This window comes from Juglans microcarpa x Juglans regia, chromosome 2S, assembly GCF_004785595.1.
Source record: "Juglans microcarpa x Juglans regia isolate MS1-56 chromosome 2S, Jm3101_v1.0, whole genome shotgun sequence".
Taxonomy (NCBI): Eukaryota; Viridiplantae; Streptophyta; class Magnoliopsida; order Fagales; family Juglandaceae; genus Juglans; species Juglans microcarpa x Juglans regia.
The window spans coordinates 1,731,807-1,792,754 of NC_054597.1; the positions used below are offsets into that span (position 1 = coordinate 1,731,807).

At 34.5% G+C, this 60,948-nt stretch overlaps 7 protein-coding genes, 1 non-coding gene and 1 pseudogene across 8 annotated transcripts; 2 read left to right on the forward strand and 7 right to left on the reverse strand.

Annotated features, from left to right (window-relative positions):
- Positions 1-3,787: 3,787 nt before the first annotated feature.
- Positions 3,788-7,388, forward strand: LOC121252711 (protein CREG1). The gene is made up of 6 exons (XM_041152482.1): positions 3,788-4,171; positions 5,022-5,057; positions 5,898-6,099; positions 6,502-6,580; positions 6,714-6,831; positions 7,091-7,388. The coding sequence occupies exons 1-6, from the start codon at positions 3,999-4,001 to the stop codon at positions 7,125-7,127; spliced, it is 645 nt and encodes a 214-aa protein (XP_041008416.1). The 5' UTR covers positions 3,788-3,998; the 3' UTR covers positions 7,128-7,388.
- Positions 7,389-8,934: 1,546 nt separating this feature from the next.
- Positions 8,935-11,600, reverse strand: LOC121252708 (UPF0051 protein ABCI8, chloroplastic-like). The gene is made up of 2 exons (XM_041152478.1): positions 10,018-11,600; positions 8,935-9,352 (listed from the first exon to the last, which is right to left on the reverse strand). Exons 1-2 carry the CDS (start codon positions 11,536-11,538, stop codon positions 9,134-9,136), a joined length of 1,740 nt encoding a protein of 579 aa, XP_041008412.1. The 5' UTR covers positions 11,539-11,600; the 3' UTR covers positions 8,935-9,133.
- A 13,577-nt stretch (positions 11,601-25,177) lies between these two features.
- Positions 25,178-28,144, forward strand: LOC121252712 (ankyrin repeat and SAM domain-containing protein 6-like). Its single transcript, XM_041152483.1, has 7 exons — positions 25,178-25,395; positions 25,753-25,886; positions 26,465-26,514; positions 26,614-27,062; positions 27,226-27,306; positions 27,560-27,622; positions 27,819-28,144. Exons 1-7 carry the CDS (start codon positions 25,351-25,353, stop codon positions 27,876-27,878), a joined length of 882 nt encoding a protein of 293 aa, XP_041008417.1. The 5' UTR covers positions 25,178-25,350; the 3' UTR covers positions 27,879-28,144.
- Positions 28,145-29,662: 1,518 nt separating this feature from the next.
- Positions 29,663-31,079, reverse strand: LOC121252713 (peroxidase 63-like). The gene has a single exon (XM_041152484.1). The coding sequence runs from the start codon at positions 30,827-30,829 to the stop codon at positions 29,858-29,860; it is 972 nt and encodes a 323-aa protein (XP_041008418.1). The 5' UTR covers positions 30,830-31,079; the 3' UTR covers positions 29,663-29,857.
- A 3,394-nt stretch (positions 31,080-34,473) lies between these two features.
- Positions 34,474-35,722, reverse strand: LOC121252113 (annotated as a pseudogene).
- Positions 35,723-36,468: 746 nt separating this feature from the next.
- TRNAV-AAC lies at positions 36,469-36,542 on the reverse strand. Its single transcript has one exon. It is a non-coding gene; the product is annotated as a tRNA-Val (tRNA).
- Positions 36,543-39,470: 2,928 nt separating this feature from the next.
- On the reverse strand, positions 39,471-42,465 carry LOC121252714 (xyloglucan glycosyltransferase 4-like). Its single transcript, XM_041152485.1, has 4 exons — positions 41,239-42,465; positions 40,755-41,063; positions 40,270-40,674; positions 39,471-40,177 (listed from the first exon to the last, which is right to left on the reverse strand). The coding sequence occupies exons 1-4, from the start codon at positions 41,875-41,877 to the stop codon at positions 39,542-39,544; spliced, it is 1,989 nt and encodes a 662-aa protein (XP_041008419.1). The 5' UTR covers positions 41,878-42,465; the 3' UTR covers positions 39,471-39,541.
- Positions 42,466-46,973: 4,508 nt separating this feature from the next.
- Positions 46,974-48,280, reverse strand: LOC121252715. The gene is made up of 2 exons (XM_041152486.1): positions 48,046-48,280; positions 46,974-47,737 (listed from the first exon to the last, which is right to left on the reverse strand). Exon 2 carries the CDS (start codon positions 47,733-47,735, stop codon positions 47,184-47,186), a length of 552 nt encoding a protein of 183 aa, XP_041008420.1. The 5' UTR covers positions 47,736-47,737; positions 48,046-48,280; the 3' UTR covers positions 46,974-47,183.
- Positions 48,281-53,584: 5,304 nt separating this feature from the next.
- Positions 53,585-57,958, reverse strand: LOC121252716 (alpha-dioxygenase 1-like). The gene is made up of 10 exons (XM_041152487.1): positions 57,828-57,958; positions 57,345-57,608; positions 56,631-56,780; positions 56,306-56,439; positions 55,579-55,795; positions 55,264-55,409; positions 54,848-55,075; positions 54,507-54,709; positions 54,129-54,372; positions 53,585-53,899 (listed from the first exon to the last, which is right to left on the reverse strand). Exons 1-10 carry the CDS (start codon positions 57,948-57,950, stop codon positions 53,674-53,676), a joined length of 1,935 nt encoding a protein of 644 aa, XP_041008421.1. The 5' UTR covers positions 57,951-57,958; the 3' UTR covers positions 53,585-53,673.
- Between the last annotated feature and the right edge of the window lie 2,990 nt (positions 57,959-60,948).

A 60,948-nucleotide genomic window follows, 5' to 3' on the forward strand; every position in this document is an offset into this window, starting at 1 on the left:
TCTAACAACGTGAGGACTTAGCACTTTTTTCGAACTTCTAGTTTCGACATCAATGGAAGTACGAGTACTTGCAACTGTGACATGTGGTTTTAATTTATTGTCAACTTCATTCATTGCCTGTAATTTCTGTGTTATGTCTATGGAATTATCCTTCGTTTTCAGCTGCATTTGTAGCTATTTGATGATAAATGGTCAATTATGCAGTATTAATACTCTTAAATATCTTAGGTTAAAAGAGTCTTATGTGTTAAAAAAAATATTAATTAGATAATATGATTTAACTTTGTTTGACATGAGAAATGATTTTCTTGCCCCTAATTAAATTCAGAAAGACTCATAAAGCTTATGTGTTTCAAGATTTATCAAGAGTTAAAAGCTGAAAAAAAAAACATCACAAGGAGGCTCATGTACAAGCACTTAAGCCTATGAGATGAAACCCATGAATAAAGAGCATGTCTCACAAGTCATTCCTTAGTGCTGGACCTAGGAGAGAGAGAGAAAATAAGGCTTAAGTGGAAAGTGAAAATGGGTTTGCTGAGGGAGGAACGCACCGGCATTAGGTAAAATGAGGAACACACCTCATGCTTATGTGCAACATTTTGGGAGTGGAACGAAGGAAAAATGAGAGGCTGCTACGTATGTTCGCGGCTGGAACGAGAAAAGGAGTAAAGAGAGAGCGACACGTATGGAACGGACAGGGAGAGAGAGATATAAAAAGAGAAGAAAAAATCAGATGCTCTCCCTTTATTTTTGGGTTTTTTACTTTTCGGCTTCCTGGGTAGCATTTTCCCATTTTTTTCAGTTTAGTTTGTTCCCTTCAATTTTACTTCTCTTGCTTTTATGCTTGTTCGAGGTTTTATCATTTTTTGGAGTTGTCGCTGTTTGAACTGCTGGGTATTTTCAGAGACCATTTGCTTGCACTTGAGGGTTTATCTCATTTAGGATATTTTCTCAGATTTTAATATGGTTTTGTTTAGATTAATTTTTGCGGCTAGAAATACAATGTGTAGCTAATTTCTTAAGCTTGGGTTGTGAAATGAGACTTGATTTGTTTTGAGTTCTAATTTAATGTAATATTTTGTTGATGAATATTGATTTCACTTGTTGCTAGTCAAATTTGAATTGAAAATAGATTGCAGCTCTTACTCTTGATTTTTTGTTGACGTAAGGCACAATAAAAGCTTGAAAATTATCAAGGCTTCTCTTAGTTGATTGTTAATGAGTATTTGGCTAGTGAGGTTGTGAAACCCTTAGGAAAATATTGTAAAACTTGAGCATAACTTTTTATCTTCCGTTTATCAATGCCTTAACCGGTTTGATAATTGAGGAAATTTTCTAGACACCGAAATAAAGAGAGTCACATCCCTAACCCAAATGTTTGTTAAATCATTTCTTTGGAACTGTTATTTTCAGCTTTATATTTAAAAAATTATGTTTGTTATTTGGAGGAATTAGAATTACAATTTTTCTTCATCATTTAGAATATTAAATTTTCAACAGCTATTCATTTTATGATTTAATACATATTTTTAAGATTTACAAAGCCCAGATCTTCAAAGCACAATCATATATTCCATTTTCATTAAATCTTTCTTTGTGAATATATTAAAATTCATTTTGCTCATTGTTTATACATACATAAAAAAATACAAAAAGAAATAGTTTTATACTTCATTTTACTTTTTCACATTTCTCATACATGATCATATTTTCCAATTAAATCTCACAAATGTTTTCATAATCCTTTGTCCATATGGAATACGATCTTGGATTTATCTTTGATACAACTTGACACTTCTACACTTGAAAACACATTTGAGACCAAGTCACTTGGTAGCATAAAATTATCAAACTAGAGTATCTACTAGCTGCTGGTTTACCACTCAAGTCATCGTAATTATTTCGAATATGAGCATATCTCATTTTAATGTCCTTCCTCCACCATTCATAATGTACTTTTTGGTAACACTCGAACCCTTGCAGCGAAAATTGAAAGAATGTGTCTACATATGATTCGTCTCATCTCAAATAGTCTACACATACACTTCGCCTCGCACTCATCTTCATTGAAGTATGTCTGCATAATTGATCGTTTGATGCAGTCTTCAACTTGTCTCTGGTCATTTTCAAGATCACTAGACTTTGAACAAAATACGTACATCGTGTGTGTATATAGGATTTGAAAAATGCACCAGCAATTAATTTCGAAGCAAGAGTTTAAAAATAAGAATGGACCTGGAGGGCCTTGAAGAGAAGTCGTCGATGGTGGAGGAGGCGAGGAGTAGATGCACGGCAAGGAGAGGGAGACTGAAATGTTATTTTTAGATTTGGGCTACTTTTTTATTTAGAAATAAGGGTGTTTTGGCCAAGTTTATGATAAAGTGAGGCCTTTTTGTCTATTCCTATATTTGGATTGCAAATGAGTCTAAGAAATTGGACTGTACGTGGTGCTAATTTTTTAATATAAATTTTGTTTTAAAATTTAAAAAATTTGTATTTATTTTTGTGTTTTGTTTGAGAATTTAGAAAAATTATAATGATTGGGTAATTATTAGATAAAAAAATTAAAGATTTTAAATTAAAAAATATTTATATTTGAGTGTTATTTGTAAATGAATTATAAAAAATTTTGAGACGAAATAAGATCACCTGACTTCCCAAATAAGCTCTAAGAAAAACATATTGAAGATAAATAATTATTATTCATAAAAAAACACGAGACACAAAATACTTCATTTCTCCAATGAATAATGCGAACAACTCAAAGTGAGATAGGTGTGGTATTAAGTTTTCGCATAAAACGGGTAATAAAAACAAAGTAGAAAGTATAATTATCTTTAAAAGAAATTACAATAATTTTCAAAAAAACTTGTTCTGATTTTTTAATTTTAGTAAAAAACTATTATCAGGGAGTAGATCTTGTTGGAGGGGTTCGTTGAAAACGTATCCATATTCCATTTAACATAAAATATGAGGAATTTAATAATTGAGAAATGCGTTGTCTATGAAAATAAATTCATAAATTGACTTGACGTTAGATTATAAAAATGATTTTTTTATAAAATAGATCTAATGTATCATATGAAACTATATCAATTTATAAGTTTATTTTATAAGATTTGTTACTCATTATTCCCGCACACCACATATTACATTTTTTTTCTCTTATCAAATATGTGATATATGGATTATAAGTAGAATAATTTAATTAATTTAAGAAGAATAGAAAAAAAACGTGTGTGTAATATATGGGATGATGAATAAAATTTTTATTTTATTTTATAGGATTTATTTATAATTGTAGTACTTTTTTAATTAATTTTATTTTAAAAATAATATATATAATTTCTATAGCTAACCTCGTTTGCATTCAAAACTTACCTCAATTCATCTCATCTCATCATTACAATTTTTTCAAATTTTCACATAAAATATAATAAACAATTCAACCTTTTTAAATTTTAAAATAACTTTTTCAAATTTATATACAAAATATAATAAATAATTTAATTTTTATTCTATTATTTTCAAATCATCCCAATCTACCTTAACTCATATCTGATCCAAATAACTCCTTAAGACTTGACGATAAGTGACAATGATGGTGCACGCTGGGCTTGAGACGGATAAGGCATAGCCATGACTTCGGATTTATAGAGTGATAACTAATTGGTGCAAACCTATGTTTGTTGGCCCGCAATGCTTGGGCCACTGTCCCTTCTCTGGTCGCTTTCTACAATCCAGTGCAACACGTAAGATCCAAGACTTGCATCAAGTCCACATCTTTTCAATCAAATTCCAAGTGAAGAGATCCATCAAGCCGAAGAAACACCTTCTGTCCTTCAATTCGAATTGCAGAGGATAATAGCTCACTTCCTTGCAGCATGCTACGCGACCGGACTTTATGCCTATAAATACTCGATTTTAGCCAGTTTCGTCTTCATCTTCTTGTTGTACTTTGCTCTGTGCAGACAGCAGAATTCGGAGAAATCGGGAACATGGGCATCAAAGGTCTTCTGTATAATTTCCATCTCTTTTCCTTGGTCTTGCTTTTAGTGGGTTTTCAAGGTTCCGTACAGGGACGGTTGCCTTTGATCAAGAAACCCGACCCGGATGATGCTGCCGTCACTGCTCGTTGGTTGGTCTCTCACAACGTCTGGGGTGTCTTAAAGTATATCCTCTATTTCCCTATCTCTCTTCTTCCAGTTCTCTATCTAGATTCCCAGTTTCTTGCTGAGGCTTCCTTTTTATTGAATGATAAGTGGGTTTTCGGTCTGTTCTATGTTTGTGTCGATGATGACCAAAGAATCTATTGCGGCGGTTTCTTATGTTTGTGGGGTCTTTTGTTTTTCTATATGATTTCCCACTCCATTTGGCCTTGTTCAAGTCTGGTTGGATCTTTGTTGTTATCTGTTTGAAAATTCGATTTATGCTTATTATCGATCCGAGGGGAGTCAACGGATGGTTGGCTATAGTTCTGATGGTTGGTAAAGCAGTCATGCATTTTCTGTTTAGATGCTTCAGGTTTTAATTTACTGTCTGTGTTTACTTTGTTTTATTTCACGAATTTTGTACCTGTTGGGCATAGATTCTCTTCTTGGCAGAAAATATATTGGATGGGTTCTCCCCTCCTTGCTTTTATGAGATCGATTGGTCTTGTTGGAAGAGGTAGCATGTAAACTTAATGTGAGTTGAATCCACCTAAAACCCGAGTTTTTGGTTGAATGCATCCGAGTTTTGGGCAACTTTTTTATTTGCTGGTTCATTTTAGATTCATCTTCAACTAGGTAGTGAGGAATACGTTTAAGATCTTTTACAAGAGTATTGTAAGGAGAAGATATTTCATGGTTTTATCTCGAAAGCCCAGTTATATTTGTTATTATTTCACCTTTGTCATTGTGAAACCTGATTGTTGCTGAATTTTACTGTTTCAAAAGTCCTGACTTTTTAAGTTTGATTTCTATTTTAATTAGGTTGTTAGATGTTGATATTGAAGCTTATTTTTTAATTTAATTTTGCAGTACCATCTCAAGTGACTTAGGAGGAGCACCATTTGGGTAAGGTTTTCATATTTTTACATACTGGAGTGTTAAATCTAATGTCGAGTCAGCATAAAATTCAGTTGCTTTATATATTGCCTCATTTTGCCTGTGTCTGGTTTGTTCTTCTCGAGGTGTGACAATCCAACTTCTCTATGAGATACACAATGATTTTGATATGTTTTTTAAAGTTGTACGATTTGAGGCAAAAAATAATGATTTTAATGAATTTTATTTTTGCTTATCTGATACTTAAATTTAATTCAGATTCCTGATGAGATATAACTGTAGTTGACCAAGGATGCTAGTCTTAGGAGTTTCATCTTCCTTAAAACTCATGACTCAAGTGCCGGTCTCATTATCTTCCGTTTGAGGATTATTGTAAGAATCAGATTTCGGCCTCATACATTATCTAAAAGGGTATGCAGTTTTCATCAGTAACTTGAAAAGTATAAAGATTTCTTTTGTCAAGGAACGTATTAGACTCTGTTTTAAATTTTGTGATACTTGTTTGTTATGTCTGTTGATTCCTTAGGTCGGTTGAATTTTCTTCTTTATAATTGTTTTGAAAAGTTTTATTGTCTTTCCTTTCCTTCTTTTAATATAAGAATACAAGTGTTCTTCATGAATATTTAAAATCTCACACGCAGATGTGCAAATGTATGCATATTGGCGGGCACACACACCCGCATTAATACATGCATATGCAAATGTGAACACACCTACTATGTTTATGGGCACATTTTCTTGACTCTAATCTTCGTCTGAGATGAATTTAAATGTTTTTGTTATACTTGTTTGGCATGCCTTAATTACTGTTAGTTTGACTGGATGTATAACTGTCTACATGTGATGCAGGAATGTGGTTTCCTTTAGTGATGGGCTACCTGGCAAAGGTGTTGGCATACCATTCTTCTACTTGACAACTCTTGATCCAACTGCCAGAAATGCAATGGAAGATGAGAGGGCTTCATTCACAATCAGTGAATACCCTATAGGAACTTGTGGCAATAAAGATCCCGAGAATCCCTCGTGTGCAAAAATTACACTTACTGGCAAGGTTTGTTGCAAAATAAAAATTATCTAATACTAAATTAGACTGGCCACACAAATTGTGCCTTTATTATAAATTGCTCTCGTTTCCCATTCACTTTTAGCTTCTATTCTTTTTTGGTTACAAGTCATCAGACTTTGCTATATTTGCAGACAAGTATTAGAAATGGGCAGCAAAAGCTATCTATTGACTTGCGTGCATTGTCTGTATAAATTAAATTGTTGACCCTAAAACCAAGTGGTTCAGATTTGTACACCCCCCCCCCCCCCCAAAACCAAAAAAAATAAAGAATGGCTTCGTCGAGTTCTTTACCAGAAAGTAGTGAAACTTTTTCTGTTGAATAACTTGGATTAAATTTTCCCTTCATGTTACTTATCAAAAAAAAAATTTCCCTTCATGTCATTTCAGTTGAAGGTAGTTGACAAAAAATCTAAAGAGGCAGAGTTTGCTAAAAGTGCCTTGTTCTCAAAGCATGTGGAGATGAAGGGTAAGTACGAGAATTGATACATTGGCAATACTTACTGCTTTCACCAGTCATTTGTCATGTTGCCAAAGCGACCTTTTTCCATTTCTTTCTGCCACCAACTACTAAACTTTTTTTTTTTTTGGATGGTTGACAGATTGGCCTATTGATCATGACTTCCAGTTCTTCAAGTTAGAAATTGAGAGTATATTTTTGATTGATTGGTTTGGTGGCCCAAAACCACTCACAGTGGAGCAGTACCTGCATCCTAAAATGTGAGTACCATACCACTGATACCATGTTTGTAAATGGTAGTCATGCAGAAAAAATGCGGCGAAGTTAATAGTAATTCCATTACTGTCAAATAATCAATATCGTGTAATATTTTCAAGTGCTTATTTATGTTCACTGATGCATCTTCTACAGTCTCATGATCTGCTAGAAATAGTTTGATGTTATTTCTCAGTGCTTATATATATTTCTACTGATGCACATCTTCTTTCCCCAAACTCGTGCTTCTGACGACATCTTCAGAAACAAACTCGCTTTCCTTATGGGAGCGCGCATCTAATCTTTCTTCCTCATCTGTTCGTGCATTGGATGTTAATGAAGTGTGTAATAACGACTTCGATGTAAATAAGATATAATGAATTCATTGTAAATAAGATGTGAGAGTTGTGATTTCTGATTATGTAATTGTTTTATTTGTACAATCATACCGTCTGATAAGAATGATCAAAGGCGGGGTAAATTGTAGGTACAAGGTTTGTACTCACAAGCACTCATTTTTCTTTATTTCAATAATATTCTGGAAATGTATCAGTTTACTGCATCGATTGACTCTTGCTATCAATATGTACATGTTCTTGCAATTAGTTAGTTCTCACATGACCAGTACATTGAATTAAAAGGTGGGTTGCTAGGCCAAGCATGGGAAGAACAAAGATTTTTTTACTTGGTGGGATGAATATGCAGAGTCTACTCATAAAGCGTGTGTTGATATGAGAACTATGTCAAGAACGTATGGATACAATCTTCCTACGCACCCCGTGAAAGGCGTTGAGTTTCCATGTCTTTAAAGCAATTTTAACAAGCCCAGAAAAAATAAAATTAAACACCTAGTTGACTTTTTTTAATTGCAAGTACTAAATTGTTAATGCAATTCTCATCAAACAAATAGATATATTGAACTCATCAAATCTATACACTTTCAGCCGAGGAAGAATCATGGCATGGAAATATATAATATATCTCATCACGAGAATTCAATAGAAGCAGCAATCATTTCAGGTTTGAAAATAATTTGATTTATTTTTGGCTGGAAATTGGAAATTTATCATAAATTCACAACAAATGGCTCCGATGAATATAAAGAAGAGGATAGGATAGCCAGGCTCAATTGACATGTACGGTAGTTTGAATCTGCTTGGTTCAAACCATTTTGATCATGGCGTGTTTCTTTACTTCACAGAAAAATGATAAAAACAGAGATGGGAGTTCTGCATCAAAAACCTGCAACAAAGATCGGGCAAAGAATGATGACTTATTGGCAGAGATATTTTCGGTTAAAGAACACGAAAGGAAACTGGAGAAAGAGGTTAAGAAGTTGCTCTCATATGAACTACGTAACCAAACGTAAGCTAAAACTGTAAAAACGAAGTCATCCAAGTTTGCAAATTCACGAAGAGAAGTTGCTATTGATCTGGTAAAGACTCCTATATTTTGCCTCTTTCATCATCTATTCCCATTCTATTTCCAATAATATCAGTAAATTAATCATCTTAGAAATGCACTACTTCTCTCCTCAAGACATATGGTACTCCTCTATTTCTATATACATCTCATAAGACCCATAATTTCAGGAAGTACGCAGAACTCCTCCCACGGGAACACCCTTGGCCACAGGGGGGAAACAATTGGACATGGAATGAGACTAAGAAAAAATCATTATATTTAGAGAAGAAAACTGCAGTCAAGTTATTTTTGGAAATCTTTAAAAACATCCCTGCCACCAGTAAGAAGTTCCTCAAACCACATCGTTTGGTAAACAACATGGCATTAATCTCAATCTGTTATTTATTTTTCCGATATATCCTAAATTGGACTTTATAAAATCTGAATCTGAATCCGAATATAGATGTTGTTGCAGTACTCACACCCTCTTGTGAGATGTCATATTAAAAGTACTTACATAACCACCATGTTTTATTGATATGACACAAGTGACAGGATGCGATTAGCACAAATTCATACTCACAGACTGCCTAATATTGGGCATTTACCTTCAAATGTTCCACAAGGAACCAATAGTAATACCTTGCAAGTCATAACCTCTTTTTCAGCTTCCCAATGCCCCAGACCAAGGTTCTTAAAACTTATTTAACAAATAACAGTCGGTAATTATTATACAACATGCAAATTGACTTATAACAATTATTATTTTTATGTACACGCTATCCATACTCTTCACTTCACATTGTCTAATACAGATATTTGCTCAATAATCTTAAGACCTCTTGACAAAAAGACCTAAATTTCCTCCAAAAAAACATGAGTTTTTTGACTAAGACCCAGTAGCTAACCAACTGATCCTTCAAGCTTCAAGCTCATAAGTTGATTCACCTCAGAACCAAACTCATCCGGAAGCTCATTGAACACGTCTCTGCAAAACCCAGAAATCATGGCAGCCATGGCTTTCTCGTAGTCAATGCCCCTCTGCTGAAAGTAAAACAGCTGATCTTCACCAATTTTGGAGGTACTGGCTTCGTGTTCAATTCGAGCAGTTGGATTCTTCACCTGTCAAATTAATCATGTTAGTACATAAACTGTCGATAAAGGATGAAAATTTTCTATCCTCCAAACATAACATGAAATATGAGAGAATGTGAGGGAAGATCTTAAGCGAAATACTGCAAAACACTGATTCTGATTATGAGTTATCTGGTGATTCACATCACAACTAGAATTTCCCTAGTTGTCTAAAAAGTTATTATTCCCTATCCATTCCCCCCGTTGTCTGATAGACTAAAGACCTGTAGCTTCAAGGACCATCATCGTTTGGGTTAGCATAACACTTCATAAGCTTCAGACCTTCCAAGACCAGAATGGAAAAGTTCATACAAGACTATGAAGTGGAGAAGAGTAAAGCAACGCTTATTTAACGCTTCAATTGTAGATAGAACTTCCAAAATCATAGTTGCCTAACAATAAGAGCACATATGAGAACTCCTGAGACCATCCTGAGAACACGTATAAGAACTACTGAGTAATACAAAGAAATGTAGATATGACATTCAGTAAGCTCGCCGGACAGGGAGGGGAGGAGGGATCTGAATAGTTACAATAACAGAATTGAACAAAGTACGAAACCAAAAGACTGGTATGATAATGAATAATCAGTAAAGATACCAAAAACAGAAATGTTATAGAAACAAACTATACGTCACAAATGAAAAAATTACCTGGATATATGGATATGTATTCGCAGCTGCATTGTCACCAATAAGCATTGAATCGCACTGAGAGGAATTCCGAGCATTCTCTGCCTTTGACTGAACCTGAACGAGACCCCTATAGCAGTTCCTTGAATTCCCAACCGATATACCTTTAGAAATAATCCTACTTCTAGTATTCTTCCCTTTGTGTATCATCTTTGTCCCGGTGTCTGCTTGCTGATGATTATTAGTCAATGCTACTGAATAGAACTCACCCACAGTACCATCTCCCTCCAAAACAACACTTGGATACTTCCATGTAATGGCAGACCCCGTCTCCACTTGGGTCCAAGATATCTTTGAGCGGTCCCCAGCACAAAGCCCTCGTTTCGTGACAAAATTATAAACTCCACCATTCCCTTCTTCATCCCCAGCATACCAATTCTGCACTGTGGAGTACTTAATCTCGGCACCCTCATCACAATACAACTCAACCACAGCAGCATGAAGCTGGTTTTTATCATATGAAGGTGCTGTACACCCCTCCAAATACTCCACAAAACTCCTCTCATCCGCAACTATTAATGTCCTCTCAAACTGCCCGGTTTCTAACGCATTTATCCGAAAATAAGTTGAAATTTGCATTGGGCACTTCGTGTCTTTTGGAATATAGCAAAATGAACCATCACTAAACACCGCAGAATTCAACGCTGCATAGTAATTATCCTCACTAGGCACTACTCTCCCCAAATACTTCCTAACCAAATCTGGGTACTCCCTAATCGCCTCAGATATGGAGCAAAATATCACGCCCGCCTTCTCTAATGTCTTCCTATGCGTCGTGGCAATCGACACGCTATCGAGAACGGCATCAACGGCAACATTAGCTAATCGATTCTGCTCATTCAAAGGTACACCCAATTTATCAAAGTACCGAATGAGTTCCGGGTCAGCCTCGTCAAGGCTATTTAGAGTGGGTTTTTTCTTGGGTGCCGAGTAATAACAAATATCTTGGAAATCAATAGGTGTATATCGGTTATCGGACCATTTGGGCTCTCTCATTTTCAAAAATTTCTCAAAGGCATTCAATCTAAACTCAAGCATCCAATCAGGTTCTTCTTTAAGCGAAGAAATCAATCGGATCGTCTCCTTCGAAAGCCCTTTAGGGATCGAATACGAATCGATATCCATCTTAAAACCGAATTTCTTATCATACTCAACGTTACGAAGAATTTCCTGGATTTTCTCACTGGCCGTAGCTGTCGATGGTGCAGTAATAGGAGTTGAAATCGAGGACTTACCGGGTGAAGAAGAAGAAGAAGTCGGACCCGAATACCCGACATCCGCTCGAATCTTGAAGGGCCTTGAAGTTGGGATTCTGGGGTTTTCGAACTTGGGAAATGGGGATTTCGGGCGAAACGCTTTTGGGAGTTTAGGGGATTCATGGTTGGGTTTGGGTGCCTTGAGAGACAAGCGTGAAAGAGTACCGTTAGCCAAGAAAGAAGCCATGGTTGTGGCCTGGTTCGGATAGACCGGCGTCAGAGACATTTTTAACACAAACAAGGAAAAGGTGAAGATGTTACTTCTATTTTCGGGATGTTTTCTTACGTTTAGGAACGCTAAAAATGTATTTTATTTCTCTCAGCCACAAGTTTTAGAAAGTCTCGTGTATGACACGTACCTCCCGAGATGAAGACACGTGGATATACCTGATAAAGATCCTCCGAAGCATGGAAAGCCAACGACTGTGATGGTGCAACGTCGCTTGGAGAAAAGCTTAGCAATCGTAAGGGCAAACGGATGCAATTTTATTTAATAATTAGATAATATTTATAATGTTTTAATTATTTGATATCATAATTAAAAGGACGATAGAAAAGACAATAAAATAAAATTTTTAATTAAAAATATCATAACTCCTTGAGATGAGCTGTTTTGAATGAGGTAGTCATTGTCCCAATTTAAAGAATAATTATCTGCATTTTACACTCGGCCTCGTTTGGATTGAGATAATATCTCAATTAATTTCATCTTATCTTATTTTATTATTATAATTTTTTTAAACTCTTACATAAAATATAATAAACAATTCAAATTTTCAAATTTTAAAACAAAAATAAATAATATTCTAACATTATTTTATTCAATTTTTAACTTTCTTATCATATTATTTCATCTCAACTTACTATTCAAACCTACGTTAACATATTTTCTCTTTTAGGTAAAATGGGTAACATATACTCTCTTTTAAAGTAAAATGGAGAGAATTTTATTCTTAAAAACATGGGTCTGCTTTGAACTTTGATTGTCTTTACAATAGATGGAAATGTTTCTTATAACAGCTCTTCTATAGACAACCGCCGGGGGTAACCCCGGTGGCGTCAACTGAGACATCATCTAATAGTTAAAAAAAAAAAAAAAGATCAGACGAAAGCAACATGAAGAAAAGAAAGTAGCTCAGGCTGCTAGTGATTTTCTCTTCAATAATTTATCAAATAATTTGCATTCATTCTAGCTCCCATTGCAATAGCTCTTATGCATTTACACCATTTCTTTCTTGATACAACCAAACCAACAACAAGTTTCTAACACTCCAAATTCAATAAACTCTATAGAACTCTAACCTCTACAACTATCCGTGAAATCATAAAACTTAATTTGCTTCCAAGCAAAAATCCAAATTTCAGAAGAAGAGATTGTGACTGGGTCTGGAAGAAAAATTTTGCAATTTTTGGTCTAGAAGAATAAGAGATCACCGTCATCGTCGTCTTTGGGTCTAGAAGATCTTCTGGGCTTTGCGGGAAATCATAAAGCTTAACTTGGTTCCAAAGATGAAATGCCAAAAATTGACAAATATATCAAATGTCCATTCACAACAACAATGGGAAAGGCCTAAAAGAACTCAAATTTTGAAGAAACCTGAGATGGGTATGCAACAAGTCAACTGAAGGACCAAAAAAGGTTCAATTTGAAGGGAAATCTGGAATTGATGTTCATGAAACTTAAACGTAAATAAGGATTTAAAATTCATACACTATCATTGAAGATCATTTGCCTAGGATTTCATTGTACTCCAACAAAGGAAGGAGCCAAAAAATATTAGACTCAAAGTGGTACCTTCTTCTGTCCAGGTACCATATGAGAATGAGAACAAGGAGACCTCTAAAACCTCAACAGATCAGGCCCATTAATTTCCATTTTTATGGCTCTAGTGGTTCTTGGCTCTAGATGTTTTGGTAGTTGTGCGAGCTCGCATGCAAAAAACCTTCATCTCCCAGGTTTACGACAACATTCTCGGGCTCTTTGACTCCAATCTCGTGCCCTCAGCCTTTGCCAACGAGTCCAAGATCTTCTATTTGAAGATGAACGGAAGGGGGATTACCATCGCTACTTGGCCGAGTTCAAGTTCGGGGATGAGAGGAAAGCCGCTCCTGAGGATACCATGCTCGCGTATAATGCTGTTCTGTTTTCAAGCTGTACAAAGGCTATTTTGTCTTCGAGCTTTAACGAACGATATTGTTAACATTTTTTATCATGTCGGATGCGATGCCATGGGGTTGCCCTAGGCCAGTTGTCTATAGACCGTTTCTTTTGGTTTAGAGGAGGAAAGGGCCATAAAACACCAAGGTAAATTATAGTTCACCCGGCCATCACCCTTTGTCGCTTTTCATCTCTAGATTAAGACATGGATCCCCACCCAAAGCCAAAGGGTCAATGCAAAAGTGATTCCATCTGTTTACTTTTCAAATTATGTTTCTTTGGAGTAGCTTTTTTTATTGCTGTTCTAAACGTGCAGTATATAACGTTAAAAAAAGGGGGGGTTAGAAACTTAGAATGATCAGCTTGTTACTTTAACTGGGATGGAGTCCCTATCAATACTTTTCAATGCAATTGAAAGGCCAGATTCCATATCTACTACCTATCTATGCGCCTAACTATATGGACGTTAATTATTTTTCTCCCCTAATAAAACGAGCAATAATATGTTTGTGCAACATTCAAGACGATACAAATAACTCGATCGTTTCTGCATTTTCACCTTTCTATGAACAATCACCATGCTGATGCTACTCCTGAAAATTACAAATTTTCATGCAAAAATAGCTATTTACATGTATTATTCATCCAAATGAAAGTGAACATTAGAAGATAAATTCTTTGGTTAATTATCTGAGTAATTTTACATATAATTGTAAGGTACATAAACGCCACGTAATAGTTTTAAAAAAAAATAAATTTTACTATTAAAAAATTAATTTTTTTATAAAAATTTTATATTTTATCCACTTAATAATTATGCAGTATTACACAATTCATAATTTTAACTATATTTTTCATAATTACCTATATATCTGGTTACCTATATGAAAAATGCCTGTTGCAATCAGTTAGTACAAACGGCATGCAAACGTGGTTGACGTGAAGATACTTGATGAGAGAGAGACTAAACTAATGAGAAAGAGCTGAGAAGAGTAAGAGATTGAGCTTCTGGAGTTGATTATAAGGAGAGACCGAACTAATAAGAAAGAAAGTTGATGAGAGAGAAAAATTTAATTAATAAGAGATAAAGAATTTATTTTAAATCTAACTATGAACAACTCCACATTAATCATATTTAACAATTTAATACAGAAGAACTGTCCCTGTATATCTGGTCAGCCTCGATGGAACTTCAATATCTTACATGCGCACTGACGTAATTAGCTGGAGCTAGCTCCTCTTCACAGTATAATAGGTTATTACTCTATTATTATCCATCTCTTATTTAAATAAATTTCAAAATTTTTTTATCATTTTTTAAATATTTTTTTAAAATTAATTAAAAAAATTAAAAAAATATATATAATTTTATTAAAACTCAATTTTTTAATCATTAAATAAAATAAAAAAATCAAATACTAAGATAATATCGCTATTATTATTCTTTTTTCTTTTTTCTGATCAAGAGTGTGATAAGTCTTGGGTTCCATGATTATCATCATTCTCTCTCTCCCTCTTCTCCCACTCTGACAGAAAGAGATATATCAGCAAGAGCGAGGGCATAAAATACCTTGAATCTCTCCTTGCCTTTCTTTCAAAGCTAGACCCAGCAATCATCATGTCCTCTCTGTACCTTCTCCATCGCCATCATTGTTCCCACCCAATCCTTCCTTTTGCCCTCAACAACCCCACGCACCCCAAAGCGTCATCATTTCCATCGGCAAGAAAGAGAAGGATCAGACGGAAAGATAAGGATCAGAAACGTGGACATGTGTTTGCAAAAGGAGTAGCAGCGGAAGACAACCTAGCTTTCTTTGTTGGGCGTCCTTCTTGGTTTTGAGTGAAGGGTCTGCTCCTTTTAAGACTTTCAAGTCTTTGCTTTTGGGGAATCAAGCATCCTGGTCCGATTATTTGCTCCATCAAGCAAATTAATTTCTCAAGTTTTATCTTTATGGGTTTCGCTAAGGTGAACTTCGTAGATCTTGTAAAATAGCTAGGGTTTGTGGTTTAAGTTTTGAAGATCACTACGAAGAAGTTATGATAAAGGGTCGATCTTCTTGTTTGCTCTGATCTCTTTTCCTCCCTCTCTCTGATGTCTTGAATTTACTTGTGCGCGTCTCATTCTTGTTTATGTCTACACTCATGTTCTGGTGCAACTTTATGTTTGGAGTTAATAAATTAATACCTTCATGTGATCAATACCTTGATTATCGTCTAATGCGTAAAAGAGTCTAGTCTTTGTTTGCCGAGCGATTTTAGATTAATGATTTTCTCTTGCAGATCTACCAGATCAAAGCACGTTATGGTTTAGATTTTTATTTTTATTTTTAGTTTTTTTTTTTTATATTAAAACCTTTTTTTTCCCCTTCTTATGAATATCCGAAATAGCTCCTTAATTAACTTTCACGTAGTATATGTATATTATGATATTGGTTATAAATTCTCATTGGATTTAGAATGATAAAGATCACTTTGCTGTCATGCAAACTAGCTATATACTCATTCATGTGTGCGCGTACGTATACGCATAAATTAATTAGCAAGAGATGATCAAGGATTGTGAATGTATATATACTTGGAAAAACTTGGGATTTGATTCTTTAATTTCAGTCGAATATTTCTCAAATCGGCTACCTGTATTTATGTATTATCATATGTAAGCATGCATGTCATATGGTATGTTAATTAAGCACCATGAGTTTTGAGCCTTTTTTTTCAATTACTGTGTGAATCTTGCCGGAAATTAATTAAGACCTATATCTGCAAATTTAGGGCCCGTTTGGATATAGATAAAATCATCTCATCTTTATTTTGTGTGAATATTGTGCGATCATGATCTGTGTCCTTTTATTTGGATCATTTTTCGTATACACCTGGCTCGAAGACATTACATACTGATCAACCAGCTCGCTTATCGGAAATTAAGACATATAGCATTCATGATACTGGCTAGTACTGTAATTGTTGCCATGTGATCTTTATTTTTGCTTGTATCCCATATATATATTATATATATATATATATATTCTTGGAGCAAGATAACTGCATATTTATTGTTATTTACTTTATGCCACAATAATTATTTATTGTTAAAATTATAAATCTATTCTCGGCATAAATAATCATTCTCATTATAAATAATTTGTCATAAATATATAATTTTTTTTTTTAATTGTGGTGCTGATGGAATTGGTTTTCAATGTAATATGTTTATTTTATTTCTGACTTTGAAAATCAGGTGCATGCATGGCTTTCAATGTAATTCCCAAAATTACGGTTTTCATGATTTTCTTGTAAACCGGGAGAGAAGTAGACCGATTTATTATAACTTGAAGGGCCCATTGCCTCTTGATCATCTTGAAGAAGTTAAGTTCTTGGCATTCTCTTATCAGTAGTACTAAAGTTAGACTATTAAGGCTGAGTTTAGATGTTAAGTTGACTTTTTTTTTATAAAAAGTAGTGAGCTGAGTAGGTGAATTGAGTTATGTGGACCCATCTAAAATGAGTCTAATACTATTTATGAAAAATTGAAAAATATTGTAGATTTTACGTATAAAAATATGTTGAGTTGAAAAAAATTGTAGGTCTCACGTGTAAGGAGGTTTTGAGTTGAGATGAGTAGTAATTTAAGAGTTGAGTGTTTGGATGTTAGGTTCAGTTTAAAATGAGATTGCGCTGTGGTGTATCTTTGGTTTGTGTATCTTGGGTTCAGAAGAAGCACTGTGGTGTGTGGTATTTAGAAGATTTTTGGGAGGAGGTTATGGGTTTGTTTGAAGGTGGAGATTATGGCATAACTCATATTTATCGAGAAGGAAATGTACCGGCAGATTATTTAGTAAAAATGAGAGCTTAAGGTTTGACTTATGTTTAGCGTTCTTTGTTGAGAGTTTCCAAAGTATTTGAAAGGATTACTTCGCACGGATAAATTGTCATTACCTTATTTGAGAGGTCTTTGAGTTGTTGGGCTTTTATATCATTGTTGATTTTTAGTTTTATTTTGAGGAGTTTTGGGTGTTTTTGTGGCATATTGCTTGTTATGTATTTTTTTTTCGATATGCTTGTTTTGTTTTCATGGTATTCCTCCGTCACAAGTGAGAGTTTTTATTATTAATAAATTTGGGAAGGGGTAAAAAAAAAAAAAAAATTGTTAGGGGAACATATACATTTATAGAATTTTTGTTGATGAGATAATATGATTTTAGGTAAAAATTAAATAAAATATTAGTAGGATATTATTTTTTAATATTATTATTATTATTTTGAAATTTAAAAAAATTGAATTGTTTATTATATTTTAAGTGAAAATTTAAAAAAATTATAATAATAAAATATTATGAAACTATTTCAATATCCAAATGAGATATCAGGTTCTTCGGGATTTGAATTTATCAATCCTTATGGGTAGGTGCACGTACGGAGTACACACATGGAGTGTATGGTAAATGTTCAACATGATCGATCTTGATTGAAAGAAAATTGGTATCAATCAACAGAAAAGTTGAGGTAGAACTTTCTACGATTGTTTCTACGAATTTGGAAGAAACATATTGGTGTCTTAACCTGCTATATATATATATATATATAATTATTTTGAGATTCCTTAATAATTATTTTTCATTTTAAAGTCCTGCATTCCACCTTCGAGAGTGCTACGCCGTGCAATATCAATTCCTTAATTTTATCAAATAAATAGTTTGGAGAAATTAACAGACTAGAGATGAAGGATAATGAAGGTCATTAATTATTAGCTAAATATAAGGATGTTTGGTCTTTATTATATGTTTTATATATATATATATAGCTGAGCGTACGGAGACTCTAATGGGAGGGACAGATTGATGATGATGAGCTGTGAGCATTTCCAAGTTGTTCCAAATTCGGGGAAGCTCGCTCGATCGTACTGTGTTTATGACTTTTTGTCCATCTTTGTTGACACTGTAATCAGTAAGATGGAAGACTTTTGGCCCGTGTTGTTTGCCCTATATAATGTACGAGTTCATCACGGATGTGATCTCGGCCTGCCTATTCTCCTTTTCAGATTATATATATCTTTAACCAACCGAAAAAAAAGGATCTCAAGAATATTCCTAATTGCTTGAACTTTGATCATATAATTAATTAAGCTCTTGTATTGTTTTTCTTCTTCATAATTAACTATACTCTATATAATCATCTCATGCAGCTTTCTACTCATGACACGTACTACCAACCAATCGAGTTAGCACTACAAGAAATCAGACTTTTTTCAGCGTTTAAAATCGTCACAAATACTCCTGCTAATCGTTCCAATTGATTATTTGCAGCAATTTTTAATTCGTTGTCTATTCGACGAAATTAAAGTGTCATTTTTTATCAATTTCAGCAATAGGAAAAAATCGTCACAACAGACTACTATTTTCGGCAATTTTTATCCGCCACAACTGTACCAAAAATCGACGGAAATGGCATTTCTTTTTATCATTAAATCGTTGAAAAAAGTTAATTGCGTCAATATATATCGTCGCAAAAAGTGTTAAAATCGCCGCAATAGTCGTTATTTTTTACAGCGATTTCAGTTATCGTCGTGATAATTCATTTTTAGCTAGGTATTTGTTGCCCAAAAAAGCATTTCCTGCGAGTAAAGGTCACCGCAAATAAGTTTATGCGACAAAAAATTATTTGTGGCGACCTTTACTCGCCGCAACTTCTGTTTTAGAAAATAAAAAAAAAAAAGACACAAAACAGAATACATAAAAAATATAATACACATCCAAATTATATTCAGTATGAAATTTCTGGATAGCCACACAAAGCTCAAGCTAATTGCAATTTAATATTTATATCAAACAATAATTAAGAACTACTAAATAAAAAAAACACCAAAACAAGAAAGAGAGTGAATGAGAGAATAAAAAGTACCTTGATTTAATATCCATAGCACTGCTTTGCTGCTGCATGCCTGCAATGTGCCTGTAGCATTACCCTCAATTAGAGTTAGGCAACTTCTTACAACTTCACGAAAAAAAAGTAACATTCTTATAATATTCTTGAAAGCTGTAAATGTTACCTTTAAAGAAAAGCACTGAGATCAAGCAAAAGCAAGAACTTTAAGCCTGTGAGCTGCCAAACACAAGCTAGTAATTTAAGTTAAAGTCTAATGTACAAGCAACCAATTCACTAACTAACTAAGTACTATATATTTCCTTTCAAAACTAAAAAATTAAGTACTATATATATATATATATATACACTAGTAGTAATGTGCCCAGTAGAAAGAAAATATATATGTTAATTATATATATATATATATGAACTATATATAGATGAAAAAGTAAATTAATATACACACGAAGAGACGTTTGCCTAATTGGTCTTTTCTTGAACAAATATCCACCCTTGAACATTAGACCATCAAGAACCTTGAAAATGATGTCGATCTCATGATCATGTTTAAATTTAATAAAAACTCCGTACAAAGTTTAAATACAAACATATATGTAAGAGAAACTGAGACTTCGAAAAGATGAGTTAAAAAAGAAAAGATTTTGCATATTACCCAAGTTCACTTGTGCTCGTCAATCGTGGTGCTGTGATGGAATTTTCCTTGAGCTTAACTCCCCCACCCTGTGAGGATGATATGCTAAATACATGATTAATAGTACACGTACCAAGTTCATTAATCCCAAAGGGAAAAAAAAATTCTGACTACTGGGAACAAACCACAAAAACTTCTCAACAATTAAAATTATAAACCCAATTTGCTTTCTCCTACAAAGTAACCATTTTTTCCTTTAAAAGACTATGAAAACCCATTTTCTATAAGTTGAATGTTAAGCAGAGTGAACTTTTGATTTCATGAATGCACCTGCAACATCTCATAGAACTCCCACAAAATTATTCACACTTTAGTTAGCAGTGACTTTTTTATAAATGATTCACACTTTAGTTAGCAGTGACTTTTTTTTATCAAAGAATATATGTAATGTTAAGGGTGGATTGTAATGTGGCTAGTTTCCGTGTACTTTGGCTGCATCTTTTTCTATCAATAAAGTTTTATTCTTACTTATAAAAAAATGTCATCATAAACAAATAAGTCCAGAAACTAACCATAACAAGAATCTCTATAGTTACATAACATCAAATCAAGTCTATGCTACCAAATACTGAATCAAATAATAATCATGAAAACATAATGCAATAATCTTAGTAAGATAAATCATTTGGCTCTCGGGCACTTGTATTATCAAGTCTTCAACATGAAAGACGAGTAAAAATCTCTTGGTCATGTCCAATCGATTGTAAATGAAGCCAAACATACAAAAATTTAACATTTATCGTTGACCTTTGATGTGCATATATCTAGTTGGATATTGACTTATTACTTGAACAAGAAGCTGAGTTTTATGCAATTGCAACTAAATTTCAAATATCTTTTGTTTAGTAATGACTTTCTCTGGTAATATTGCTTTCTTTTCCTTTCTATAATTAATTTTTTCTTAAAAAAAGACACAAGTTGAAATGGAAGTAGTGAAAGTGAAAATGTGAATAGAAAATGGAGTGCATAAAAGAGTGGAGAAAATTTATACAAATAAACCATGCATATATGATTAGTATTATCCAAAATGAATGTGTAAGGTTTTGCACAAGTGGGAAACACAAAACCAATAATAAGTGCCACCAATGTGGTGCTCACAATCATCACACCAACTTCAGCTATGCATACAAGAACAAACTGAATTTCATTAGCAGAATTTCGTGACACCAACTTCAACTTCAGCTATACTAACACATGACAACATAACATTTGGTGCTCACAATCATCACACCAACTTCAACACAGACTCATAAATTTACTTTGTTTCTCACATCAAACTTGAAACAGGAAACAACAAACAAATAAATATAGATGACAAACTAACAAAATAAATAAATAAATAAAAAAGCATAAACTCATCGACCCAAAAAAGCAAACAAATAAATACAAATGACAAACTCAAACATTTCAAACTAAAAATTGGAAATAAGCATGATTTTTGGGTAGACATAGCATAAAAACAGCATGCAAAACAAATAACAAAAAGAATTATAAAGTTCAAGTCAATTTCAACCAAAAGTTCTCAAAACCCAAATTCTCAGGTCAAACACCTTGTATATACTGACAATATTCATTTTAAGGGCTTGTGTGCCAAATGCACCATAAATAAACTGTATAAACACCGACAAAGTACCTGTCTTGTGTAGAGTAGGTTAGCCCTTTCCATTAACATCATCAAACTCTACCCAGGCCATTTCAGAGACTCGGACTCAAACAGAGGAAAACCAAATTCTGGTTTTCCCCTCCGTATGTACCTAGCCATTTAAGATGGGAAATATCACGATAAAGGATAAACATAAGATAAAATTAAATGAGTGTTGCGTGAGCAGAGGAGAAATGAGAGGGAGCTTTCCGCACAAAACGTAGGAAAAATCCCCAAAACCCACGGACTGTACAAATAAAATTCATTTCACAGAAATTTCATGGGAGTGAAAATTAACTTGAAGTGAATGTGAGTGTGTTCGTGAGAAGCAGAGAAGGAGAAGGCCCTTACCACAAACCGGCAACTCAAAACTCCAACAAAGAACACAAACGCGAAGCAACAAACCCACAAGAAATCTGCAGTGGAGAGAGAGAGAGGGTCTACTATGAAGAGAGAGAGAGAGAGAGATGGTGAGAAATACCTCTAGGTTTTTCTTGCACCGTACGAGAGACGAAGACGGATTAGGAAGAGAATGGGGAGCGGCTGGAGGGAAATGAAAAAGGCCAAAAGCGAGCGAATTAAATTTTGGCAGTTTTTTGCGGCGAGTGAGCATCGTCGCAAAATCTATAAGTTTCGCCGCAAAATATGCTAGGCTCACTCGACGATTTAGAAAATGTTGTAATTCTCATTTGCGACGACTAAACTTATCTGGCTCACTCTCGGTTGCAACTGCTTTGTTTTCTTTTTATCTGGGTCAAATGGTACTCAAATTATAACTTATATGTAAAGGATGCTCTTCCATCCATCTTAGTATTAATTTTTTTACTTAATAATTAAAGAAATATTTTTTAATAATATTATAAATTTTTTATAATTTTTAAAAATATTTATAATGATAAAAAAATACATGAGAAAAAGAAAGAACAAAAAAAAAGAAGATTTTTTTTGGAAGCTAGCGTCCAAAAGCTCATTTCGTGAGAGGGATACTGCATGCATGCATGCTGAACAGACTCAACGGAGTTATTACCCTGCACAAGTCAAATATATATGCCATTTGCATGGAAGTCCAAACATGAGAGATGGCTCTGAGAATTTGCAGCTGGATCTGTGAATTATAATTTACTCAAAACATTAAAAACCTCTTCTGAGCCAAATTAAGATCAACTGCGTAGGTCTATATACACACGGGAACGGCCTCGGATGCATTAATCTTGAGATCCCCTGATATAATGATTTAAATAAAAAAAAATAAAAAAGTTAGTAATTTATTTGTTTAAAAAAATATAAAATTAAAGAAAGATAAAAAAATATATTTAAGATTAAAAAAAAAATCTAAACCTCAGCAAAATATCTAATTGCGGGGTTATTAAGGGTTTTTTGGTAAAACATGATCATTCATTAAATTTTATAATGGAGCTACACGTCAAATGATCAAGGATCTTAAGGATCTTTTGATAAAACATGATTTTTCATTAAATTCTATAAGGGAGTTACACATCAAATAGTCAAGAGTTTTAAAAATCTTTTGATAAAACAGAACTTAACAGAAAAACAAGAAAAGTTAATAGAAAAATAATAAAAATTACTATTTACAATTAGATAACCACTTATTATAATAAAGTAGATATGCCTACTGATCTGCATGTCCTTCAACGACGAGACGTCCCGTATCTGAATTCCAATGTGACTCTCAGGGCTTCCATTAACACCCCCCTCACGAGCTGATCTATATATAGAGTTGGTGTATTTGCCTGTCCAACTCTTGTTGTCTTTATGGCTAAAACTTAAAAGTCACTCGATTCCCCCCGTTTACAATGATATTATGCTACATGGCTGATACGTATATAATAAATATACAAATTACAACACTCATCTGAAGTAGATATATTCTTTCTTCAACAAGTCACGTACGTAAAGGTTAATTAGTTAGGCTCCCAAGCCCCCCCAGAGACATTAAATAGGCGCAAGTTTTCTTCAAATATCCGTTGTTATTGGTATTCATCATACTCAAGCTCATGAATTTAATTAATCGTATATAAATTACATTATGTGAAGTGCCTGAATTAGCTGATTGAATACTGGGCGGGTAGATTCCTTGAGATGGCTGCAAACTAGATTTAATACAACCTCAGACGGGCCCCCAAAAGGGTTGATGTTAATGTTAGGCGCAGTGGATCAAGCAGTCTCCAAGTATCGATGTCTCTTCGTAGGAGTTTAGGATGCAGCTTCCCTTTTGTTTATATGTGATTCCTTCCGCCATCTGAGGATCTGATTGCCCTTGATGTTCAAACTACCTGTTTAACTGAAGTACTTGATCTGTCCGCGGGTGGTTTCAAATGATGATGTATGCATAACGACATCTTCTTAAACACACATGCACGTACAAAGTGTCACAGCTAGCTAGGCATTCAGTATTGGGTTATCAGTGGACCTTGTTTAACTTAAGTTCTGTCCGATGGCTAAATATTTTTATCTTTGATGACAAAGCTGCCGAGGTTGGGCAGGAGTTCTGGAACTGTCCATGTGTTTCTATGAGAGAAAGGTAGCTATATCGTTATTACTGTTTGCTGTTGCCAAGCATCTAGGAAATCAAAGTCATTTATGTTAATATATTCGAATATTTTGGTCCAGAGTATTAATGCTACGTACAGTCTCTATTTGGAGATTACAATGTAAACTTAGTCAATTTTATCTTTAAAATTTTTTAAAATTACAATAATATCATTCTCAAAATAGTACTTGAAGACTGCAAATAAAATTTTTTTTTTGGTTCATGATCAAGACAATTAACAGAATTGATTAATGTTGGCAAATGATGATATGGTTCCTAGTGATCATCAGCTAGAAACTTTTTTGTGCTCTTTCTGATTTTGAGACATCTACACACATATGCAAACTAACTTGATCCGGGATGTGTAAATTGTAACACCCATTAGAGGATGTAAATACAAAATAGATACAAGTGCATTTACATGTACCAAATGTTCATATATATAAGGTTCATTTCGACATTTAGAATATTTATAAAAAATAGTAAAATTGTTAGAGTTAAGATTTTTTATTAGATTTTGAGAAATGCGAGATAAATAGTTAAATAAAGATATTACAAAGTTGAAAATTTGTTTAAATATAATTTTTATTTTGAAATTGAAAAAGTTTAACTGGTTTTTGTATTTTATTTAGAAGTTGATTCCGGTTTATTTTAAAATAATTTTGAAAATTATATATGACAGAAAAAATACTTTTAATTAAAAAAAATGAGTATAATTTTAAAATTTATATTCGAGTATTATTCTTGAGAATTCATTAAAGAAATAAGCTTTCTTCCGGATCTTGAAAAAAAAAAAGGAACAGTCTATGTTGGTAAAAGAGTTAGGGTCAGAAGTGGGCCTCAGGAGCGTGAACATCTAGGCCCGGCCCATTACACTGACTTGACCTGTTGACCCCATCTCCCAATTTTACCTTCTTGAAGAAGAAATCAATATCATCCTATATTCTTTTTTCTTCTTTCTGCTGCTGGCAATGTACATAAATGATGCTCTCTAATCGCTTTCGAACTTTGGTTTCGTCACTCCTCGACTCGAATTTCCCTTCGATGCTATGATGCATCAAACTTAGGTCTTTCTTAGATCTCCACGAAGGCCCATCGTTTCGCTCTCGGAAAATGTCGGAGCCACGTTTCACAATCACTCTCGGTCCCTCTCGTCAGGTACGTGTGTGTGTTTGTTTGTTAAGTTTTTTAGCAGTATGATTGGGTTCTGCCCTTTGGTTGCTGGGAAACTGTGGGAAAAGAAAAGGAATTAAACTCGTAAAGGGAGAATTGGGGCTTTTCAATTAGGTTTTGGGGTCGTTTTGGTGATAATAACTTCTAATTTTTTTTATTATTGAACTATTTGTTTAGTGACTCCACTCTGCATACCACTTTTTGTGTGTACTTGAACTGACTAATAAGTTTCCGGATTCTGATTATGGAAAAGTGTCTATTTTTTTTTATTAAACTGAGTTAAATCTATTGTTTGTGTATGGGGTTTTGATTGAATGTTAATGTGATTCGATTTTTTCGCAGGTGGTAAAGAGGGGAGGAAGAGTAAAAGAGTATGCGCATCCACATGCCGATACTAAAGCAATGACTGGCAGCAAACGTTTTTGGGGGGAGAAAGGGAGTAGTGCCAATAATTTGTCCTCGTCAACAAGCAAGCGGTTCGAGTTGTTCTTTTTATTTTCGAATTTAAAATATAGTACTATCATTTTTTTGGGATCCTCTAGGTTGTTGGTTTTGAAAAATATTTTCGGCGACTGATTTTCTAGTTTACCATTACGGTAGAACTCTATAGGCTCCTGAGACACTCAAAATACATCTCTTCATTATATAAGGAAATGTAAGAGAAGCTTTATTGGGGTGCTGCGTAGTAGGAAAGTAAGAACAAGGATTTTGAATCTTTGGGTATATTTTTATGTGGTTTCCTCTAGTGAACCCAGCTTATTCATGCTAGGGTCTGTCAGATGCATTCATTCCACCTTTTTTCATCAAGCAGCTCTAATGCCGCCGGCTGTTTTCTTAATTAGGTTCAAAGTGATGAAAGAATTTGAACGTTTTAATTCGTTTTATTCCTAGCTTATCTGATTGACCAAATACGGATGGCAGTTACAGGACACCTAATTTCATAAAACATGGCATCACGGTTTTGTTTATGGCACTCGGAGGGTTTTTGTGTTTCTGATTCAGCTGTCAGAAAATTTATTTCAAGCTGTGCTGATTGGTTATATATGATTTGCAGTCAGCGAGGAGATGGTATTAACTGGAGTTGGGATGATGATGGAGTGCATGGTGACAACCAATCTTGCTCATATATATGTTTTTCTTTATAATCTCTTGTTCTGTATATGGTTCATTTGCCCTGACTCTGGTACCCTTATATGAGTGAAGATCTTGGGATTAGTCGAGATGATCTCCGGTTGAAACTGATGCGCAAAAGCCTGAAACGAATTCATAGGGCTGCTGAAGAGCGTAGGAAGATGGATCAACGCAAAAAGTTTTCAAAAACTAAAACTAGTCAGCCTTTAGTGAGTCATAACATGATGCATCAGAGGTCCGAGCCAACAGAAAGTGGTATTTTGTGGCAAATGCCACCCATGGAAAGATCAAGGTTTAAAGCTTCAAGGGGGCTCCCACCACCCGTAAGCTTTGAGGACGTGCGGCAAGTATCATCAGTAAGGGTAGCTGATCCCTCAAGAGCTGGATGGTTTTTGAACAGTAATGCTACTTCTAGGCCAATAAGTTCTGCGCCCTTTACCATGAAAGGTCCTCTTGAAAATTCCAAGCCAGTTACACAGCTTGCACCTATGACTAGCTTTGGGCAGAAAAGTTCTCATACGGTATGATTTTGTTTGCTGCTGCACCACTTCAGTTTATTTTCAGAAGAGCTGGTTTGTTTATATTTTTGATTTTGTCCACTTTGATGGTTGTATTTAATTGCTGTTAGTCATCTATGGTCATGCATGCATCCTGATATATCTTTATTGAGTGGTTTTTCTATAGGTAGTTGAATCTGTCACTGTTGATGGCCTGTTGCAATCACTTGGTTTGGGGAAGTACAACATTCTTTTCAGGGCTGAAGAGGTAATTCACCTGTTTATAACACAGAGAGAGAGAGAGAACTAATGTATGAGCTTTCTCTAGTTTGACTGATGGAATTTATAAGCAAATGTTACATGATTTTCAGAAAGTTGGTAAATCTTACGTGCTGTGAGGATTTATGTTCCACGTGAAAACTAAGAAACTACTACCACAAGAAGCTTCAGTCTATACAGAGCAGTGAACCTTGGAAATGCATGAACCAATTATCTTAATAGTTAAATTATCTGATCTGTAGGTGGACATGACGGCCTTGAAGCAGATGGGTGATAAGGACCTCAAGGAGATGGGGATACCAATGGTATTGTGATTTCACTCTCAAGAAATTCTGTTTGATATTGTTTTTCGGTGCAAAAGTTACTTCTGTTGGTATCTTACTATTGTGTTTTATTTTTTTCTACCATATCAATGCATAAATTGCTTCCACTGTGAACCCCTCTGTGCTGCTAATTTACTATGATGTGAATCTGTTCTCACAAAAGCTGCTTAATATGAAGGGACCAAGGAAGAAGATTCTCCTAGCTCTCTTGCCCCAGTCTAGACCACGACAGCCATAACTGCAGAAGTTAAATTGCTTCATCTCCTTTGGAGATATCTGTTGTAATCCTAAAATTGGAGTATACATTAACAAGTTTACTGAGTGTATGTATTATTGAGGTTGAGATGTGAGAGGATTGCTTTTTAGGAGTGGCTGCATTTAGAGAGGATTGCTTCCTGTAATATTGACCTGAAAAGCACTTGCTTAAAAACAGATCTTGATTGATTTGTTCATAACAAAGTGTGGAGGATTGCATGGTGAAACATCAAAGTATTTAGTCATCAAGATTCATTTTGTCACTGCTTCAGAAGTTAGCATGGGATAAAGAGAGAATTCCACATATAAAGTACTGCATAGGTGAGGTGGTTTTATTATAATAAAAAATAAAAATACAAAAATAGTAGTAAATGGGTAGTAGAAAGACAGTAATCTTATCATTATCTTTTATTATACTTAATGCGCACATTGCATGCTTTTCTGGACCAAAAAAAAAAAAAAAAGAAGAAGAAAGAAGAAAGAAAAAAAAGAGGATAGAAAAAAAAGAAAAAAGAGAAAAGAAAAAGACGTGTTATCCTCTCTGACACGTAGTCTCTGGTCGATTCTTTTTGTACAAAAACATCATTAATTTTATATACAATTGTAAAGTGTGTAAATATTATATAATCGTTTTGAAAAATTATAAGATCTATTATTAAAAAATTAATTTTTTTTATGTGAGTCATATTTTATTTATTTTTTTCAAAGTGATTACGTAGCAGTTGTATAATTTATGATTATAGCTTGTTATAATCAAATATGCCAATATGGTGCAAATTATTGGACTTAGATGTTAACTCCATTATGTAGTGACCACGATATTCACATGTATGTGATTTTGATTAACCGTTGGATGAATGTGATGCTAAATTAAAATTGATATGAAAAACGCTTGGCTATAAAGAGATCTTAAAAAGAAAGTTCACAAACTGAGATGGATCTAACACTTCTTTACAACAAAACAAGATTACAACAATCGTCTCCTTGGAATGAACAAACATCCAGCGTTCCCGAAAGTAAGCCACGCTTGACAATCACAAGCTGAAATTAATGAAGATTTTCAGTCAAAACTGTGGGAAGTAGATCTCCATTGAGGACAAGTAACTTTTGTGGTGCTTTTGAGGTCCGAAGGCATCCAAATTTAGCAAGAGCTGGAAGTCCAGCAAGATAGCCATTGACCCCTTAAGTAAAGTATAGGACATTTTCTCATTATTTGTTTTGCCCCTTAGCGACCACAAAAGTTAAGGGCATAGAAGTGATGATTGAAAGCTCAAATTAAGATAAATTAAGAGGAAGGAACCTAATTCAATTTTAGTTCTATTTCACTTGATGACAATACACATCCCTCGAGATTCAAATATCGAATAGCATCTTACCCTTCTACTATTGCCTTTTTTACTTTCTTACACGCCTAATTTAATTGTAATTAAGTACACTAAACAAGAAATAAGATTACTACAACTTCTTAATTAATAATTCATCTACCATTACAATGAATTGTTTTGTTAAAAATTAAATAAAATATTATTATAATATAATTTTTATTTTAAAATTTTAAAATTTTAAAAATTAAATTATTTATTATGTTTTATATAAAAATTTAAAATAATTATATAAGATAAGATAATTTAATTTTATGTAACCAAATTCACCCTTACAAATGGAAAAAGGAGACAGAATTAAAAGGAAGAAGAGAGGGAGCTTTTTCTGCGCAGCTGCACCATGATCGCTTTATACAAATCATGAAGGCAAAAGAGAAGTGATCCAGAAAATAAAATAACTAATGTGTATATTTGAGCTTAAAAATATTATATGGATACAAATGGTGTAAATATATTACCAGATCCGCATAATCCAAAAATGAAAAATAATTATAAAAAAAGAAGAAGAAAGAAATCGTCCTCACTCACCACAAAATCACAGCAAATAGAAACAATCTTTGAAAAAGGTTCCAGCCGATTATCAGTTAAACGCATCACACCTGCGCCGAATCTCTCCTTGCGTCCCCTTTTTGACCTTGTGCAAACTCAGCTTCTCCATTGCCTTCCCAAACGCCTCAAAGAAGTTGTTCTGGTCCGCCGCGTACATTTCCACGAACGGCCTCGTCCTCGAATCACTGTACAGCCCGTGATCCGACCTCAACAGCCCCAACCCCTTGGGCAGATTCTGGAAGTACATGTTATCGAACTTGTTTGGAGTCATGATGTCATTGAACACGGACAATGTAGGGTTCTTCTGATACTCCGCGCAAGCTTTCTGCAGCTCCCGAGCAAACCTAGGATTGTACTGCGAATACTCGCTGTAGTTATAGATCCCGGAGCTAAATTCTTTACAATGAGAGAACCCAATAGTGTGAGCACCGCACAAGGCCACCGTTTCTTGGATCGAGAACCCATTAGATGCGAAAAGCTTAATGATTTCAGAGACAGACATTGTGGGTCTTGGAAGTTTGCCTTCGACATGGGATGCTTCGGAGACGCGCCCGTCTTTGCGTCCCAAGAGCACATTGTAGTAGGGACCACCCACCATGCTGATGAGGTCGCGCGTGGTAACGGCTAAGATGTCGGCGCAAGAGACGGTGCTGGGACAGGCAAGTTCGAGAGCGATCTTGGCGCGGACGACGACGTCGAACGCGTCTCCTGGGAGAGAGAGGTTGATGTCGGCATCGCGCTCGGCGGAGTTGAAGGGGGTGGATGAGATGAGGATGGAGGCGTCGCAGCCGTTAAGGAGGCAGTCGTGGAAGAAGAGGCGGAGGGTTGCGGCTGCGGTGGTTGGGGTGTTGATCTGCTTGTTGATGATGGTTTCTTGGACGATTTGGCTGAATGGTGGGCATGATTTATCGTAGTAGTCCAAGCTGAGCTGGGAATGTGAGTGAGTAACGAAGAGCGATGGAGATGTGATCAGAAAGATCAGTAGGAGAACGAGAAATGCCATTTTTTTAGTTGATCTCAGAGACTGGTTTATGCAACACTATTGTTATATATATATATATATATGTAGAGAGAGAGAGAGAGAGAGAGAGAGAGAGAGAGAGGGGCTGTAGGCTGTAGAAGAGCTGGACTGAAGCAGTGTGGAGAAGTGTATGGGAGGGAATTGGGTTTGAGGCTCTGAGCAGATTGGACTTCTTGGGGCGAGTAGTAGGGTTTTACACAGTGAGAAAGAGAGCGCGTGTTTGCAGTTTGCACGCGTTGCTCTACTCCCCATAACGGGTCCCGTTCAATTCAGTTCTTGGAATGACGTACGGTGATGTTGAGGATGGACGGACTCGGTCATCAAGACTTTGCGTTATACTTTTCAGTAGGCCTGTAAGGCCGAGGACAACAGGTAATATGCTCCCTGGATCGAGTCAAGACTCAACACACTGCCCTAATTTCATTAGGCTTCGTTTGTTTATCAAATTCACTCCGATTCATCTCAATTTATCATTATAATTTTTTCAAATTTTAATATAAAATATAATAAATAATTCAACTTTTTTAAATTTTAAAATAATAATAATATTAAAAAATAATATTCTAATAATATTTTATCATCACAACTCAACTCAATTTAACATCCACACACATCCTAAATTTATAAATTTTAAGTTAGAGAAACACTACTTTTATGACCGCTTCGTAAATTTTTATTTTTAACTTAAATGATTAAAGAAGTAATTTTAAATATATTAATATTTTTTTTAAAAAATATTTAAATATATTAAAAATATATATATAAAAAAAATTTTAGACTGGACGGTACACCAATCAACATGGGGCGCATCCTTTAAGTTATTAGGCTGCGTAACTTTATTTTTTATTTTTTGAAATATATCTGGAGGCATGTTACAAACATTTCTTATTGAAGAACTGAATTTTATAATTTGGTGTGCAAGTCTAGGTTAATATTTTTTTTGAAATGTGAGCAAATCATATCTATATAAAAAAAAAAAAAATTTTCAATAATAAATTTTACTATTTTAAAAAAACATATATGTATTTTTTCTGTATAAAGTAGTTTTGTATAACGTTTCCCTGTACCTATCAGTTCTAAATAGCATTGATAATGGTGTAGCGAAATACAAATACAAAATCACATATTTTGGATGCTGCTTTTGCCATTTAAGAAAGATTTACGCGTTGAATTATGTATTTTTTAACTAAAATAATAATAAAATATTATTTTTTATTATTAATTTTTTCCTAAAATTAACCTTTTTTTATATATATATATATATATTTTACAATTAAAACTCATTACATAAGATTTACAAATATATACGGCTTCGTTTGGTTAATAAATCTATCTCAACTCATCATTATAACTTTTTCAAGTTCTAATACAAAATATAATAAATAATTTAATTTTTTTAAATTTTAAAATAATAATAATATTAAAAAATAATATTTCAATAATATTATAACATCTTAACTCAACTCAGTTCAATATCTAAACGCAGCCTAATTCTACCGTCTTAAAATTGAATATCAACAAATAGAAAATGATAGGATTACTACCATCTTACTACTCATTTACTATTAATTTTATATTTGATTTTTTTAATTTTTTATTTTACTTAATGATTAAGGAAGTGATTATTAGTAAAATTATATATTTTTTAAATTTTTTCTTAATAGTTAATGATATTAAAAACATACTTGAAAAAATGATAAAAAAAATAAAAAATTTAAAATAAACTATGAGTAGTAAATAGTTATTCATCAACAAATATACACTAATACAATGAAGAAAATAAAAAGGAAAAGGAAAAGTGGGAGGAGAGAGAAGAATAAAGCGTCAGGTGAGAGAGAGCAAGTTGGAGGGGAGAGAAAAATTAATAAAATAAAGGATGGATGGTAAACAAAATTTGTAGAAATATTATTTATAGTAAGCAAAAAATTTGTATGTGGCTAATCCAATGCGGTAAAAAAAGGTGAAATTGTTAATTAAATATGTGTTTATATTAACATTTGACTAAACCAATATCGATACTCTAATGCGTAAAAGACATGGGCGGGGATGAACGGTAAGGGTGATAATATGTGATATGATCCGTTAATTCAATACGAATACGACACAATAATAGTGGGTTTGTGTTTAATCTTAATGGGTTTAGATCAAAATGGGTTGACACATTATCAATCAATACACGATTGCTTAATAAGTTGATAATGTGTCAATCTGTTTTGATCCGTTATGATCCGTTAAGAAAGTTAAAATTACAATTATATCCTTATACCTAAAAGTAAAATTATTGAAATTTTAATTTTGATATTTTTATTGTTTAGATTGTAATTTTAGACTTGTAATTAGTTTCACATTTTTTATAGATATTGTGATTTTAATATTTATATAAAATTATGCCAAATTTAATCAAGTCAAACAGATTAATTTCAAGTTTGTTCGATCTATTTATATAAACGAATTGAAACGGATCGAGTTGGACCGTGTTAACCTATTTTGTAATATTATCTAACAGGTCAAAATAAGTCGTGTCATATTAATCGGTTATATTAATGAGTTATGATAGAATTTAAAATTTTGACACAATAAACTTAACGGATAGTGTTCAAATTGACTCATATAATAATATATATATATATATATATATATATATCAACAGGGCGGTCTAACGGGTCCCGTTCAATTCTGTTCTTGGAATGACGTACGGCGATGTTGCGGATGGAAGGACTCGGTTATCAAGACTTTGTTATACTTTTGTGGGCCTTAAGGACAATGTCCCATGAATGTCATTCATAAAAAATCAACAAGTTTATTCAGACAGACAAGATAATTAAAAAGAGAGTGCCAGAATGACTTTCGAATATGCTTGTTAAATGAATTTATTTTTATTTTTTAATTTTTTTAATAATTAAAGAAGTGATTGTTAATAAATTTTTATTTTTTTAATAATTAAAGATGCTTAAAAAATATTTTAAAAAAATTATTTGCAAATTGGGGAGAACACGCATCCTAGCATTATTCTAATTAATAACATTGCAAGACTTAATTTGCGTATTTTATTTATTTTAGATTTGAACAAAAAATTTAGAACGAACAATCTCAATTTGAAAAATTTTATCTCAGTTTTGTTGCAAAATTTTAGCCTCCTTGCTCTGATATGAATCGGAAAAAATCGCTTCTTATAGTTCCTACCCGTGAGGCCGGGACTTAGCAAGAAGAACATCGATGTATGTTAACAGACAGATATAAGGAACCATAAGGTGTGTGACAAATACACTTGATTCTATATGATATTCGCCATACTCTCTTCTTTATCAAGTCACTGAGTTATTTTCCATTGAAAATTTCGTCCATTTTGCTTTTGGTGACACTCGAGAACATCCTTCTCAAATTCCCTTACTTCAGCATTTGTTACAAGTTGCAGCGATCTTGTCTCAGGTTGCAGTACCAGTGTATTGGGAATCTGACATGAATCTTAAAGCTTCCAGTAACTGGGCGGGAGACGCATTCAATGGTATTTTTACTAGTTCTCTCCACTGCTGAGAAGCCGAAACTCCATACATATGATTGTTACAACAAAGGTAAGAGATGTATCAATATCAACATGATAACATGAAATGCAGAATTTAGTTGGCATCACAGAGTAAGTACTTTCGTTAACACAAATGCCAAATTAATTGCTTCAAAGAAGCAGTAGAAACAAGAAAGGACACTGGAAAACCATTTATTTTCAACCCTTTTCTCACACTTACTAATACCTACTGATCAAGTGAATTAAAATAACCATCAAAAGTAATATATAGCTAGGCCAGCCATTTCAAGGGCACTTGTATCTGTTGCCATGAGTGGTCATATCTGTGTAGCACTTGCCACATTTTTCCCTGTTTCCAAATGTTCCTGGTGGAACACACTTGCAGCTGTCACAGCATGTCATGCATGCTCTCATGCAAATCCTCTTCCTTGAATGTAGTTGGCATCTCTGATCACACGGGGATGCAATCTGTTCATGGAGTCGAAAACACCACATTTTTACCACAAAACAAACACGAAATATATATAAGTAAGTACAACAACAAAAAGAAGGTAAACGTTTCTTACCCTTTTTAGACCTCACTGCCGGAGGCAGTACTGGAGCAGGAGCAGGTGGCTGAAGTGGGGGCACGGGGGCGGTTGCCTTTGGTGGAAGGGCATAAGTGGGTGCCTTTGCTGGGGGCGCATAAGCCGGTGGTGCATGATCTGGTGCCTCTGCTTGAGGAGCTTGTGCTGCTACTGGGACTTTTATATCTACAAACTATACCAAATTCCAAAGTCCACCTTTATTCACTTGGTTATGTTTCTCCTTTCTTTTTGCTCAAAATCGGGAAGTAAATTTAGAACTCCCAGCAAATCATTTTCTTGTGAAAAGCGACATATAAACAAGGTAACAAGACTCAAGCATTTAAATGTAGTTACCCAAATAAAAGCATATAGAGAACCTGTTAAACCAAACTTAAAAAAGAAAAAAGAAAAAAGAAAAAAGAAAGACAACTAGAGGATAAAAAATGGGAAGTGATTCAGAAATAAAACTTCCATGAATTTAACTTTAATTCCTTTTTATTCCAGGTAAAAAAGAAAGAGTAGTTGTAAGAGTTGTCGTAATAAAAGAAAAGTCTTTTTGCAAACAATTTCGCGCACCAAACCACGCATCAATCACAACAAAATCTATAGAAACACAAATTTCTCTACATAAAAAGTCTAATAAGAAGAGTGTGGTAACTCTTTATAAAGACCAGAATGAGTTTGTTTCTAAGCTGTGTGAGACTTCTCAACATGTTCCTTCACGTGTGGGCCGGTATTTTCGGTACCATCATCGTGGGTAGGTCGTAGGAGCCCATCATCGGTCATCGGTTAGCTTTCTCTGATACCATATAGAAACACTCATTTTTTTCTATAAAAAGCCTAATAGTAAGAGTGAGGTAGCTTCTTATAAAGACTATGATGAGTTTGTTCCTAAGTCGTGTGAGACTTCTTAACAAAACCAGGCATTCTTCGGACCCCATTATCTCTTGGGAACTTAATATTCTATCTAAGTCGGTGTAATCAGATTTCTTTGCGTGAAACCCTTAAAAGCTTGATGACACCGATAAAACTGGATTTAAGGTATTAAAGTGGCTCCCCTTTTTGCATCACTCTGTTGAGAGAAAAATAATGTCTGAGCAGCCAGCAGGGTATGAGTGATTTCTGGGCTAATCTGGTCCACCTATCAACATACATTAATGAAAACAAGTACTACTAACATTATTGTCCATATCCATGGGCCAGGATCTCTGTATGCGTGTCTTGTTTGTACATGTGAATCCAGAGTAAATGTTGTATGCAAAGATCGGAGATTGCAAAAAAATATTAACCATTGTTGTTGGACAGGAGTTCAATGTTAATTTCCTCGGCTAGCCAATTGCTTGAACCTTGGCTCCGGTACATTCTCAAAGTGGATCAAATACTTTGAAAGGAACCAAATGCTAGGAAAATCCAAATACTGGGACCAGCTGAAGAAGATCCCTGATAGAAAGAAAGAAAGATGTGAGAAGTGCCAGACCTAAAACAGGGTAAACCACTTCTGGGACAGGGCTCTGAAAAAGAGGAGAGTAGAATGGCGTCGCCCGGGCTCGAACCGGAGACCTTCAGTGTGTTAGACTGACGTGATAACCAACTACACCACGACACCAATTGAGTAATAAGGCACTGTACTTAATTCAAGTCAACAATTAATCTTCCCATGCAGCATGTCAGATTGCTAACCGATGCCGAAGCAGGTTTCGAGTTTCAATTATAGTTATTCCTCAAAGGAAATGGTTTTTCGGAGCTGAAGACGGACCCAAAACAGTTCAAACAATTATCTGCCTTGACTAATTATGGGCCAAACTGAGTACTGCATAATAGTTGCAACTTGCAATATCCTTTTATCATTGTTATTTTCATATTTAACCACAATTCCAAAAGGATCCCTACCAACCAAAGCTGTAGTAAGGGTGTAACTGGTCCAGTTTTCGATAAAATCTAGGATTGAATTGGTATGTATCGGTTTTATATTTTTCAAAACCGATTACGCACCGATTACCATCCTAAACTGATACTTTCGGTTTTACAGGTTTCCGGTTCAGTCTGGTCTGGTTTTCCGATTTTTTTAAAATGTAAGTTTCACAATTTGTCATTAAAAATTTGTTTATAAAAAAAAATGATTTAAAAAAATATGTTTTATACTTTTATTAATATATTAGACTATATAATAGTATTAATATTAGACTATTGATATAGTTATAAGTTATATATTAGTATTAGTTATAAACTTTTAGTAAAACTTGTAGTATTAATTATAAGTATAACTATAGTCATTAGTCTATATTAAACTATTAGTATTAGTTATAAATTTTTAGTGATTTAGTATTAACATTTTATGTAATAATTTATAAATTATAATAAGAAATTATTTCATATATGAATATATATAATTATATATATTATATATATAAATTTCACATAAAAATTTATAATTATACATAATATATAAAACTTATATATATTAATATATATATATATAATATTTTGTATAAAACTTATATATACAATAATATAAATATTATTTTATATATATATTTTTTACCAACTGGTCCGGTCTAGTCCGAAAAATCCTAAAACTGGAACCGGACTGGAATCAGCCGGTTTTCACATTATAAGAACCGGTTCCGGACCGAACTGGTTCAAAACCGGTAAAACCGGTCTGGACCGGTTTTCCAGGTTGAATTTACACCTTTAAGCTGTAGTTTGCAAATTTAAAAAAAAAAAAAATATATGTGTGAGATCATGTTTGATTATGTGATAATCTCATCTCATCTCATCATTACAATTTTTCTAAATTTTTATACAAAATATAATAAACAATTCAATTTTTTCAAATTAAAAAATAATATTATTATTTAAAAATAATATTCTAATAATATTTTATTCAACTTTTAATTTTCATCTCAACTCACTATTCAAACCTCACCTTAAGCAGCTATTTTATGATGCCCTTGCATCTGATTTGCAATCCACTTTGTAGGCAGAAAATTCATTTGTCCTAAATATTGGTTAAAGAAAAGTCCTATTTCCACCTATCATTATTTGAAGACCTTTTAGGCTAAGTTTGGATGCCGGGCTGAGTTTAAATGTTGAGTTGAGTTGAGTTAAATTGAGTTATTTATGAATAGTAGTGAGTTGAGATAGTAAATTGAATTATGTAGGGCCCACTTAAGATGAGTTTAGATGTATTTGGATGTTAAGATTAGTTTAGATGTATTTGGATATTAAGATGAGTTAAGATATGTTTGAATATTAAGATGACTTTAGATGTATTTATGAGAAGTTGAAAAAATTTGTGGGTCCCGCGTGTAAAGATGTGTTAAGTTGAAAAAAATTATGAGTCTCACGTGTAAAAAAGTTTTAAATTAAGATAAATTTAATGATTTGAAAGTTAAGTATTTAGATATTAGAAGAGGTCTAAATGTGAACCCAACTCAAGCAGCCTTAATTTCCAATATGAGCATTGCTATTCATAAGCCTATACACCACACACCATAATTTTTTTTATTTTTTTTATTTTTGTAAAATTTTTTTAAAATTTTTTTTGGTTTTATTATTCTTAAAATAATTGAATTATTTTACTTATAATTCATATACCATACATTTAATAAGAGAATAAAATTTAAAAAATCATAAAAATGATGGTGTGTGGTGTATGAGGCTTAAGAATAGAATTTTTCTTCCAACATATTGCAGTTGGGCATTCATGCCTGTTCAGAAGGCTGTCGGTGCTCAACTAGAAGATCGACTCCAACAATACTACTACGTTAGGAACCATTAATCCAGTTATACAAGGTTTTAGCATCTAGAAAAGGACACATTTTACTAGTCTCGTATTGTGATACACGATAACGCAATAGATATAAAAGAAGAAGACACAATGTCCATTGCAGCAGTATAATTTGTATAAATGAGAACAGTTCAGTTCCCAAACATATCCTTAATTTCTTGTTTGAAAAACAATGGTCCTGACTTCTCTTACGCAGGAACTAGTCCAAGACTAATCTATGGACAGTTCGAATCTATTTTCCTCGGATCATCCTTCTACGTCATATACCTTCCCCTTCCTCTTATCATGATCTCTTTCAGACTCTCACCCTTTTTCTAGACCTTCGGTATCTGTCCAATTAACCAACTAGTTTATTGCCTTTCACTTCCTAAAAGCTTTTCTTTATTCAAGAAAGCCAACAAATTTCTTGTGGAGGCCTGAAAAGCAGTCACTACTTTTGTCAAAAAAGCCAACTATATGGGTGGGGAAGATGATTAAGCTGGCTTCTGTTAAATGAACCCAATTATGTAATTGATTTATTGACCTTCTTTAATAAACAAAGCCCGTAGATTCTTGTGGAGACCCAACAAAAAGAGAAATATCTCAGTAGTCCAAAGTCACATGACTTGGGAGTATGCTTTGAACTGCCTACTTCGTATTAGCAAGGTCGTTCTCATTTTTCGAACATCCACAACGTATTAATTCGTTTTCTACTAATGATCCCAATTGCAGTTGTTAATGTTTCAGAACTGGAAATGCTCGATCAAACAAAATATATGGGAATTTCCATTTTTGGCTCTTCAATATTATCAGTAATACAACTTGTCTACTCCATTTCAGCTGAGCTGCTCACCAATTAAATCCAAGCCCACGACTAGGAAAGACAGCCCTTGGAACAGCAAGAAATAAAAATGAACTCCATGTGCCGATAAGAGGCTTCTGGCTGATGCAGTGAGTAGAAGAAAAGCAAGCGCAAGTTCCTTCCTGAAGAGCTTGTTTCTCTTCTTCACAGCAGGGACTTCCTGCTCCTTAAGTTTACTCAACAGTTCTAAACCAGACTCAGAATGCCTCCTAAGGATCTTCTCTTCACCAAAGGACTTCGATTCCCTCTCGGCAAATGCCAATAAATCTGATTCAGATGATCTACCTGTCTTCTTGGTCACTACCCACTCATATGCGCTTCCCAGCTGAAACAGCCCAGAGATCATGGCATTGAATTTCGTAACAGACATTGTGTTCTCAAACAGTAGGTATGGAACCAAGAAAGGGAAAGATTTGGGTGATGGGAGAATGTTCAAAAGAGACATGAAAATGGGGACATAACAGATAACCCAAATAGGTAGTTCTGCCTCAGGTATGAACATGGTCAATGGAAGTATGATACAGAATAATGTGAATGAGTAGAAGGGAAGTATAAGTTTCCTTAGAAGAAAGAAGAGAAATATCAAGTTGGCTTTCTTCCACATCGATATCTGCACAAAGAGATCCAAAATAAATTAATGTTGTTAACAATTTCTGCTATAAAAAAAGGAAGTAAACGGACTAAAAGAATCGAGGAAAGAACCTTGGAAGTTAAGATGGCAGGAAGGCACAAGCGGAAGAGCTGCATGGGACCAGAGTGCCAGCGGTGCTGCTGTTTCTTATAAGCTTCATAAGACTCCGGCAATTCACAAAGCACTTTGACATCATTAAGGAAGATGAATTTCCATCCATTCAAGTGCGCTCGAACCGCAATGTCCATATCCTCCACTGTGGTTCTCTCCAGCCAGCCTCCTGATTCCTCCAAAGCCTTGATTCTCCAAACACCTGCCGTTCCGTTGAATCCAAAGAAATTAAGAAAAACGCCATTCACCTGCTGTTCCACCTCAAAATGGAAGCAGAGGTTCACGTTTTGGAGCCTTGTAAGCAAGTTCTCGTCCTTGTTCACGAATGACCAGCGAGCCTGGACAAGACCCAGCTCAGGATTTCCCTGTTAAAATCACATCATCCATAGAATGAATTTTCGAACCAAAAGAAAATCTTTTATTTTTCTTATTTGGCTCCTCTTACCTTGAAGTGAGGAATTGTCAGTTTAAGGAAATCAGGATTGGGCTGGAAATCTGCATCAAATATTGTAACGAATTCATAATCTTTGACATAGTCACAGGCCATGGCTGATTTTAGATTGCCGGCTTTGTAGCCTGTTCTGATTAGTCGATGTCTGTAGACTATGTTGATCCCTTTCTCGTGCCACAAGGAGACTTCATCTTTGATCAGAAGCTGTAGATTTCCATCATCTGAATCGTCTAGGACTTGAATTAAAATTCGGTCCCTTGGCCAATCTAGTTCACAGGCAGCAGCAATTGATTGCGCATACACCTAAATCAAACAATCACATTTCAGCACCAGACCAAGAAACAGAGTTCAAGCAAGCAATAAAACATTGACAAAGAATTGATTGGGTCATGAATTTGATTGTAAGATAAATAAACAATAAAATAAAATAAACAAACACCAAGCGGAAAGAGAAAGGAAGTTAGTTCTGCGATGTTACCTCTCTCTCATTGCACATGGGGATCTGAACAAGGACCATTGGGAAACTTGAAGAATCCTCAATGTCATAAATTTCTCCCTCAATCGTGGGTTTCAACTTCTTGTACTTGATCCAGAAACACCCGAGACATAGAACTAGTCGATCCAGAGACTGAATCAAGAATAGAACAACGCATAATTTAGAAAGGAATATCACAAAAGGAGCAATATAGTCGGCTCTAAAAGACAGCCACGCCATATAGGACGACTGCACAAGACCCTGCACCTCCCGAGACTGTATCATTTGGAAATTCCATTTCTTAAAATGTGCAACAACTTCTAACACCAAAGCTAGAATTGAAATAAGTAGAAAAGCTTTGATAAATCTGTACAATCTTCCCCTGCTTTTGGGTTCTTCCTCACTTAAATCGGACAAGGCAATGCGTTTCTTGACTGAAACAAAGATGGCTCTGGAAGCCATGGCCAGCCATGAAAGACTTGTCAGAACTCTGTGAGCTTTGAGAAGAAGAACCCATGTAAATTGTTTGGGACTTACAGCCTTCTCCTTATCCGGAAACAAGGATGAATCCGAACCATTGACCTTCAGTAAAGAGAAGTTGCTTGGCTTCTCAACTGTGACCACAACAGAGTCTGGTACCATTTTCTTTTCCCCAGAATTCAAGTTCACAAGATAGAAAGTGGGAAAGGATTCGCTTACCAGAGCAAGATTGTGAAAAAGAAAGAGATGTGAATGAACAGAGAATTCAGTTATGAGGCGGGCATGAAGTTATAGAAGAGGAAGTAGGTACGAGAAGAAAACCATGAAAATTGTCAAATTTTATATGATTTATTCCGAAATCTCGATCTTTGAAATCAGAGTCGAAAATGAATCCCAGATTTCAGAGGGTGTTGAACATGAAGGTTGACGAATGATTTCTCAGGTCAGAGCATGATGCAATCGAGAGAGAGAGAGAGAGAAATGTGCTCAGTCTCTGCTTAGCTTCAGCGAACTACAAGTAAGGAAGTACAACGCACTACATTTTGTTTTATCTGAGACTGAGTGGCAAGAGTCATATAATTCTAAAACTGAAGAACCAGTGAGCAGGTACCATCAAAACCAACCAACTGGCAATGTTACCTGTGTTTGATAGGCTGAAAAAGACTAGAGGAATAGGTTTCGAACTCAACCTAAATTTCCAGCTTTGGGTTAGTCATCAAACTGGCAGCTACAACTATGTACAGCCAGGCTGCAGATCTACCCTCCCCACATAAATGTTCTTCCTGTCTTGCTGATTTGGACACCTTGAATTACAGCCAAAAAATAATTAGCAAAATTCCTTCTTTATTCAGTACTCCAGCAAAAAGCTTCTTAATTTCGCATAAAGGATATCTCATAACGATCATAATTAATTTTTTTAACGTGGGTCTCATGTTTTACTTATTTTTTTCAAATTAATTATGTGACGGTTATAAAATTCACGATTACAAATATATTTTCTCTTATTAGTGCAAAAGAACTTTCCAAGTAGCATTGGCACATGCATGCAATGTATAATACTTGTTATGAGTCTTGCTAGATACAAACGATTTAGCGCACTAAACCACGTACCGCTGACATATTGGTAGAACAACAACATCTCATTCAACCCTTGGAAGCTAAATATTCATCACCGAGAGAGAGATTTTCATCACGCTTAGAAGCTAAATTTGTAGATTAATAGCAAAATATTAAAACAACAACATGTCATAGCTGGATCATCTCCACGCTCTTGTCGATAAGATCATATGAGAAAAGACGTATTTATTGCCGCTGGTCCTCCCGAGTCTGAAGTCGGAGTTTTTTCTTTGGATTTAGGGTGAGGCTAATAGGGTCATTAATGGATGTTCTCTCTATTCATGTGGCCTTGCCTGAAAGCTGAAGTTAATTAAAAGAGTCAGCTAAATGTAGTTGCTTCATTCACATGAAATCATGTTTCGGAATCGCTTCTGTGTCGTCGCATTATTTCTAGGAGATTTCCGAGTCAAGGAACCTCCTTTTGAATTTGTGATCGATGTCGGTTTTCTGTCTTGACAACGCTGTTAATGTTGGTGACAAAAGAAAGAGATTTTTTTTGTTTTCGGCTGCAAATTTATTCAGAACCATATATCGGTGGTTGGAATCTGTTCGGAAGATAGCTAGCAAGGAATCCATCAATAATAAGTAGTACAATTCCCTTGAAGAAAGTAGTAGGGATAAAAATGTCCTTTTCTCGCATGCATTCTAGTGCAGAAATAAACGGAGCTTGTGCTTTTATGCAGTTTAATGCATGGGTATGCATCATCGCAGCAACCACGTAAGCAGTGCCGCACAAACCTCATCTATACAAGCCCCACCACAACATAATATGGCAGACTGACAATAAGTAGCAAATCATATGGGTTTTCGTCTTGTTTGTTTGCCACAGTCGCATGTGAGGGGCGCTTTCCTAGCTAGAGCTCGCGCATGTGCTTCGCTGCCCTGGCCATGGCTGTTCACATCAATCAAATTCACTCATATATATATTTGATTAATACTCCGTAAATATCGTACAATAGTTATAAAAAAAATAAAATTTATTATTAAAAAATTATTTTTTTATATAAATTTTATATGAAAAAAATAATTATATAACACTTATACACTCATGACTGTAACTATTATTTCTCTATATATTTTATGCTTTCTCTTTACTATCTCATAATGACTCCTAGGGATAGGGGGAAGAATTTGTTATCTTATGCATCGTTTGAATACGAAAAATGTTTTATTTCATTTCATTTTATCATTATAATTTTTTTAAATTTTTATACAAAATATAATAAACAAGTCAATTTTTTCAAAATAAAAAATAATAATAATATTAAAAAATAATATTTTATTTAACTTTCAATTTTTATCTTAAATCACTATCCAAACGGCACCTTAATCTATACAATATTATATACTGTATTCATGTATTAATATTCTTCTCTCGAGCCAATATGGTTAACCTATTTGCTGAAGTACTGAATCATCCCCAGATACAAAATGTCGAGTTCTCTCAAATAAATTTATTTATTTATTTGTAAATAATAAAGAAGTAATACAGGACTAATTCACTTACCAAAAACAGCCTCAATCGACAACGGCCTCGATCAACAAATTTATACAGTGAGATCATGAAGAAGAACGTGGACAGATGATCCAAATATTAAACCCAATCACATCAATGTGAAAGCTGCTACAGAAGTTTGACAATCCTGATTGGCATATAGTCTGGGCAACATATAGTGCCCGACTGGACGCATACACTCATGTTCTATCATTTTATGATATTATGTGTCTGGCACTGCCGACACAAAGCAATCATGCTAGCTAGCTGCATTGCATGTTGTTTGTCATAACTGGAAAGCTAGCGAAGAATTTTAGTATTAGCAGTAAGAAGATCGAATCAATAACCACGAGAGTCACAAAAGAGTTGCAGTTGGCATGCATATATTGGGGCTAATAAACTCATGTCAAAGAAGAATGTGAGCATGTCTGAGAGGTTGAGATGGGAGTCTATATAGCTTGTCTGTTTGGTCATATCTCAACATCAAGATTGGACGGTATTCGTATATATGGACCAGAACAAAACCTCAGCTGCCAAGTTCACTCCAGGTGTTAGCGGGGCCAACATGCAGCAATGAACACAATAGACATGAAAACAGAAGTGTCTTTTGCGAATTTTGTGAGATTCAGGTATCAATCCTACAAAAATTAAAACTCAGAAATCTCGAATTGTTAAAATGTGAAAACTCCAGTACTGATTTTGCAATTAACTCTAAATAAAAACATCGTACTTTTTTTTTATCAAGCCGTATGTACCCATTCAACTCCCTTGAAAGTTCCTGAGTTTGCTTCTCTATATACATCTCAAGTAAAGCTTGGGGGTTGAGTTCTTGATTAATCTAAGGGTTGGAGCTAAGCTAACTAGTTAGAGCACTATAGCACACATTTTTTGTTTGTTTATACGGGCCTCATGAATCTAGAGTTAACCACAGAGGAAATTATGTACTTGCTGGTGGAAGAATAGAAAATGAGATATTCATATAATTAGCAACAAGACGAACATACTACCATTTCCATGATGACACAACAATTACCGATTGTCACGGCTGTTTGTGAGGGAAATTTAGATCTTGAAGATCCCAAAGCGTAGCAAATGGCATCTAGTATTTCCATTACCATTTCCTCTCGCGCTGATGGACGAATCTTCTATTATTTCTGTTCACTCGCAGCTCTAACATATCTACTTTGCCTCAAACCAAACAGAGAAACAAGCCAATTGGATATAAAACCGCCTTTTGAAAGGGGGCATTGGAAAATATGTCTGAAACTTAATGCAGCACTACTAGATAAGGACTGTCTCCTAAAGAATGCATGCTGTTTGTCTCCTAAAGAATAAAAGAAGCTTAATGGTTACGTAGCGGATGAAAAACAGGATTGACGAGGGACCAACGGCAACAAAAGGTACACAGGGGAGTCCGGTGTAATAAAAAAGGCATAAAAAATCTGCAGTGATGCAACCAATCCATGTCAGTACAGGGGCTCACTTCTTTTACAGCACACTTCCCTAGTCAGTACATTAAGGATAAGATGGACGATGGATAAACTATAGTAAAACTGAACTATGACATGTTAAATTCAAGAACAGCCGCAGAAGATCCTTCTAGTAGTACATCGAGAAGATGACCTTGGAGCACCAGGGTTTCTGTTCCTGAAGGGTTCAGTCATCTTCTACATATGGACGAGAAGAAGACAATTCCTCTTCTTTATCTCCGAAAGATATGCACGTGGCCTAAAACGCCATTTGTTATGCATGTATATCAGAAATCAAGATTGAAAGAATTTGCAGCGTTCTGACATCCCAACTAGATACCATTACTTGACGAACAAGAAACATCCCCAAATGATAATTTTCTCTGATGTCTATAGATGACAACAATAATACCAAAAAAAAAAAAAGTTTACAAAAATACAAGAGGACATCACTCGTCATAGCAAACCTATGCATACAGATCCATTTTGGTTTGTCTAATCAGGCAAAATAATGTTTTATTCAAACCATGCAACATGCACATATATTTGCTACTTGTTAACGGGTAAGAACCCTGAGAATCGTACCCTAAAGCGTAAAATGCCACTGTCCTCAGAGAATAACACAAGAATAAAATTACGTGATTGTAATTATGTTGATTTCCACAGCTCGCTTGTAAATAGGTTCATCTCTTGTATACTTTCTGTGAGCCTGGACTATACCTAATTACGTGATTAATAAAATTTCTTACTTATAAAAAAAATAACAAAAGAAGTTTAAATGCCTAATTCACATTATATCAAAAGACAAAATCTAAGCAGGAAATTCCCCAAAAATGAGAGTGTGGTTATCTAGTTGAAATACACATTAAAGTACTGCAAAACGGGGGGCTATACGATTAAAACACAGAAGGCACAGCTGATATATGATATTATATAATTAATCCTGATTCACAAAGATGAAAATAAGTTCAGTATTGCAAAGTAGTTGTGCAGAAAGACACTATGGATGTGGATCCACAAAGCTACCCAAATGGGTACAAAGGTTACATACAAAGCGTACCCTGATGCAGCAAAATGAACAATTAACAAGAGAGAAAAAAACTCAGATTCTTGAATGATAAGTGATAAAATCAGGCTACGTTCTTATCACCATCTGCAATTTACATTGAGCATCAAAATCAACAAGAAGAAACGCTTACCTGTGTTTGAGCATAATATACTGTCGATCTACAATAAGATGAAAAAGTCTTCAAGAACATAAACTGCAAATTTTGTAACTACGCTCTGAATAGCAACAATTTTATCCATTTACATTAACACCAAAGGCACCACATTCATGAGGGGAAAAAGCATAATTTGAGATTGACACATAAGAATGCTCTGGAACCTCAAGCTTCTACGGAATTGCCAAGCACAAAGGAGAACAGTTCGCGAACCGGCGAAAACTCCACCAACCCGATATCCATGGCAAACCCAGAAACCGGCAACTTCAAGTCCCGTAAAACGCAAAATGCTTCGGCCATCCGAGTCCTCGGGACTTCCTGAGCAACCGCACAATAAGGAATCCACGAGTCCTGGCGATACTCATCCGGAATTTCTATCCCTTCCTTCTTCATTGCATCGCATAACTGCGTCTGGAACTGGAGAAGCGACAACGAAGGTGTAGGCGAAAGAAAAAGTACGTTGTTTTCAGTGGGAAGGCTCCCAATTGAAGAGAAAGATAGAGGCAAAGGTTCCTGCTTCCAAACAAAGCTCTTAACAACGTTTTCGAGCTTCGAGGGGTCGACAAAGGGGCTGGAGAAGAGGGTGATGTGTGGGCGGGATTCGATTTCGATGAGCTGGGTGCTGATTTGGCGGCGAGCGAGCACGTTCCAGGCCTTCAAGACCTGGTTTTCGAGGGCGGGATCGAAGTAAAGCTCTATAGCATAACCTTGTGACATTGCTTTTGAAATTGAAAACCAGAAAGGAAAAGAGTGAATCAAAGATAAAGAAGCAACACCCAAGAACCAAAATTGAGATCTCAGGTAATACAACAAAGAAAAAATTGAACGACAAGTGAAAACTAAAGCATGCTAGCAACACAAAAAGTTAAAATCGAAACCCTATAGATTTAGTACAAGAACAGAGGGAATAAGAAATACCCAAACGAGGCTAGGAAGCGAAAAAAAATTTAATAATCAAAGCAGCAAACAAAGGTTAAAAATAAAAACCCTAGGGGTTTAGAGCAAAAATATAAGGAATAAGAAATACCAGGATGAAATTGAAGGTAAAAGAAGCCAAGGGAGTAAGAAACATGAGGGAGAAAATGGAAGAGAGATAAGAAATGGGCAATTGATGGACGAGAGGGAGAGTTTTTCAGAGGGGTATTGGTAATATATGGTAATGGGAAGTTGAAGAAACAATTACATGTGAAAATGTGGGAGTAAAGTTTCTATCAGAAAGAAACGGGGAATAAAGGGAAGCAATCAAGAGGCTTTTGCCGAGAAACAAGTTGCGAGGTTTACCAACAAGATCTTCTCTAAACTCAGTCCCCAGAGAGAGAGAGAGAGAGAGCTCGGTACGTTAAATACTTCTGAAGCCTTCGCTCTTCGGCAAAGAGAGCAAACGTTCGGAAGTATAATGGATTCTTCGTCTTATTTTTTAAAATACATTATTATTATTATTATTATTATTATTATTTTCATGTAAATTTTTATAATATATTAAATATTAACTTATTTATTTTTTTCATATCATTTAAATATTATATTTTTTAATTTTTTTTATTTATTTCAAATATTTTTTTAACTATAAATGATATCCTTGAATCTTTTAATATTTACAATATCTCTTCGTATGCAATTTGATATAATTATGTTATATTTTAAATTAATTTAAATTTATAAAATAAATTAAAATATAAATTAATTCAAAAAATAAAAAGAAGAGATTTATATATATAATGAAAAGAAGGGGTTAATTCAGTTTTAGATTTTGTCGTTGGTGTCCAATAAAAAAGAAAGTGTGAAAATGAGAAAGAATAATTGAAATGAAAATAAATGAATTTTGAATAAATGGGAAAAATAAATAGCAGGAGAGAGAAACTAATTTAAAATATTTACAATGATGAATAGTTTCCTCCACATCTAGCATGTTATCGTAACAGAATATAAAATAAAGAATGAAATACAAGATCTATTGGATGGCACTTTTAAAAGAATTTCTTTAAATTTAAAAAAAAAAAATGTATTATCAAGCATCCATTGGGAGTGTTCTAAGACCTCGTTTCGATTGGGAGATTAGATGAAATTATTAGTAGTAAAATAGATTTTTGAACAGTAGTTAGATGAAAGGAAAAAAAATATATAAAATTAAAATCTTATTTTTTAATATTATTTTTATTTTAAAATTTGAAAAAATTAATTTTTTTTTTGTAAGTTTGGAAATACTGTATCATAAATAAAAAAAATTGAAAAATTAAAATTTATATTTATAATGTTTATACGTTGAAATGAGATTAGATAAAATAAAATGAGATAAAAGGATGTTGCAATCCAAACGGAGCCTCTTCACTTTCACTCGTCTAGATATGATGTTTCTATACACGTAGAAATATGCGTCTTAGATTGCGTTTATATATTGAACTGAGTTAAGTGGAGATGATAAAATATTGTTAGAATATTATTTTTTAATATTATTATTATTTTAAAATTTAAAAAAGTTGAATTATTTATTATATTTTATATTAAAATTTTAAAAAATTATAATAATAAATTAAGATAAATTTACTTACCAAATGAAGCCTTAATGTCGGTTTAAGAGGTGATGCAGTAAACATGCAATAGAAAATAGCAGTTCTAGGAAGGGCTAGCTAACGGGTAACCGGCCCGCATGCATTTATGCCGATCCTGCGGGGCAACAGGCAAGAACCCTCAAGCAGGACGCGTGGATTTCTGTTGAATTTTACTTGAAATGGGCGGGGCAGGTGCTAGGCAAGATCCATCCGTTTTTTAAGTAGTGACTTTTTCGTAGCAATAATGTGTGGATCCCATGAGATCTCCATTTGTCCCATCCTTACTCTAAATTTTTATAAGGTAATTATTTTACCCCCACGAAACCATAACAACATTTCTTTTTCTCCCATTTCATCCTTTCTCCCCTTTCCTTTTCTCTTCTTCTTCCCTCTTTAGCTCTTACGATGATCTTCTTATCTCCATATTTTTCTTCATTATAACCACAAGCTTGAGTTAATCATCATCCTAACACAAAATATTTCTTGTTTTGTTATTTTTTTCTACGTCTTCTTCGTTGTTTTCGTGACTGAACTTCTATTTTCGTGACAAGCATTTATTTTTGCTATTCTCAAAACAAGAAACTAATGTATCTTTTTTTCTTAGCAAGTTAATATTTATAATTTAAAGCAAATATTACATAAAGAGATCCAGAACTTAATCAGTTTAAGGTTATAAAAAGTGGATCTTTACCACCATTAAAGTCTAATAAACATTGAGGTATTTGAATACAAGGTATGCTGCCAAACAAGTTATTTGTAGCGGTCCATTGCGCCAGTTGATACGCCCATCTGTTATGATATCTATGGATTTTCTATGTTGACCAGCTTTTGAATGACTTTAGAAAGACTGTGATATAAGTGAGGATGTTATGGATAGACCAGTCTGGTGAAAATGAAGGGTATGGTATTGCATTGGTGACCACCTGACTGTCTCCTTCGATGATTATGTCTATGAGATTGACTCGAATAGCTTCCTCTATGGCTAGCGTTGCGGCCATTGCTTCTCCAAAGGTAATTGATAGATTCAATTTTTTGAGTAGTCGCAAATATGATTTCTCTATTGTTTAATCTGCATATAGCTGCTGTAGTGGAAAATTTGTTCTTGACAGCCGCAGCATAAGATAGAGAAACAAAACTTTCTAAAGGCAATATCCATTCTGGAGTTTTGGATGGTGGATTGTTTTTGGCTGTCCACAACAATTGGTGTTCCTTAAAGATTTTTAGCACAGAGTTTGAGAACATTATAGGAGTTTGACTTGGATGTTTGTGGATAACCTAGTTTCGAAGGAACCATAAAGAGTCCTTTGCTATAATATCAAAGAGTTGGAAGTTATGAGTCTCATCTTTATAAGGGTTTAGGAGTTTGGGGTTCAGTATTATTCTGGTCCACTCATAAAAGGGCTGGTTACCAAAAAGAGAGATATCTAAAGGTTAGGGTGAAAGTCTCTGTAAGATTTTAGAGTGGGCACACTTGAGGAAGAGATGTTCAATTGTTTCCTCTTCAGTTTCACAATGGGGGCATAGGGAGTCATTATGGGAGAGGGTTAGGAGAAATTTTAATCTGGATCTTGTTGGAAGAATATTCGAGACAGCTTTCCAGAGGAACAGTTTTTCTATCCTGGATTTTGATTTTCCAAATGTGTTTGTGTATCCAATCAGCTAGCTTTGGTGAGGTGAGTGTTTTGGAAAATTTAAGTGTTGCTGTGAGATCTGATGAATTTATAGGCATATTTGACTGTGAATTTAGAGATTGTTGGTTGGTCCAGATGGGGTGTGGTCAGGCATCCTTGGAGAGCTTGCCTGAGGTAAATGAATTTTTTGGATTGCTCTAACACTATCATTGTGAAATAAAGCAGTCAGGAGAATATCATTCCATCTTTTGGGTTGCACTAGCACTAGAGCAGAGACTGGCAAATCCAGATCGATTTCAATGGAGCAATCTTTGAGGGTGGGTCTAAAACTGTTCAAACTTGGTATCCAGGGGTTCTGCCATACTTTTGTTGTGGTTCCATTTACAATTTGCTTGGCAAAAGTTGGCTAGTAAGATGGGTAAGGTCTTAAGAACACTTTTCCAAAACCAAGAATCTAAAGCTTTTTGGGTTATTTGCAGGAAGGATGATGAGTATAAGAATTTTGTTGAGAGAAATTGTTAGCAGGGACTTGGCTTTTGTGTTGTGAGGTTCTAACCAATTTTTGTTAAAATAGCTTTATTGAAATCCGAACTCACTCGAATTCCTAGTCCACCTTTATGCTTGGGTTGGCATATGGATTGCCAACTCTTAGGGGTGAAGTGAGACTTTTTGTTTGGGAGGAACTCCCACCAGAAGTTCTTGAGATGAGAGTCTTTTTTTTTTTGACAGTTTTTAGGAGGGTGGGAGAGGACAAAGTGTGGATGGAATGGAGCTAGCCACTACCTTGATTAATGTTGTTCTGCCAGTTTGAGAGAGAAGTTTAGACCTCCACCCACTTAATGTGTTTTGAATTTTTTCAAGGATTTATGAGAAGATTTATGTCTTTGATCTGCCTATGTTGAGAGGGAGTCCCAGATGCTTGATGTAAGAGTTGGTTTTTTTGAAAGGGAGAATGGAAGTTATGGATGAGATCAGGTTTACACTGGAATTGGCTCTGAATTGAATGCTAGATTTGTTGTTGTGGATTTTTTGTCCTGACCATTCATAGTAGGTGTTGAGGCATGATCGAATGGATTAGGCTGATTGAGGGGTAGCCATGCTGAAGATTAACAGGTCATCTGCAAAAATGAGGTGGGTTATTGAGGGTTCATTGTTGACAATCTTTATCCCTTACATTGCTTTTAATTAAGTGAGCCTCCCTAGTGGTTAATCTGGATAAGACTTCACTTCCTAGAATGAATAAGAAAGGGAAAAGTGAGTCACCCTGTCTTATGCACTCAGAGATCCAATGTATCCATATCTGACAGAAGCCTAGACTCTTTAATATGGAGATAAGGAAGGGTCATTCCATTTGACAGAAATGAGTTCTTGAGCTATCTATGATGGTGTTATCTTGAATTCATCATTCCATGATATAGTTATAAATATTAAGAAAATTATAAAAAAGAATGTTGAATTCTTTTTAATGAAGTTACAAATATTGAAAAACCTTAAAATATAAAATAAATAAATAAAAACATAATTGATTAAAAATATTAAAAAAATATTTTGGTCTGGGAGTACTGCGGGGTGGCCCGCAATCACCCGCGGCCCGCAGTGTTGTTGGGAGGAGCCGTAAGCCCTCGCGTTTTTTTTTTTTTCCCCTAATTAAAACCGTTCACATGAGTGACGCAGTTATACAAGCTGCGTCACAATTTCTTAATCTTAATATATAATGTATCTTAATCCGATACAAATAGCATGTTCTTCTACTAATTACATTTTGCTTTGAAATTTTAAGGCCTGTTCTATATGTTCTCTTTTATGACGATACTGATATTTTTATTTTTTGTTTGGAATTGTTAGCTTAATTTTAATTTTAAGTGAAAATCAATAATAATGCCTATAACACTATAAAAAATCGAGTATTTGTTACTAGTTATTTGCGACGATAATTGACTCATTTTGGTAGGAAATGGTCATTTAATTCGTAACAAATAACTAGCAGCAAATAAGCATTTTCTTATAGTGTAAATTGTGTTAATAATTAATTATTATTTTTTTGGGTATCTTTGTCTAATTATATAGCTAGTATTATTTAGTAGATATTTATAGTGTTTAAAAGAACTTATCAGCTAGCTCTAATTATATGCCCTAGCTACTTGATTTCAGTTGGCTTATATCAAGGCTTACATTTGAGAGAGAGAGAGAGATACAACGTCTTAAGCATGCAACAAGAATTATGTGTATTATTGTATTAAAACGAAGATGCGACGACGACAATATATATTTTGCTTGTTCTCTTATTAAGAACGAGAATTTATTAACACAGCTAGCATGCATGGATGCAGGTTACATTTAAGGTAATGTCTTATTGAACCATGCATGACTAGTTACACACATTTTCACTTTTGGGATCGAGAAGAACATGATAAAGACATGATCAGGAGATCTTACCGTCCAAATCCAAGTGAGCAATGCATGCATATTGATTGATTATTGGGGAACACGAAGATAGAGTGGGAATGGATTGTGAGATTCTGGAGGGGAATCCCACACTGTGAAGGCACTTGTAGAGTTCATCCATTTCTTTATCAATTCTGGGTAATGACGCTCTATCACATCTTTAAGGCTCTCTGTAGTATTCACCCATTCAAGCCCCTTCTTTGTATATGTCTCTTCGTTGAAATTGCTTGTGAAGAACCTATCTGCTTCCAACCTCCTGCATCCATGCATGCCCAAAGATAACACCATGCACGTTAATTAATTAGATACTTTGAAGCATGTATATAGAAATATAATTTACCTTGAATTTTACCATTGGAGTAAGTAGACCATTTTCCTTCATGTTTACAATGCATGCATGCATGGCTGCGCTACTTCCTAATTTACGTATAATTAATAATAGATTTATATATATATATATATATATATATATATATTATGATTACCTGCTTGCCATTAGTAAGAATATTACGAAAGCTGTTTCACTAATGGCGAACCCTTTGATCTTCTTCTCTGCCATGAGGCCCACAAGCAAGTCGAGCTCTTCAACATCATCACCGTACACTTCTTCAAGCTCTCCAATCGCTTCCTCGTCATCCGTCAGATCTTCCCATTTCAAAATGGGTATCAACAGTAGGGCCCTGCGAAACTCATTGTACCTTGCCACACTCCTCTCTCTGTCTCTATATACTGCAATATTATATTATTATCAAGTACCATAACGTATACATGATGATCATGAGCTCCGATCAATAATATGTATGGCGGTAAATCATTTAGATGAACGTAAGGTACGTTCACATTCGTTGGTGCATGGTACGTACCTTCAAGAGATGGTAGGTCCACATGATCAGGCCTATCATGGCCGTCCACGTCCTGTGGTATAACATCCCTGAGCCATGTGGGATAGTTCCAAAGTTCTAAAGCTCCGCAAGCTTGGTGGCCCATAGATACCATTTGCTTTGCAAACCCAATATCTGCCAAGGTCTTTTCTCCCTTGTGACCTATCAAATTTGCCATAGGGACCCTGAAAATGAAACAACAGTACATTTTAGGGCAAAATTACATGCATATAGTACGTAGCTGCTAGCTATCACAATTCACATATAGTTTTCATGAAAATTGGTTAGGCTAATTTTGATGTTTTAAGATCAGAAGATCATACTTTTCAATCAATGGTGGAGATTTATTCGGCCCGGGTGTGACTGAGATGTCCCTAAGATCAAGATGATCAGGTAGGAGGGAATGCATCCGATAAACACTAACAAACTCCTCAGTCAATGAGTAAGGAACACCATGATTATTGGGTTTCTTTAGACCCACCAAACCTCCCAAAATGACTCCTCCAACGTGACCGAATGTGTCCTTGAATTTCTTTCCCAACAATCCATACCTGAAATTGATTTAATTTCCAAAATCACCACAAAATTAAAGATATATCAAAACAATCGTAGGCAAGAGGTTCATCATTAGCAATGCAACATCTAGCTAGGGGAGATTATGAAGGGATGAACCTTAGTACTATATTTACTACAAGTACTTGTATATAATTTTTTTTGTCTGTAATGAAAGATTAATTACCAGTTGGCGCGCATCGCTGCACGCAACGTATCAGTTTTGAGGAGCTCCACGGTCCAATCTATGGTGTGGACCTTGGCAATCACTGCTGATGTCACTAGCCTTGCACGATGATATAATTCTTCATCATCCAAGTCTCGATATTCCTTCTAAAAAAACCATATATATACATATGAAAGTCATGAATAAGTTTTGAGCTAGCTAGCTAATTGAGAGTCATAGGAAATTAAAGTGTGTGTGTATATATATATATATATATATATATATATATATATATATATATGTATGTATATAAAGCAGCATCTAATGAATTATAACCTTGAGAGTGTCGCAGACTGCATTGTGTTCTTTAACGAAGAGGGCTTGCAAAGTGGAAATGCCAGCCCAACCATTACGAACGTCTCCTGAGACAGGAGTGCCATCTTGATCATGTGGAAGAAGATCAGTATTGGAGTCTATTTTGAGCTTCCCATCTTTGAAAGTTCTCACTTTTTGCAACCTTTCCGCGTTGCTTCCATAGATGGCACTACCATCCCTATTAGATTTTACATTTTTGTTGTCAAAGAAAACAAATCCATCATCTCCCCTAATATACATATATATGGCACTACTATATTATATCGTCATTCATCTTGTGTTTGCCTTTCGAGGTATCTTTAAAACAGGGAGCTGAAAATTACAGCTTGCGGCAATTCATGAGATCAATATTTCTAATTATTTGACGGTCTAATATAGAAAAATATAGACATGACGGTATTAAATGTTGATCACGTGACATTTACCTTACTCGAAAAATCTTACACGAATAATAATATTAATTAAACGTTGTAATGTCCGCACATAATCATGTGTCTATCAGCTTTCTCGAGAATTACTTAAAGATGACCTTTTGCAAAGGATTTATATTTGGGCAGATACTGCTTGTATTTTGCCAAAGAGAGAAACTGCTTTCAATTTGTTATAGAAAACCTTTGATTTTTTCCTTTTATTTTGGAAGTTGGCACACCCTATGGATTGCACATATCTGCACTAGCTAGTTTCTTACCACCATGGTGTACGAATGTTCAGTGCACCCTCCTTTATCTCGTAAAAGTCAGTTGGAACCTCCTTTGTCTTGTAGAACTTGAAAGACTTGAGGGGGCACTGGCTCGCAACTTCTCTGGGTGCAGTCAACTCAATCTGCAATAATTTTGGCCAAAACATAGAGCATGCATACATTCAGGCAGAATACACATGACACACTCACACACACACACGCAGATCATAAAGGAAAACTGTTTTAAGCTTTTTCAAATTTGCTAATTAAGAAGTACTTCAAGATAACAAATTCTTCTTAATTATAAAATAGTTGTGTTTAATATAAACCAGACCTGCTTGGTATCCTCCAAATGATCAATCCAGTCATGTATCATAAACTGAATCCAAGAGGCTGCTATCATGTTGAATTGCTTTCCTGTGTCTGTGAATTTTCTCCGCGCAAGTAGCTTTGTGGCCACCACCATTGGATCTGGTTTCATTAGCTGCATATTCATGTCATGAAGACCAGATTGTTATTGGAATTGAAAATACTAGAAACAAGCGGGAGTAGATCGAGCAATATTCACTCTGGATAAAAAAAAAAAGAAAAAAAAAAGAGAAGAAGCTAGCACATCGTTAATCTATGAGTAACGCTTAATTCTTAATTTTAATAAATACAGCGACTATGAATTTCTTATATATGGTTTAAACTATTTGTAATGCTTCTTTAAGCATCTAAATACAGTGAATGTGAATTTCCTTTGTAGTTATAATTTTCGTAACATCTCGATTAATATATCACTTACATAATATATATCAATAATCATGTTGTGATGACAGACAACTAATTAATCAATTATTTTATTTATGATTGACATGATTAGCATGTTAGTAGTAGTAGTAGTTCAACAAAAATCTAATTACGTGGTGGTCGAAGTTATGCCAATTAATTAGAGTGTTACCACGAATAATTAATATATATATATATCGATCTTTATTTAGTTATATGATGTATGAACAAATATCATATATATTCTCCTAATTAATAATGGAGTAGTACTATATACCTTCTTTTTTTGATCGACCGGGAGAATATTTCTGCCAAAGAAAGTTCCTTCACTGCCTGCACCTTCATTGAAGGGATCGTTGTATTTTCCATCAGCTGTCCTGTACGGATAATCCATGGGGTTGAACCGAACACCGACAGGAGATCTTCCAACGTTGAACAAGTTGTACTCCTCGTGAAGGCGCCGTCGAATAGCCAGATAGATGAGACCTAAGAAGACCGGTAACCGATGCCATATGCCCAACTTATCGATGAAGTGAATAATCTGCAAGAACACACATGAAAGACAAGTACTACTATGTTAAAACAGTATATATCACACTAGGAACTGCGTATTTATTGCGTATTCTGTCGGAAACTAATTAAATCATGTAATAATCGGAAGTAATGCAGAAACATTTGAAGTTTTGAACATGGCATATATAGCAGCTAGGTCAGCTGGTAGCTAGGTATATATAGCATGATAGTTAAGGTGGGATTTTACGAGGAAGAGAAGACGGTCAACGAGAGTCATCTTAGCAACAGTTTCATGGAAGTCATTGTGGATAAGGCGATGGAAAGGTTCAGTTATGAGAGCTCTGATCGATGCCATTATTGCAGACAACATAACCAGTTTCTAATTGCACTCAAGCTTTTTAAATCTTTAACATCAGAACCCTTCATATATATATATATATATATATATATATATATAATAATAATAATAATAATAATAATAAGCTAGCGAATGTGAAACCAGACATAATATTTCATGTGGACGACGGAAATAACGACGAAAGCAAGTCGATCGGCATCACCCACCTCACAAGATGCCATCCGGCGGCCATAATAAAAAAAAGGGTAAAGTACTGCTGCTGATCATGAGATAGTTTTATTTTAACTTTTTTCAACACCATCTTCGAAGATAAGGATGAAACCGCATCATGATTTCGAACATGTCAAGAACAAAATTTAAAAAATATATGCTGACCATAAATAAATTATAACGTATTTTTATATTTATTTTTTAATTATTATTTGATGCAACTAATTACTGGACAAAACAGATGTCATCTCGCATCATCGGTGAGAAGTGGCTTGGCTAACTCCGCTCGAGAGAGCAATTTAATGCGTGTCTTTTCTTCTCTGCCAAATAATTACCAAATAATTATCTATGACGTCAAATTAAGGTAATTCTGTTATATTAATAATATCTCAGATAATTTATAAAAAATAATAAAAATAATATTAAATAGTTTGTAAATATCAATGAAATAGTGTGAGAATATCTAAAAATAGTGCCAATTATATTTTCAAACAGACCCTAACGCAATTTGAAGAATACCAACACTACCCATATAATTACAAAAATATGCATCAAATTATATATATTCTTACATATTTTTTAATTGTGTATAGAGTGTGAGACTTGATAGTATTATAATTTTGGATTTGAAAATTTTGTTAGCCAATATATAAAATAAAAAATAAAAACCAAAACCGACAAGGGGCTTCTTCATGATGACCTTTTCCAGTGTCCATTGCAACGGAAAGTTGAGTGCATGATAAAGACGAAGTTCTCCTTTTTTACTGTGAAATCATCATTTGTCTCAAAAGTTTAAGCTGATGAGAATAGATAGATTTTTATTATTTGTATTATATTCTTAACATTTTTTCTTACGTGTGGGCCAGTATCTCTTTCAATTAATAGGTCCAACACGTGAAATATTTAATTAAATAGGTAGAGTGTAGAGTCCAGGTTCAAACTAATGACCTCTGTTTTGATACCATGTGAAATCATCACTTGTCTCAAAAGTTTAAATTATTGAGTATAAGTAAATTTTTATTATTTATATTATATTCTTAACACTCAGTACTCTCAGACATCATATAAATCTGTGAGAAACAATAAGAAAAAGAGCAATGCTACGTATAGTTTCCATTTGGGGACTGCATTGCAACCCTAGTCAATTTTGTCTTTAAATTTTTTTAAAATTATAATAATATCCTTATCAAAATTGTTCTTTTTTTCTATTTAATAAAGAGCTTGCACATGCAGTCCCCATTTGGAACTATAAATAGAATTTCTCTAAAACAAAATGAAGCAATGCAATCAATGCACAAACCTTTCACTTAAATATTCTCGTAATGGAATTGGCGAGTGTATGTTTCTAGCTTCTACATGATTCCTTAACAATTTTCTTTAATAGGAGACATTTCACAATTTCATTGCTTGAACAAGTTTTTTTACTTGAATTTTAGAATTAACATATATATATATCCATCCTCCATTTAAAAAGAGTTCCAAAATGAGTTGTAAAAAAGATTTGTGTGTAAAAAAAAAAAAAAAAAAAAAAAAAAAAAAAAAAAAAAAAAAACAGAGATGGCGTTGTCCTTCCCCTTCCATTCATCTAAAGTAGAGAAAGCAACTTCCATAGCTTGCTGACGTTGTCTGTCATTGGGAAGGAGCTTCTGGGACGATGGCATTGCCAAATTCGATGAACGGAGGCATGCCCAACAACTCACTGACCAGTGAGCTAGCTAGCAACCACCACACAGTTTGTTGGCAACCTTTGTACCAGCACTCTTCCACACCGTAGCTCTACCCGCCGTGATGCTCCTAGACCCAAATGTCGCCGACAAGGTCACCACTAAATCTCCTTGCCACAGATCTTGAGAAAGCTGTAGAAAGGAGGGGGGAGAAGGGGAGAACGAAAAAATTGATAGAGAGAGGGAACAAAATGAGAGAGGTAGAAAAAATAAAATTTTTTATGCATCCGATTACGCTGGATTCCCCCAACCGGTTGCAAGTAAGTTTTTCCCCGAATATATTCTTTGTGATAATGATCTCGACAGTGAATGAATATACGTAGGCCTAGCTTCTTTAAATCACCACGTTATGCCAAAAGAAAGCCAGCACACAAATATATACCAACTCCTTTAATTAATCTCTCATATATATAATTAATTGGGTTCCACCATTAATCAAAAAGAACTTTCAAAAAGTAGTACTTAATTGGTATCGTTCAATGAGCTCCGAACATGCAAACATGTAAGAAAAGTTGGGTAATGTACCTCTGCTAGTATATGTATAATATTGCAGTACTACTTGGCCACAAGAGTGGTTGAAGCAAATTAATATATTTAATATTATAGATAATGGACTAATTATAGCTTTCGTTTTGTTATCTTGTTTTTATATGTACGTCTTTCAAAAATAAAATAATCTTATCTTGTTTGTGACATTTTGTGGCTGCGCTAAGATATATATATATATATATATATATATATATATATATATATATATAGCTACCTGCAGCTTTAATTAACATGCTTGTAGCTCATGCTTATTAATTCAAGTTACTAAATTAATAGATCAAAGTAATGTTTGGATCAGAGCTGGTAGATTAATATCAGCAAGATCATGATAAGTAGTGTCTTAATTAACAAAGCTAGCTCGATCTTGTACGTACCCTTGCTTTAAAAAATAAAAAATAAAAAAGCTAAAAATAAAAATAACTTAGCACTCTGTTGCATGCATGATCTCCTACTTTAGGAAAAAAAAAAAAAAAAGATAACGTACGTACATGTCAAATTTACACATTTAATCTAATTATTACTAAGAA

What these genes read in the sequence shown, in the direction of transcription:
- LOC121252711 (XM_041152482.1), top strand. Translation starts at nt 3,999, where the DNA reads ATGGGCATCAAAGGTCTTCTGTATAATTTCCATCTCTTTTCCTTGGTC. An exon ending in AACGTCTGGGGTGTCTTAAA is followed by an intron (nt 4,172 to 5,021) that starts GTATATCCTCTA and finishes TTAATTTTGCAG; the next exon opens with TACCATCTCAAGTGACTTAG. An exon ending in AAAGCATGTGGAGATGAAGG is followed by an intron (nt 6,581 to 6,713) that starts GTAAGTACGAGA and finishes GATGGTTGACAG; the next exon opens with ATTGGCCTATTGATCATGAC.
- LOC121252708 (XM_041152478.1), bottom strand. Translation starts at nt 11,538, where the DNA reads ATGTCTCTGACGCCGGTCTATCCGAACCAGGCCACAACCATGGCTTCT. An exon ending in ATACATATCCATATATCCAG is followed by an intron (nt 9,353 to 10,017) that starts GTAATTTTTTCA and finishes TTAATTTGACAG; the next exon opens with GTGAAGAATCCAACTGCTCG.
- LOC121252712 (XM_041152483.1), top strand. Translation starts at nt 25,351, where the DNA reads ATGTCGGAGCCACGTTTCACAATCACTCTCGGTCCCTCTCGTCAG. An exon ending in CTCTCGGTCCCTCTCGTCAG is followed by an intron (nt 25,396 to 25,752) that starts GTACGTGTGTGT and finishes ATTTTTTCGCAG; the next exon opens with GTGGTAAAGAGGGGAGGAAG. An exon ending in GGATGATGATGGAGTGCATG is followed by an intron (nt 26,515 to 26,613) that starts GTGACAACCAAT and finishes ATATGAGTGAAG; the next exon opens with ATCTTGGGATTAGTCGAGAT.
- LOC121252713 (XM_041152484.1), bottom strand. Translation starts at nt 30,829, where the DNA reads ATGGCATTTCTCGTTCTCCTACTGATCTTTCTGATCACATCTCCATCG.
- LOC121252714 (XM_041152485.1), bottom strand. Translation starts at nt 41,877, where the DNA reads ATGGTACCAGACTCTGTTGTGGTCACAGTTGAGAAGCCAAGCAACTTC. An exon ending in CCATGTGCAATGAGAGAGAG is followed by an intron (nt 41,064 to 41,238) that starts GTAACATCGCAG and finishes TGTTTGATTTAG; the next exon opens with GTGTATGCGCAATCAATTGC. An exon ending in CTGCCATCTTAACTTCCAAG is followed by an intron (nt 40,178 to 40,269) that starts GTTCTTTCCTCG and finishes CTCTTTGTGCAG; the next exon opens with ATATCGATGTGGAAGAAAGC.
- LOC121252715 (XM_041152486.1), bottom strand. Translation starts at nt 47,735, where the DNA reads ATGTCACAAGGTTATGCTATAGAGCTTTACTTCGATCCCGCCCTCGAA.
- LOC121252716 (XM_041152487.1), bottom strand. Translation starts at nt 57,950, where the DNA reads ATGTTGTCTGCAATAATGGCATCGATCAGAGCTCTCATAACTGAACCT. An exon ending in GCAGCGATGCGCGCCAACTG is followed by an intron (nt 55,076 to 55,263) that starts GTAATTAATCTT and finishes AATCAATTTCAG; the next exon opens with GTATGGATTGTTGGGAAAGA. An exon ending in TTCTTACTAATGGCAAGCAG is followed by an intron (nt 53,900 to 54,128) that starts GTAATCATAATA and finishes GCATGGATGCAG; the next exon opens with GAGGTTGGAAGCAGATAGGT.